The sequence below is a fragment of the Diuraphis noxia genome, unplaced genomic scaffold (assembly GCF_037042655.1).
Source record: "Diuraphis noxia isolate RWA-SAM2 unplaced genomic scaffold, SU_Dnox_SAM2 contig0001, whole genome shotgun sequence".
Lineage (NCBI taxonomy): Eukaryota > Metazoa > Arthropoda > Insecta > Hemiptera > Aphididae > Diuraphis > Diuraphis noxia.
The window spans coordinates 14398181-14470269 of record NW_028301711.1 but is presented as its reverse complement, the minus strand read 5'-3'; the positions used below and the strand labels follow the sequence as shown (position 1 = coordinate 14470269).

Sequence of the window (72089 nt, the reverse complement as noted above, 5' to 3'; positions counted from 1 at the left end):
TGTAAAATATTTAGGGGGCTCAAATATTTGATGACAAGCAGACCCGTGGCGGCGTTACCCCCACACCCCCAACAAACTAATTTTTACGTTAAATCACTCATCAAAAATTGTTCTCGTTATCATAATAAATTAAATAATTATAAACATAAAAAAAAATAATTATTAATTAAATACAATTACCATTTTTACCTTAATTTTATTATTCTATTACATTTTTTGTTAAAAGTATTTAAAATAGCTTCATTACTTAAAGTTTTAGTCTTATCTTTTTCAATATAATATTATATTGAAAGTTCATACATTTTTTTTTAATGTATAGATTTCTAAACCATGTTTTTATTTTCCTCATAGCAGAAAAATGTATTTCGCACGTAGCAGAGCTAATATGTAGTGTTAACTAATTTGTATCATTTTATAAAAATTTGGAAATACTTGAGGTAAAATATTCTTTTTAATATTTTCAATATCGCTTCTTTCAGGTTCAACTAGATAGTTTATTTCAACCATCATTTCCAACCTCAGACTTTGTTGGCAAATATTTAAACCCAATAAATCCTAAAAATAATTATTTTATTTGTAATTTTATATAATAAATTAGTACTTATAGAATATTTATAAAATAATTAAATTTCAGTTAATATTAAAAATACCTTATTATAATGATCAATAAACTAAGTACTTCCATCATAGTTTAGTTTTATAAATTCATAAACTCCAACCGCAAGGGATAATTTTTCTTTGAAAAACTGTTTTTTTAATTTTTCAATAATAGAGTCGAGTACTTTAAAATATATATTTATTCTAAAATAATCTTCAGCTACAGTAGTTTCTACATTCATTACTTCAGATGTTGCACCAGTGACCAGTAGTCGTGCTTACTAAAAACTGAAACAAATGACTAGGTTGTTGTCTTTTCCTTTTCGGCTCTAGTTAAAAGAAAACACAATAAATTAATATTATTATGTTAATGATTAAAAAATTAATAAATTTTAGTAAAAATTACCTTTTGATTGAGATGATATATCAATTGAAATACCGCGTTCTTTGGCAAATGTTTGTATTGATATCCGCATAATAGAGAAACTTTCAGAAGTTCGATAGTCTTCAATTGATTTTATCACACTGTTTATTATTTTAGCTGATTTTCCTAATGTGGCATTTTTATCTTTTAGCATATCGTTTAGTACATTAATGCAAGACAATACATGGGTCGTGATGAATAAGACTACAACAAATTTCCTTTTGTAATTGTTGCGAGTATTCCTAAAGAATAAAAATAATGATTTAAGTTATAAATAATTAATAAGAAATATTATTATATAAATAAAAAGCTATGTTCATTGACATCTCTATCAGCTTCATTTTTAATTTCATTGTTAAATACACTAAGAATACTTTTAAAACATTGTTTCAATGCTTTACAATAATTATACCTGCTGTTCCATCTTGTGCTACTAATACGCCATATAGTTTTTATTTTCAAGCCCAAGCTATTTTGTAAATCAGTTAATTGGCGAACTTTTTATGGGTGAGAAAAATGAACATATATACACTCAATAGTATTGAAAAAGCTTGAGGTAACCTAAAAATAAGAAATTTTAATCTTAATTTATTCATTAACTAAACACAAATATTTTATTAAAATAATATTACTTTAACAATTTTACACGTCATATCCACAATGACTAAATTGATCCTATGAGCCATACAGTGTGTAAAAGTGGCATGTGGAAATTTGGTCTTTATTTTTGATTGGATTCCATTAAAATTTCCAGACATCACATTCGCACCATCATTCGACTGTGAAACTATTTGAGCTTTTTTACTTAATTTACATGTCTGGAGGTAATATAAAATACAGTCACTTAAAGCTTGAGAATCCTGTTTCTCGGAACTGTCAATAAATTCAAGAAACCATTCTTGAATATCCAAATCTTTTACATATCGAATGCATAGAGACATCTGCCGTCAGAGACATGTTACCGTAAATAATAAATTGGTAAATAGTATGTATGTAATGTACTAGGTACCTACACTTATATAATTTAATATATTTATATGTGCGATGTAATATTTTTAATTAATAAAATAATTTTAATGTACCAATTTATTATTAAGCTACATTTATTTCATAGGATTACAGATCTCGTTTAGCAGTAAAAATCCTATAACTATAATTGAGATACTACTAAAATTTAATCTCCATGGAAACATTAGAACACGTTTTCAAGGGATTGAAAATACAATCATTAGTTCTTCATTTTGGTCAAGCAACATTTCTTGAACCCAGATGTACAAAAATGGCATTTGAAAATGTACAAAATTCTACTTACGCCGTATCATCAATAATCACTGAAGTAACCGATAGATATTAAATATTGAAATTGTTGATAGGTAATAAATTACATTTGTATATTCAAATAAATGATAATTTTATTTTTTAATTTAGAACTAGAACTTGTAAAAACGGTAAAAGAAGAACTTTGGGGATATTTAATGGGATAGGTGAATGATATTCAGAGCCAAACCACTAATAAAAGTAGTGCAATGGTTTTGTTTAAACAATATTGAGTTATGGTATACCTATCTAGAATGAAAGCAAAATACCAGAATATTGGGCAAAACCCAAGACACTGTCGCATCCATTAAATGTTAAGTGACATTTAAATATGTGGCAATTCCAGTTATATAAATTCCTTCAGAACATAGATGTGTTAATACAAGTTTTCTCGTAGCAGCTGAGATCCATTAAAGATTCAAAATAACAATTTTTTTTTTTTATAAATTTTTAAAGTTCTAATGTTGACAACATTTATTGAAATCTCTAAAATTTTCAAATTATTTTGTTAAATGAAATTTACTAAATCAAGAATTCTAAAAAGTACTGAATATTTTAACCAAGAAATAGGTACATAAATATAGTTATTTTTACAGATATTTTAAGTTCAAAATTGTAATAAATTACATAATAAACAAAGAATAACGATTTTATTTCGAAACAATTGTTTTATCGAATAATATTCTTGAAAATTAATTCAACGTTGTCTCAATTTTTATCTGTAATAAGACACCAGAAGATTTATATATATTCTATAAATAAAACATAATTTATATAAAAATTCCAATTTTTTTTATTGATTAATACAAAAGTTGTACAACTCCTTAAAGGACTATACAACTAAAAAATCCTAATTTTTTTTATTGTGTGGAAATGTAGTGCTTAAAAAAAGAAAAATTTTGGTGGTATAAAAATTTTTGTCGGACAATTGCTCCGGTGATTATTTATAAGTCGCGTAAAACGCGTGACGTCATAAAATCACACCGTCCGCCGGGCCGTATCTAAAATACACGCGTTGTAGTTATTTCACTCGATTAAAATAACTATAGAGAAAAATTGATTTAAGGTATAACGGTAAAAGTTAATTAAGTACATATAAAAAGGTTATTTTTTGTCTTTCTTGTAAAGTACCCTGAAACCAATTTTAACACTGAAAAAATAATATGATCATCTAAGGAAATTTATAACCTTTTTATAAATGTACTTTGGTAACTTATACCTTAAATCAATTTTTCTCTATAGTTATTTTAATCGAGTGAAATAACTACAACGCGTGTATTTTAGATACGGCCCGGCGGACGGTGTGATTTTATGACGTCACGCGTTTTACGTGACTTATAAATAAACACCGAAGCAATTGTCCGACAAAAATTTTTATACCACTAAAATTTTGCTTTTTTAAGCACTAAATTTTCACACAATAAAAAAAAATTAGGATTTTTTTAGTTGTATAGTCCTTTAATTAACACTTTTGTAAGTTGTCCAGCTTTCGGCCGGTTTGAATAGGCTTCCATTGTGCCTAGTAACTTCTTAACTGAAATGTTTTTTTTTGGATGGCTTGCCCGCTAATTGTAATTTCTGTTTTTGTTCATTTTGCTGGGATACCAATTTCTTTAACTGCGGCAATACTGGTGCTACGTCACTCAACATAGCCATTGGTGTTTCGTTCGGGTTTAATGACCAGATGAGAACGTTCTCATGCAACAATGCCAACTGCTCACTATCAAATAAACGACCAACATAAATTATTTACTTCTTTCGACTAGGTTAAATGAGTTGTGGGGGATATTGACTAGCAGAGGGAAGATAACAATTAAAATGAGGAAGAGCAGATACACTTACGAGTTTCCACTGAATACTGTAATTTTAAAATATTCCTGCAGGAAACGAGCGCAATCGATGATTGTGCATGAAGGCAAACAAATTTCAACTAGGTCGTTTAAGGTCACCAAACAATCTGAATATATGAAAGGTTTGGCATTTATGCAGTGAATAATTTTCCCATCAATTGTTCCATTTTGAATCTGTGTAAAAAATAGGTTAGGCAAGGTTTTGTATTCATATATTTATTAAATACGAAACAGCGTAAGTATGTAAGTATTATACAAATTAAAAAATATTCGGTATTTTATATGCCAAAAAATTCTAGATGTACTCTGTTCACCTTATGTTTACCCACTCGCTTGACGAAAACTGTTTGTGACTACATAATATGTCACCACCTCATTGGAATGTTGGTGGGCCGTGTGCACAGCGGCAGCTGTCTACTATGACAAGCAACGCCAATCGCCGATCACCACCGAACAATCATAAGAAAACATTTTAGTGGTTTGGTACACATGCGTGGAAGTGGGTCAACTTAGGTGAACCGAGTAAAATTGTAGTTATTTTGTGTGTTTCTTAGTATCTACTTTTTTGAATTAATTAAGAAATATACAGCCCGGTTATTTATTGCAATTGATTAAATAATAAGCATTGAAACAATTGTAAGATGTTAGAAAATATTTCTCAAATATAAATTTAAAAAAAAAAATTAATTAAAAGCATGTATTCATTTCCAAGTAAAAATTTATGCACATTAAGTTTATAAAAAAACTGCATAAATTTAAATCATTGGCCAAGAGAACTTGGTGTTTATTAATATGGACACTGGATAGTTACAATTAAATACAAAACATTTATTTAAGATTTAGTCAATCGGTACAATTATAAAATTAGTAATTTTAAGTTGTTAAACTTAAAATTACCTTTAATATTATTTCATATATTTTTAATGAACTAAAAAAAGGAATCTATTTAGTATTTATCATTGGTTGAATTTGATGAGCATGCCATTTTTTAAAAATAAATATAATACCTATAATTTTTATAAATATAAAAACAGAATTTAAAAGTATCCAATGTTAAGAAAAGCTTCAAGAGGTTATATTTTATAAAACTTTGCAAAATAATATTATTATATTCTAGTCCCCCATAATTTAAGTACCTTGTATGCATTATTATTTGATGAGTCTTGTTCATCTGTCCGTTCAGGTATTTTTACCAATTCATATCCAATATGAGTATGGTAAATGTCTTGTTCAGATGGATGAGGAGGAGTATACGGTTGAGATGATAAGGCGATGGTTTCAGGGGCCAGATTAATTTCGTCGGGTGTAACAGATCTGAAAGTGCTCCGTACTGAACGACTATGCACAGATTGGTCAGTATATGAATGCACAGTTGTCATAAATTGGTTAATAGGCACAACGTTGAAGTGTGAGACAGTATCATTATCAGAACTGCTGTCTTGAGACATTGTTGATTCCTGAAAACTCAATGAAAACTCAAAATGTAAAAAACTGTGATTCAATAAAAAAAAAATTAAAATATTTATATCGACGGTGTTTTGTAAAAAGGGCGTAACCCATCAAAAATCGAAAATCGACTTTTTGGTATCAACATTTTCAGAAAAATTAGTAGCAGTATTTGTAAAAAGAGCTAGCACTAACATAGACTCAGTATTTACCAATAGCAAGAATAATACACACCGACGCCTATATTATAACATATAATTATAATTTTAAAACGTAGAAAGGGCGTATACCACGCATTTAACATTGACCATTTTGTAATAAATGAAAATTCGGCATATTTTTCATTATAAACGTGATAATATTATCAAAATCATTAAATGTTGTGGTTATCTTATTAACCAGTCAGTTCATTAAACAGAATTAATATGTTGACAATGTTAACCACAGATATATATAATAATTAGATAGCCGACTTCTTCTTATCAATGACGCTGGTAGCCATTTACAACTTGGGCAATGTTTACTAATCGTTAGAAAGATAATAATATGATAATAAACATTAAGCTTAATAATTTACATCCAAATTTACAAAATGCTAAAGAAAACATTTTATATTATATTTTAGGATATGTTGTAAGGAAAGTCAGTAGAACATTAGATTGTCAATCATGTAAAGATAGCCTATTAAAAAAAAACACAGATCACAATTATAATTCATTTTCTCACTCTAAATTTGTAAATTTAAAAAACAATGGAGGTTTAATTTCAGGGTCATTGAGTAGTTTTAAAATAATAATGGAGGTAGAAAAGTTGCTATTAATTTTAACTAACAATTTAAAAACCCTTAATATTTCTAAGTTAGATGAAAAAATTATACATTACTGTAATAATAAATTTTCTCTAGATCAAACTATATTTAAAGAATTAGATTGCACTAATATAAGTATTTTGGAAAGACCACATAAAATGATATTAATTACTTTACTTACAAAAAAGTACCTTAGTGTTAGGCTTAAATCATTGGGAAAAACAATTTCAAATACTTTTGCAGTTAGTAAACGTCATAAACTGACAAAATTGATTTTATTTTCTAACCAGTAATTAACTTTTGTAATTATTAAAATATACTTATATTTAATTATGTTTAATTGTGTATATTTCTCACTGTCAATACATTTAATGTACACTATGGTTCTTCTTCCTTGCCTCTATCCATCACTTCTTTTTGAGTTGAACTTGACTGGTTATGAGTTTATGACCATCCATTAATAATGAATAGGTAAGTATACTACAGTAATATATAGATCTAGCTATATGGCTGATATATATCTTGTAATAATATTAAGTTTGTATACTATATACTAATAAAAATATACAAAAATATACTAATATATAATAAATAAGTTCATGAAAAAATAATTATATTGTTATGAATAATGGAAGGTAGGTGCTGGTATTGGTATATTAAGAAATATTATGTTTATGTACAACGATACATGATATCGAAACAATTAATAAATGATAAGAATTTGTAAACATTGCCCAAGTGACAATTAATGGCGTTGGGCATCATAGTTCAATAATGTTGTTGTGTATTAAGTCGGCTATCTAGTTATTATATATATCTGTGGTGTTAACATAGTTTGGGTTAGCTTTGTTACAATTTATTTTCGTGGTAAAATAATAATGATAATGGTATCTACTATCTACTCAGTACTCACACGTTTTCATTCTTATTTTTTCAATTTACAATAGGTATTTTATGACTCAATCTACTGACTACTGAGTAATGATTAATGAACGACTGTTTTTTGTAATTATTAGGTCATTAGTTTTAATTAGTTTTAAATTATATTAACAACAGAAAAATGAGTAATTCAAGAAGTAAGAAAATACTACAGCAATTTCTTGCACCTGATAGTTCTATTACATCAGAAGCAAGTTCAAATATTATAGTGAATGCTCCTGACAACAGTGAACTTTTAAATGAACTTGACACTTATAGTTTTGATTTGGATATTGAAAGTATTGATCAATTTATTATATTAGACGGAAATGTAAATAATAATATTAATATTAATTGTAGTAATAATAATTTTGTTAATAATTTTAACAATTGTGATACTGTTGAGCCAGTTGCTTTTGAGTCAAATTTAGAAAATTATTATAGCAATAACACTACTACTATACTATCCAATGATGAATATTGTGTTGTAACTCCTGACATTGAAAAAAGTCTAGAAGTAGATGTTATGCCAGTTTCTATTACTAATGATAATAACATTAATACTAATTTAGGCAATGATGACAATGTTAATAATATTGTAACTAATCCTATAACAAATGAAAATGTTTTATCTAGAAGTGGAAGTTTTTGGAGGAAAAAAAGAGAAAGAAAGATGAACGTGTTGTTAATAAATTAAATCGAAGTAAGGGACTATGTTATAAAAAAACAAAGCAAAATAACACTATTGAATTAGTTCCACAAAAAGAAATGAAACGAAATCCTTGTTTGGATAGATAAAAAATGTTTAAATAAGTGTTCCACCATAACTGAGGAGGAGAGGATGGTTATTTTTGTTAGATATTGAAATGAAATGGATCATAATAGAAAAAGAGATTATCTACTAAGTTGTATGAGTATGCAAGATGTTAAAAGAAGTTATGTTTCCCATATCAATAATCGCTCATGTACTTATAGTTACTATGTTGTTATTGATAATGTGCAACTAAAAGTTTGTAGAAAATTTATTCTAAAAACATTGAATATATCTGAAAAGCTGCTAAGGTATACTCAAGATAATAAGTCTGACTTATTTTCTTCTAAGTCAGATAATAGAGGTAGACAACCTTCAAAAAATAAAACCCCACTTATCCAAATGGAATATGTTGATAAATTTATCGAAAAGTTACCAGCTGTCCCATCACATTACTGCTGAAGTTCAAGTAATAAAAAATACATAACTAATGATTTTCAAAGCTTGGAATATGTATACAGGGTTTATGTAGAAGATTGTAAGTTAAATAATGTTTTAGCTGTTACTAGTGGTGTTTTCAAAAAAAGGCGGAACACTGAATACAATATTGGAATTAACATTCCAAAAAAGGATAGGTATACCTTTTGTGAGGCATTTAAAAATATGCAAAATAAAAGTGAAGAAGATATTAAAAATTATCTATTGCATGTAGAAGAAAAAGAGTATACAAATAAAATGTTTATGAAAGACCAGGATAGAAGTGGCCAAAATGGATTTCTTTGCTGTTCTTTTGATTTGCAAAAAGTCTTAAATACACCATGGGGTAATAGCATGTTGTTATTTTACTCAAGGAAACTGGCTTACTATAATTTGAGTATTTATGAAAGTAAGACCAAAGTTGGTCACTGTTACTTATGGTCTGAAGTTGATGGTAAGCGAGGAGCTAATGAAATTTGTTCTATTTTACATGATTATTTAAAAAGTATTGATGATAAAGGTGTGTTCCAAGAAATTGCCCTATATTGTGATAGTTGTCCTGGCCAAAATAAAAATCATTTTATGCTATCAATGTTGCATAATTTTGTTTATAGTTCAAAAAATATCAAGTGTCTAACCATAAATTATTTATTACCAGGTCATACATACATGCCAGTTGATTCTGTGCATGCATGTATAGACAAAAATATTAAAAAGAAAACTATCTGGGCTCCATCTGTATGGTCCACGATAATAAGAAATTCCAGAATAAATATAAGTCCTTATAACACTATCATTTTTAAACATACTCATTTTTTGGACTGAAGTGATGTATATGTATCTAATGCCATATTTAAGAAACAAAAATTGAAGGATTCAAATAATGATACTGTTAGGTTTAAGTCAATAAGAAGAGTTGAGTTTTTTAAACAGAACATTGATGTTTTTAAAATAGCTTATACATTTAAAATTAATGAAGACAATCATTTAGAGCTTCTATCTGTGAACATAAATTATCAAAATAGATTGAGATCCACAACTCCAGTGTTAAATATTTCAAAACCTAAACAACTATATACATCAAAATTTCCCATTTCAGCACAAAAGTATAAAGACTTGAAAAATATATGTGAAAAAAAACAATTCAGAAGTTTACCATGAGGAATATTTAAGTCTTCCTTTTAAAACTACAATTGTTGATCAGTTACCCGAAACAGATAAAGATGATTGATCAAATAACTAATAAATCATGATCTCAATTATTATCTTCTATAAACCTATTACCTATTATTAAAAAAAATCAAATTATTACATTTATATTCTTAGTATATAAGTATGTTCAATTAATTTTCTTTTACATCACATATTAAATTACATTTTAATATTTTATGAAAGAGCTCATATTTTAAATGATTACAATTCATTTTAAAACTGAATCATTTTTATTTATAATATGTTGTCAAAATTGAAACTATACTTTATTCAATCTAAAATATTTTTATTTTTAATTATCTTTTGTTTACTTATTTATGTTCAGCTTTATTAATATTGAAAATTTATTTACTATTATTATTATTATGTTTGATTTTTTTTTTATATAAATCTATGTATTAAATAACACAACATTGTTTAGGTATAAGTTTTTATTTAAAAGAAAAATATTAAGTTTTAATTTTCAATAAATGAAATGCAATTAAAATGGGAGTTTCTAAAACATTTATATTATTACACTACTATCCAGTAAAAGATTTTTTGTTAACCTATTTATGTTTTACTTTATTTATGTTTAGTTTTTATTTAGTAAAATAATTATATTGTTTGATTTTTTTTATACTAATTTAAATATTGTTAATGTCAAATAGTCATTTAAATATAATATTGTTATGTTTTAGTTTTCAAAGAATGAAAAAAAATTAAAAGGAGAGTTTCTACAACATATTTTGGTTTATACATTGTCTGTCTAGTATAAGAGAATTTTTATTTAACTATCAACATATCGGGGTTTATTGAAGTCAAGTTTTATAATAATAGTAAATACAATTTTAATTTACACTCAATATCATTAATTATAATTCAAATTAATTTAAATTATCTAATTGCTCTTAATAACACGTTAAAACAAATATTTAACCAACAAATTAAGTTTAATAAAAAAACAAAATTTTCAAAAAATTATATCAATAAATGGGGCTTTTGGAAATTTAAAACACAAGAAGGGCTTAAGCCACGACAAAATATTGAAATCAAAAAGACGCTTGAGAACTAAAAACACAAGAAGGGTGTAACCCACGTATACTGTTTTTTTAGTAACAATTACAACGATACTCCTTGTTTTTATTTAATTTATCAATATAAAAACTATTCTATTGACATGTCTATTTTCCAAAATTATAATTTCAATAATATTGTAATAAAAACTGTTTTCTGCACTGTTTTTATTCTCCCATATAAAAGGGGGGACAATGATAAAAATAGAAAAATATGTAGAAAGAAAATAATAAGACTATTTAGTTTTAATAATAATGATTGGAAAATAGATTGATTTTATTTTGCACACAACACTATCATACATCAACGTTTCTTTCGTGGTTTGCATAATCGAAATAAAAAATTTTTTGGTTTTTATTTTTTTATTCAATAAAGCGCGTCATGTGAAGGAACATGCATTTAGATTAACATAAAAAATTACTTATGGAACCTAATAATTGGCCAAGAGAGACTGTCAAGTATAGCTTTACTCAATATTGGAAGACAACAAACAAACAATATAAACATAGAAAATATAATTGAAAATTTTGCCAACAAAAATGAATTTTTTGAAATGAGTACAGCATTATTTTTTGTTTAGATTCTAATTGGCTGTTAATGTATGATGTGTTCAATTTATTTGATATTTGATAATTATTTTAATTTAAAATGAATAAAAAAGGCTACAAATATTTACATTTATTTATTTGTAAATACCTATATATGTATTTTAGTTATGTTAAGTTTAGTTATTTGTATGATTAAAAACTAAAAATTCCTCCAAAAAAAATGTTTTCAGACTTAGAAAAATTAATTTTCAAACAGTTAATTTTTCAATTTTCAAGAGGGGAGGCTATTAGTTTTATTTACACGCAGGTCCAAATTGGTATTGTTGCGGCTCTGACCACATTATAGGACTGAATAGCACCAGCTGTACTCTGATTTCTAATTGCATTAAAATAAACAAGTGTTATGGTGGAGATTATCCCTGAATTTTATATTAAGAATTCTACAACAACATTATTCATTTATTGAGAATCAAATGTAATAAATTGAAGAAAAAATTTGGTTTGGTGGCTTAAACAATAAATATATGCTGATATACCACCATTGCAAAGTATAATTAAAAAACACAAATACAAAAAAAAAAAAAAATGTAAGAATCAAATTCTTTAAGCCACTTTTCCATAACTATATTATTTTGTTAAAAAAAAAAAATATAATAATTAATTGGTTTAACTATTAATTTATAGATCCATTACTGATTGATAACTAGTAGTTAATACTAACACCATTTTTAAGTATAATAGAAATAATACGTTTGAAGTTATGTGAAAAACACAAGTAATATTTTTTTAAAGAACAACAATTATAATAGCCATGTAATAAACTTAGTAAATAATACATACCATCGGGTTCGTCATCATTTGAGTACTCTCAGGTATTATTGGTGTTGGCGATGGTGAAGTGAGAGGAGTAGTGTTTTCATCAAGTACTACTCCGGAGGGTAATTTGAACCAGGAATCGGATTGATTGGCATGTTTAGACTTCTGATTAGTTATGATATAAAAATTAGCCAATTTAGGTGGCCAATAATCTTCAAAAACTGTTTCTGGTGGATAAACACTCTTTAAATAAGCAAGTGGGATCACTGCACAAGAGTTATTTGCATATAACTCATCTTTGATACCATGAATCTTAAAACAGAATTTGAGATACGCCAAGTTCCAATTTTCTAAATGTACGGTTTGATCTACTAGACTTTCTGTTTCCCCTTCCAAATAGAAAATAGGAACATATTTTTGGCCATCTATACAACAATATGGTATAGCTAATGCAGAAAAATTAATACGAATAAAACCACATTTATCATTGTGAATTAAAGTATTATTGCTCAGTATTTTTTCATAACACACTTTCAAGAATTTATAGAATTCCTCAATATCTTCTAAACGGACGATATAATCTTTTTCTGCATAGAAACATTCTTTACCATACACACATTTAGAATGGTTTAGGTTAATATCATTTAAAATGGACGCTTCAGAATGAGTAATAAATTCAGATTTTAAATTTAACCATGTATAAATATCTGGATGTAATTTATGTAAAAAATTACTAAATAGTTGAGTTTCAGCCATTCGAGTAGATGCATACTTTAAATTGACACCATTTATTTTGCGGACTAAATACGGTAGCTTATATCCAGCAATTGTTTTGCAAGAAAATCTACCTACATTGAACACAAAAGATCATAATATAAAAAACGTGTATTTATAGGAAATTTAAAACCATGAAATCATTTGTGATTTGTTACCTTTTTCACTATATGTATCTTTAGATAATGTTTCTTGTATATTATTAGTTGTATTTGATGCAATATCTGATGTCACATTGCTGGTTATGTCGTTATGGTGTATTCCTGCAATTTAATTATAAAATTATATTTTAGTATAGTTAAATTATATGTATTATAATTAATTAAAATCAAAAACATTTTTTTTCAAACCTTTTCTGAAATATATTTCCAATATAAATTAACAATATGCTGAAATATTATGTAGAAATTATCAAAAGATTTTTGTTACAAAATTACCAATATCTTAAAACTAAATTTCTTTAATATACTCGTTTAAGTATTTTTAATTTATCTTAGAGAATTATAAATAATATAGATGTATACATATTATCCCAACAAAAACACTTCGTCGAACTCCGTGTAAAAAATTGCTAAGTAAAAAAAACTAGTCATCTATAAGACTTCAGCATTATAAAAACGTGATATCATTAATAAATGCTAAGTTAACTTAAATTTAAAAAAACTAGTAATTTATAAGACTTAAACATTATAAATAGGTATGTGATATCATGAATAAATGCTAAGTAAATTAAATTTTAAATTAATTGATTCTATCTCAATCATTTATTTACTTTGATAGAATTTATTTTCTTTATAAATTAATAATCAAGACTTTTTTATAAAACAAATTTAGTGACATTTGTCATTGAAATTTGTTAAATAGTCCAGTTATGAACAGACATGTTTATTTGTCGAAATAAATAAATTCTAGCAGAGTAAACAAATGATTGAGATAGAATCAATTAATTTAAAATTTAATTTACTTAGCATTTATTCATGATATCACATCTTTATAATGCTGAAGTCTTATAGATGACTATATAGTTTTTTTTACTTACTATTTTATTATTATGTTTGTTTATTTAATATATTCTATTTTTTATTAAAAATCATATTTTTTTTTCCATTATTATAATATGTACGTACATTTTTACTCCCTCGAGGCCATCGTTCAAAATGTATTGCAGTGTCATTACATCGTAGCCATTTATTTATTATTTTTATTGAACATTCATCCATACACATATTGTATTTGTCGTTTTTTTTCTAAATAATTTTTACTTTTTCGTAATTTCTGTTTATATGTTTTAGAAACCATTTTAGAAATAAAGAATCAAAAATTATAATATAAATAAATAATATAGTAGTATAGTACGGCCTACTACAACTACAACAAACGAGACAACAAAATATAAAACGTGGTTTTTCTACCGGCGCGGCGGCGGGAACCGCAAGTCGCAACCGCTGCCCAGTGCACCCACCGCGACGTAAACGTATACGGAATAGAGTGGGTAATACGGTCTTGTAGTTATAGTAAACGTTATAAATTTATAATTAAAAACGGTCGAGCACAATATCTTTTTGCTTCGAAAATACTTGACTTTTTTGCTAATATATTCGGCATTATTCAACAATTTTTTTCAAAAACGACAAGGGTATAAACTACAAATCATGCCCGATCAATTGATACTACAAACAGACAAATCCGTTCATTCATTAGGTCTGTAACCTTGGCTAAAGAAAACGGGCAAATTTACACTCATTCAATGGGCAAACTCTGGCTCGTGTAATGTACTACGGTAGTGACGGCTTCGCTTTTTTTTTTACTTAGCTGGATTATAATCAGAATAGTGACCATTCATCATATTTCTAATCCTCAGAATAAAAAATATTATTTTTATAATTATATAATTGATTAATTCTTAATATTATTTCAAAGAATATAATATGTAAACATAAATGAGAGACAATGAAGAATTTATTATATGCGGTCCCCCATAAGATATTACACTATATCCTCATATAAATTACATTAATTCACTAATGTAAATGGAGAAATCATTTTTTATGCAAATGAAATGATCCTTATTATAATAGGTAATACTTGGGATAATGTTTCCCAAAAAGTTAATTAATAATAACATTATATAAATATAATAACATATCTACCTCATCCTGTTCTGTCATCATCAATTTTAATCGGACAAAAAGGCTACATTATACGAGTAGTATACCTACGTTCTTTAAATGGTAAATGCTACGAGTTAATTACGTACGTGTTACTGGGTATAATAACAACATTTGTGTTCTCGAGCTCTCTTACAAAATGATTGCAATATGCTAATGAAAGAATTCTGTACCATGTGGAAAAAATTTAAAATACTACAACTTACAAGCATAGTAAGTAGAGTATAGATTTACATGCATTAAAAATCAACCTAATATACGTTTCTAATATGCATGAAAAATAAAAAAACATGTGTATAAGCAAAAAAAAATATACATTTTGAAAATTTAATTAAAATAATATATTTAAAATTATGAAACTCTACTTAAACTATTTTCTTATCTTGGAATGCCTATTTTATTTCACCAATTATTGATCTAAGATCTTTGGAAAAATCATTTATGCCTACTAGTATTTTATCAACTAATTTATTTTAATATTAATCGAAACTATAAAAATATAATATTTTTTTCTTGTATTACAATAGTACCTACCTATAAATAAAAATTTCAAAATAAATAAAAACAAAAACATCGAAATATGTCCTAAAAATAAAATATGCAATTAAAATTTTAAAATAAGCTCTTAAAATAAAAAGAAATTGATAAATATCAAAAATATGTAAAAATATTCCATAAAAAGTTTAATTTTAAATCACTTAAGTAAATCAGTTCATAATTTAGAAATTTAGTTAAACATAATTAAATCTACCCTGGAAAGAAAATTTTGTGGAAGCAAAATAAGGTAATCGATGAAAATAAATAAATGTTTTATATTAAATTTACTTAACAAATAACACATGCTTACATAAAAATTTTATTTTTCTCATCTATAATATAATTTTACGTTTTTATAAACACTCCAAAAGTGTTGACAGTTAGTGTTCATTATTTATGCATTATTATATTATGCTATATGTATGCATACATGAGGTGACCGTCATACCTTTATTTGTTTTTAGGTTACATCATTCAAATAGTTTAATATGCGCCATCTTCGCTCATACGCAGCTCGTTAAATAATAATAATAATAAATTGATAATCTACTCAAAATCTACATGGCCCAATTCTTAAAAGCTGATAAAACTTAAATAATAACAATTAATTACGTTGTGTTAAAAATAATTACCTTTGTTTTCTTCAACAGTGTTAAAAGAAGCCATTTTTAAGTGCTTTCGCAATTAGCTTCAGTGCTTCCGCAGAAGAGAATTAATAAAATACTTTATTAAAAAATTTTGAAAACTATGTTAGAAAAATAAATAGTGGAATAATGACTACGGCATTAACTGTTAAATAGTATGTTGATTATTCAAAAAATGGTGTACAGGGCGTAAAATGCTGACAATGGCGGTGGTCAGTTTGAGAATAACGTGAACTACGGAGCAATGTGAATGTGTTGGATACGACAATCTAAGACTGGTGGTGTGGAAGAATAAATTCGAATCACAAAGACATGGTTTCTAACGGCGTCTGACAGTTGGTTGGTAGTGGTGGGATTTAGTCAATAGGCAGTAGGTGGTGGAGTAGGTCAACAAAACGATACAATTACTCGTGTATAATGCGTGATTTTACATGTGTGTGCGTGTTAGTGAGTTTGTGTGTGTGTGTTAATCTGGTATCCTCACTGAACTAAATACATGGAAGGAGCGTCAGAACTAAACTCTGGTCCGACTAGGATGTCGCCATATTGATTCATCATGGAAGAAACGACATAATTTTTTTTCCATGATATAACATGAATAGGTGATAACGATTATAAAATATTTGATTTGGGCCACGATTTAAGATATACAGGTTACTCAACGAAACTAATTTTTTGGTGCGCTTAAAATTAACGATATTGCCATAGCAAGAATAACAGTTAGCGCTTTTGCATTTTAGTGATTTATCCTGGTACTACAAAGAACATCATTATCAAATTATCAACAAATGTCAAATATCAATATTCAAAAATCAAAATTCAAATACCTATTCAATTAAGTTATTAACGATTTAAGATATATCTTAATTCTTAAATTGTGTATTCGTGTTCAATGTTCAATGGTCAATTAGGTATTAATTATTATTAATAAATTTATTAAATACTAAATAGTATATCAAAAAACCATCCTTTTGGTAGAGCAATGGAGCCAATTTGACTCAGCACTGAATTAAATAATGATTCATCTTGTACTACAACTTCATTTACACTTTCGATGTATTCTGTAACCTAATAATCAACAAATTTCCAAGTTTGTGTAATTTGTTTGTAACTATAGACAGCCCTACAAAGCTGTAGTTATAGAAAACTGAAAAACAAACCATCGAAATACAAGTTCGTTTAGCATCAGGATACTCATATTCTTCAGGAATACTTTTTTTTTTTTTGTTAATTTGCTATAATTATGGTCATGAGTAACTACACTGTTTAACGTTGTATCTACTACCTAGTAAAAGTTAAAAAGAGATATACAACTGTTAGCTTACATTTAAGAGAACTTATAAGTATTCACTAAAATAACTAACTTTCTCATGATCAGTAATTATATTAATTGGTACAGCTCCAGTTTTCAGCCTTGGTCTTTTTAAACAAATCTAGTCACAAATATATAAAAAAAATATACTTAACCCTTAATAAAACAATTTATTTAAGCTCTTTAAAAACTTACAGAGTATTTATTGTTGCCACTGCCAGACACCCAAGTATTAATTATGTCGCTATTTTTAAAATGTTTAGCACACACTCTAGAGACACTGGTCAGTTGTGTACCTAAGGATTTTTCCCATACAGCAATATCTTTAATAGGGACGCCAAATTTTGTTTTGGAACTTTCGTGACACCCATTTACACAGCATTTATTTGACACCATAATAATGTTTTTAAATAGATACTCAAATAAAAAACTAGATTTAGAAAACAAGAGAATTATGAAATATCTTTTATTATCTAAATAATAAACATAAATGTTGGTATAGGATATAGGAATCAGGAAGTGTATAATAAAAAATATAAACATTAATATCTGATAATTATAAATTCTATATTTATATAATAAATATTATACATACAAATTACAAATTCTAAAGCCCGCCTAAAATATTTGTTTGAAAATGTTTACTATCAGGTTGTTGGTTGATTTTATCCACGCTTGGAGCGTTAGTAGCTTTTCTCGCATAGTTGATCAGCTGTTTAAATCCAACATTTAAGCGCACCATTTACGGTGTGTATGTGCATAGGGTCGTTGAGTAACCTGTATATCTTAAATCGTGATTTGGGCACTACGGAGTTAACAATTGTTAATCGAAGAACTACGCATGGTAACCGTTTTTATCGTAGCGCTTGAAATTGTGATAAATATGCAATTCAAGATAGTATGTCGAATCTGATGCCTCTTGAAAATGACTGGGTAAGTAATTTAACATCCACGGGTCTGATCACGAGTCCGTGGTGTGCGCTGTATCGACGATGACGGTAAAAATAGATGTGTATGTCACAAAGGAACGGAAACATATTATACAAAGGGAATATTGGAAATTCAGGCTAGTTATTTATGGAGGGGTTCTCGAGGTCGGTCGGGTATGGTGCAATGTCGAGGCTTACAGAAATCAGGCCATTCGTACATACTATCTACTTAAAGTTACTTAAAACTACAGTAGGTGACGGCCCAATCCAGTGAGCAACACAACTTGACGACCTGAGCGGCCACACACACAACACATACTGGGTTGCTGGCTGACTTACGCTGAGTTCTCTGGCACTAGTCCCGATCTCGGGCGATTGTTAGATTCCGTGGTAGTCAGCAACCGACGTTTGCAACAAGGTGATAGTGGTGAAAATTGAAACCAATATGTGGTACTTACTGTACTTGTCTTCAGAGGTAGATAGCAAGGTTTGAATCGAAGTGGTATAAGAATGAACACATACGCAATGTATGTATATAATATGTACGTATATTTTAACTCAATGGCAGCGTACATCAACCGTCCTAACCTAACCGATGAATGAATCATCAACTTAGGTTTGTCGTAATGGCGAAAATAGATAATTTATAATGAAAAGGTATTAGAAAGAGATTGTTATAATAACATACAACAATGTACACGCACTTGAATACGAATTATTTTTTGGTTATCTTGACACACATACACACACAAAACAAAGCGTTATAAAAACAGTTGATATAAATTATGGCGAATGTATTGTGTAGGAAGAAAAAGTGAAGAGTGGGAAGAAAAAAGAAGCTTTTGTATGCACCGGAAGCTATCGCCGATTAAGATGTGGTGACAGAAATGCTGACATCAGTGGCATGAACATGATTCATTATCAAAAAAAAAAAAAAACTATAAACATTAAATGAAGTTAGATAAGGTAAGTCATTTTTGGAAGTAGAATCTTATTGGCAATATTCTACATGGTCGTCATGGTCCATAATTTACCAGTGGAAATAATACCCAATACGCCTTCCATGTATTTAGTTTAGTGGGTTACTTGGTAGCCTTGGAGAGAGATACACGCTAAGATCATATTGCCCCCTCTTCTATGGTAAAATGTTGACCCTTGTTAGAGGCTCTCATATTTCCATTTTTAGATTCTGAAGGAAGTGATGAATGTATTGATTTTACAATGATGTGTTTTTTTTTTGCATCTGTGTACAGCATAACTAGTCGAAATAATGCTTCAACTTCAAACTTTGGGGGTGGTTTCTGATGTAAAAGTGAATATGTGATGTATTAAATAAAACACCACTTTTTGTTACATAGTTATTTATTTTGATGATCTGTGTAATGAAAAATGTTTTTACTGAGAGCGTGGTTTTTATCAAAAAGTGTGTAGGATGTGTGATAACTGAACTATCAGTTATCACCACGATTAAAGATAATATGGTTGCACAACGAAGCATAATAAAGTGACTCTTCGAGTTTCCTTGTTATCAAAACAAGTAGAACCGAGAACTGGCGCTCCAAACGTTAAAATATTGAATCACAAGTTTGAATAATTTTAATTGATAATATTATACTACCTTTCATCATATTATCTTCATATTACTAATTTAGTAATTTATGTATGTTATAAAAAGTATTAAAAACACAGAATGATAGATACTGTAAGTCTGTAACACATTTATATTTTATTTATATTATGTTTTGACACGAATTAAAAACAATATATTTTTAACGATTAATTAATAAAGTACTTAGGTACGTCACTTTCTGTATGTAATGTAAATTATAATTTTAGCTAACTACCTACGAGTTTTGATAATTTTTTTTAATTTTTATTTTGTTTTTTATTCATCTGATTTTTAATATATGTATACCGTCTCATTCTCATTATGACAAACGTACTACATATATCAGTTAGCATATCAGTTTGATGCACGTTACATTCAAATGTCAAAGTAAAACACCAAAAGTAGATATTTCTTTACTAGAAGTACAATTAACACTAAAATTACGAATCACGAAATCACAATTGAAAAAATCGTTGAAAAGTTCGTATTTTTAATCACGTTTACTTTTTCATATTTTCGCGGGAAAATATTGTACATTGTGCATATTATCACTGTTATCACAGAACATTATTGAATTCAGATGCCTAGTACTTAATTCATATTCTATGAGCGCTAGTGAAAGTTTCTAGGGTATCGTTGATAATAAAAGAATTTATGAGCTCCATTAAATTGTTTCTTATCATAGTTCGTTGGGCAACCATATTATCTTTAATCGTGGTTATCACACATATTACCTATACCAATACATTACATCTCTCTGTACATTTTTTTTTTTTTTAGTAATAAACCAACTTTTAAGTTTTTAAGATTACAAAGTCCAATACGCACGGATAGCATGATGTCACATTCGTTATCAACGCTTATCAGTTTTTGTAACTGGATCCAAACAATTATAATTTTTTATGTTAAATGTACATTTAATATGTATGTACTACTGTCACTCGTTAAATGTTAGTCTGTTATTTAACACAACAGTTTATTAAGTTTATTTACAGTTTATATTTTGTAATAAGCTTCGATATTTTAGTATTTAGTGTATTATATCTTAAAGTTATGGCTGGAAATCATATTTTATCAATATCTTCGATTTCAGAGTATTTTAAAGACAATATTAAACAATTAAAAAGGGGTGAAATTGCGTATAAAGATGGTCATGTTTTAAAAATTCAAGCAGATCTTGATTTAAATATTATTGTTGGAGAAATCAAGCCTAGTATGCGGAATGATAAGTACAAAGTAAAATTAATGTTGAATGACAGTTGCATTGTTGACGCTGAGTGTTCATGTCCTCGTGGAAAAGTAGTTTGCCATCATATAGCTGCGTTAGCACTATACACACACTATAATCTCAGTTCCACAGATCAAAGCTGTTCTTGGAATGTTAGAAAAAATATACCATGTAATGAAGTAAGAACTATTAGTGAAATGTATGGTCGTTTTGAAAGTCCTATTACTGATGTCTCAGATGAAGATTTTTCTAATTTTAAAAAAACTTTAGATAATTTAACTGTACCTGTAGGTTTTTCGTGGTTATTAAGTCCTGAACCAGAACTAGAACCAAACAAATGTCAAGCTATTAAATTAAATTCTATTAAGAGTATAATAAATACTGATGTTTGTAAACAGTTTGTAAAAGCAAAACAATTTGATGCAGTTAGAACATATATATTTGACAAATGTTTTATAACTGATGATACTATTTTAAAAATTGCTGAAGAATCTATAGGTCAGAGCAAAAGTGAAATGTGGCATTACCATCGAAAGAACAGATTAACTGCTAGTCATTTTGGTCACATTTTAACTTCTTGCAAAAAACAAAAATTTTCAAAATCTTTCTTCAAGTCACTACAAAATGAAACTAATTTAAGTGGCGTTCATGCTGTTCAATGGGGATTGACAAATGAAATATCAGGCATCAAAGTTTTAGAGCAAGAACAAAATGTTAATGTTGTATCTACTGGGTTATGGTTATTAAATAATGGAGTTTTAGGAGCATCTCCCGATGGCTTAGTAAATTCTGAGTATATTGTAGAGATAAAATGTCCATGGAAGTACAGGAATAAAAGTTTAGATATTGAGCTTACCAAAGATCTCAACTACATAGTATACATAAAAAACAAAATTATTTACATTAACAAAAAACACTTTTATTGGGATCAAATCCAAGGGCAACTATATATAACTAAACGAAAGTTATGTTACCTAGTAATTTGGACACCAGGTCAATCAATAATTACGGAAGTAGAAAAGGATCCCGAATGGTTTCCAAATATTAAAATCTTAGAAACATTTTTTATTGAGACTTATATTCCATTTCTAACTGAAGAACAATTTAGCACATAATTTTTTAACATATTAATTAATTGTACTCAAAGTTATATACTTATGAGAGAATTTAGTATTTAAAATTGTCAATTACATTAAAATATATTATATAAAACTTATTAAACAAATAAAAAATTAAATTACAAAATGTCAATTAATAATATTATTTTACTATGAAATAAAATATTTTGAACAGGCGGTTTTAGACTAAAACTAACTTGGATTTACCATTTTGTTTTCAACTTCATGAATAAGCGGATGTTGAAGATTTGTTAGTGCAGCAACAACTTGAAAAATTTGCTCTGCTTGTTTTAACATAGTTGCAGGAATAAAATTTAAAATTGCAAAACATTTTATTCTTTGTATGGCCCTTTCAATATGAATTCTTGCCTTAGCTATGACTTCAGTTTGTATCACTTGTTCAGGTGTAAACTGAGGAGTGTCTAGAAAAGGTGGTAGATTTAAACATACTCCAGGTGGTAAAATGTCTCTGATTAAAAAACCTTTGTCAGCTAAAATTAAGTCTCCCTCTACTAACTGCTCTAAGAGTCCACTTTTTAATGTTATCACTTTGTCCGACGTAGAACCAGGAAATAAGCTACTTACAAAAGTAACCACACCATTAGGTGCAATTCCTATAAGAACTTTCCATGTATTTCTATGCTTATAACTGCTATATGTATCTCTTTGAATATTCATGGATTGTCGAGACACTGATGTGAAAATTTCTGTGCAGTCTATTACAATTCGACAATTCATAAAAGGCTTAAAGGAATCAGGTAAACAAGTTTGATTTTTTTGTCTTGAAGGTATTTTATTCATACACTTTAAGAAAAGTACATTATGTAAAATGTTAATCCAAGTGATGCTAATATTAGTAATTGTACTTCTACTGCACTTAAATCTAGTAGCCAAATCAAAATGAGGGAAGTTATGTCTTAATTTCATTAATGTTAAAAGAAGTTGGTCTGGTTTACTTATACTCTCAACATTCCAACCAAAGTGGTAATGCAGTTTTGAATTTTTTAATAAATTATAAAGAGCCATAAAAACGTCATTTGTAGGCAAACCTGTATAAGACTGTAATAATTCATTATTTTGGCTTAAGTTTTCATAGTTAAATGAAAGACTCAATTGTTTTAATTTTAATTTCAAGGCATTGTTCTCCTCCTTGAGAAAATAGTTCTCAGACTCATGCATAATTGAAGCTATGTTTGAAGAATTAACTGAGTCTGTGCTAAAATTGCAAAATATATCAAATTTAATATAATACTATAGCCTTAGCAGTAACATATACTATTATATATTTACCAAATAATTGTTTTTGAAGTAGTTGACAAATCTAATGGACTTTCATTAGTAATTAACTCACCAACAACCAGTTGATCATCACATTTAACTGGTATGACATCCATTTGAATTATTTGTTTAGATAACTTTTTCCTCGTTTTTTTTTCCGGAGTCAAATGATGTAAACTAAATTGTTGAGGACGATGAGGCAAAATTTTAGGTTCATTTTCTTTTTTGTTATCTTCAAAATGGCAACTACAAACCCTAGCGCCTGATTTTGGTTCATCAGTTCTTCTAAATTAAACATATTTAGTTAGAACCCATACATAAATAAAAAATATTTCAGTTTAATATATTATTATCGGTATGTAAGCGTAGCAAAGTTAAAAGTTTTTTAAAAATAAACCTGAGCAATTTAATCCAGCGTTTTCTAATTTTAGGATCTTTAGGTATTCTAAAAAATTTACACAGATTTCGTTCATTGTAATGCTTACAGCCATAAGCCCAGCACATAACCATTTCACTGTATAAAATATAAATTAAAAGCATAACAAAATAAAATAGCTTATAATTCTATTAGCAGCATGCAACTATTTAGTTATTTTTTAATTTTAATATAATTTTAAATGATTGTAAGAATAAAAATAAATAAATAGATGGTATACTTACCTATATTGTAGTTTAAGTAAGTATTCGCTTTTAAAAAACTTTAAGTACAAATCAAACAAAAAGTACCTATATTATTTTACATGGTTAAAGTGATTTGTTTGGATCCAAAACACAAATAATGATATTAGTGATAACACGCGTGACGTCATTGCTATCCGAGCGTATAAGAAAACAAAAATATATTATATAACTATTTAACAAAATTTGTATGAACACAATTTAACTAACAACTTTAAATAAAAACAATGTATCAACACCACAGACTATTTTATATTTTATAATTTACTTTTTGAATTTTTCTCCCAAATCTGTTCACTTCATATTTTACATTTTCTTCTTCACTTACTGTTTTTAATTTACTATTCTCATCCACTGTTTTCTCTGTCTCTATTTTATCATCATTTTCATTTTCTTCATTTAGATTAATTTTTTTATTTGACCAATATTTATTTTTCAAATTATGTGCAGCTCTGGAGATCTTTATATCTACTTCATTTCTTCTCTTAATTCTATTATTTTGGTCTCTTAAAATGATTGACCTTGGTGCCTTGTGACGTTGTATAATTTCAGCAGGTTTCCAGATGTTATTTTCCTTAAAAACTATGTTTTTATTTATATCTAATTCTCTATCTTTTGAATTTTTATCATAGTAGTATTTTTTTGTTTCATTCTTTTCCTTCAATATTTTATTAAAATTATTTATTACTTTGGGTTTTAATAATTCATCTTTTATTGGAAGTTTTGTCTTACATAATCTACTTAATAGTAATTGAGCAGGTACTACGTTTGTTCCTGAAATTGGTGTATTTCTGTATTCCATTAGCATTAATTGTAATTCATTTTTTGATTCATCACTTTTTCTTAATATTTGTTTGGCTATTCCTACACATTTTTCTGTAAGCCCATTGCTTTATGGGTAATATGGACTTGACGTTGTTATTATAAAATCCCACTCTTTACTTAATTGTTTTATTTTTGTAGAATAAAATGGCATATTGTCTGCTCTCATTTCCCTAGATATTCCATGTATTGAAAAAATATTTTGTAACACTCTTATTAGGTATATTTTCTGAATTTTTTGACTTTAGTCTTACTAATTCAATCCATTTTGAATAATAGTCCCCTAGTACCATATATGAGTGGTTTTTGTATTCTAAAATATCGCATCCAATTTTTTGAAATGGAAGGTCAGGTTGTTTTTCTATTATCATTGGTTGTTTACAATTTTTGTTATTGAATTTTTCAAAAACTCTACACTTAGCTATTACATTTTCTATTTCATCATTCATGTTTGGTCAGTAAAATAACATTCTTGCTCGACCTTTTGTTTTAACAATTCCAAGGTGTGAATCGTGTAATTTACTCAAAATTATTGATCTCATTGTCTTTGGAACTATAATACAGTTTTCTAAAAATACTAATTCTTCCTCTACACAAATTTTGTTTCTTTAGTTAAAATAAAATTTTATAGTCTCCGGTACCTTTGTTTTGGAATTTGGCCATCCATTTTTATACATATTTTTTAACTCTAGTAATACTTTATCTTTATTAGTATCCTCTTGCATTTTTCTTTTATTGTTTCACTCATGTTTACTGTATGTACTACTTGATTTACATCTGGTATTGTTTCACAATGTTCAGACTTTGAACATTTCCTACTTATTGCATCTGCTATGTACATTTCTTTTCCTGTGACATGCACTACTTCAATGCCATTATGCTTAATTTTAGTTTGATTCGTTGCAATCTCTTTGATGAAATTTGATTAATATCTTTTTTCATTAGTGAAATAAGTGGCAAATGGTCTGTTTGTACAGTGATTTTTTTTCCATAAATGAACTGATAAAATTTATTGCAGGCAAACAAAATTGCTAAGAATTCTTTATCAATTTGCCCATAATTACATTCCACTGGTGATAGACTTTTTGAGGCATAGCATATTGGTTTCCCATTTTGTAATAACACACACCCTATACCATTCATACTACTATCTGTTTGGATTGTACTCTTGAGGTTTGAATTGAAATTTTGTAACACTGGTGTGAACGAGTGATCGTTAAAATATTTTTTAATTTTCTTATATATTCTGTATGAGTATCATTCCATATGAACTCTGCATTTTTCTTTATCAAATGTCTTAAAGGAGATGTGATTTCAGCTATATTTGGCATAAAATTACGTAGATAATTTACTAATCCAAAAAATCATTGTAAATCTTTTTATTTCTTTGGTTGATCATAATTTTCTATTGCCGAAATTCTACTGTTATCGGGTTTTATTTTACCTTCACTAAATCTGTGTCCCAAATATTTTATTTTATTGAGCATATTATATTGGAGTTTATTTTTGTTGAACTTTATATTATTTGCCCTAGCTCTTTCAAGTACTTCAATTAATATTTTATTATGTTCTTCTTCTGTTTCCGCATGTATTAATATGTCATCTACATATATAAAAACACCTTTTATATCTATAAACAATTCTGTATTATACTTCTGAAATACTTCTGCGGCTACTGATATACCAAATGGTAGTCTATTAAACGAGTAGCACCCATAAATTGTAGAAAATGTACAATATTCTGAGCTTTTCTTATCCAACAGTACATGAAAAAATCCATCCTTTAAATCTAAGCAACTGAATATTTTCGATTTTCCTAATTCAGCTGATAAATCATTTAATGTTGGTAACGAGAAGTATTTTTTTTTTATAGCCATATTTAAATCCTTTGGATCCAGACATATTCTTATTGATCCGTTTGGTTTTTCAACAATTACAATTTTATTTACCCAGCTTGTGGGTTCGTTAATTTTAGATATAATTCCAAGTTCAGTTAAACGACTTAGTTCTTCTCTTAACTTTTCTTTCACTTTAATTGGAACTCTGTGTGGTGGTTTTGATACGGGCGTATGATTTTCTTTTAATTTAATTGAATATGGGTTCTTAAAACAACCTACCCCTCTAAACACATCTCTATATTTATGCATTACTTCAATTTTCTTTATATTTGTTTTTTTTTAGTGCATTTACTGCGTTCTGTTTATTAATTTTAATTTGAGAAAGGTTTCTAAGCCTAAGATGGATACTGCATCATTTGTTGCAACAATAAAGTGTTCATGAGACATGGTGTTTTTGTTATTTAATACCTTCATTTTCAATTTGGTTATGCCTATTACCTCAATATTTGTACCCCCATATGCTTCTACATTTATGCTCTTATTTTGTAGTGTTATGTCATCTACTGATCTTAAAATTTTGTTATACGTTTTTAATGAGATTATATTTACATCAGAGTCTGATGGGCACTATCGAATAGTCACTATCGAACTATTCGATAGTAGTTCACTATTCGAACTATTCGATAGTCTTTCCAAAACTATTCGAATAGTTAAAACATTCGAATAGTCACGATATATTCGATAGTTTTAAAACTATTCGAATAGTTTTTATTCATTCGAATAGTTCGAATAGTTCGAATAGTTTTTATTCATTCGAATAGTTCGAATAGTTCGAATAGTTTCATTCGAATAGTTCGAATAGTTCGAATAGTTTTTATTCATTCGAATAGTTCGAATAGTTTTTATTCATTCGAATAGTTCGAATAGTTTTTATTTATTCGAATAGTTCGAAATTTCGAATAGTTTTCATTGTTTTCATTCATTCGAATATATATTTTTTTCATTGTTTTTTTTTCTAAGTGAATTATCAAATCATAAATTCGTAATAGTTTAATTATTATTTTTTTTAAATTTTAATTGAGTATTTACTATTTAAACAAATATGACATAATATAATTAATAATTATGTTATATTACATTTGAAATATAATAATTAATATTCAATAGTCTATTATCTATTTAAATATTAAAAATAAAATGTTTACCTAGCTAGTTGTAAAAAATATTTTAGTTTCATAAAAGTAAAATAATCTAATTATTTTGAATGGTTAAACTTTTTTTAATGCTAAATTAAAAAGTATTTGAACAAAAATGTCATTACATAATAATAAATATATAACTTTAAAATGTGTACAGCAAGTTCTTAAAATGTATTATTTATTATATTTTATAATATTACAATTTACAACTCACTACAAAACAAAATCATAATTATTTTAAAAAACTTAACATTTAAAATCCTTTAATAAAAAAAATATAAGATGAAACAATGGAAATCAAAATCATTTATCTTTCTAAATTTGCATTTAAAAATATTAGTTTATCCACATTATCTGGTAATAATCTATTTCGTCTGGCACTGACTATTTGACCGGCTTTAGAAAATACTCTCTCCGATGGTACAGATGTAGCAGGTATACAAGAGTATTTTAAAGCTACTTCACATAATGCACCTAACATTTGTTTATTATTTTTCCAAAATAATATTGGATCATCTTGAATGTTTAAAAATTCAATATTCATGTACTGTTTGAATAATGTTGCTGCTGTACTGGAATATGTTGTCTGAGACCGAAGTGTGGCGACTGTTGTTTCTAAATATGTTAATAAATTTTCTTGTAAAGAAATAGATTGGCTGCTGTGTTCTAGTTGTTCTGCAGTTGTCAAAGTGGTGTGATTTACACTTTGTTCAAGTATAGTTCTCTCAGGTGCTAAATAAAATTAATTAGATAAAATTAATTTGAATGTAAATTCTAAATAAAACAAATTAAAGTATGGTTTATTAAAATCAGTTTGCAGTTTTACACATTTGAACTAAAATTAAATTTCATTTTAGTTGCCTAACTAAGCTTATAGTTTAAAGTTTATACTTATAATAGTTTATGGTTCATATTTTATACATCATAATATTCATAATGTATTTAAATAACATACTAATATAGCATATAATATTGTTATTCATCTTTTAAGATGTTTATAAATTTATAAATGTATTATTTCATTCATTTTGTTTAGATATTTAAGTTATATTTAATATTTATCATGTTTTAATAAAATTTAATAATCTATAAAAAAAAATGAATTGCTATAATTTTCTATGAATGTAAAAATTATAAATTAATTCTATAAACAGTACCTATACATAAGTCATACATACGAAATGGGTTGATGATAACTTAAAGAATACATTTGTAATTATATATTTTTATATTTAAAAAAAAAATTAAAAACTATAAATACTGATGGGTTTTATAGGACATAGAATATAATGTGTGTTATAATAGTCTGCATTTTAAGAATTTTATAAGCTAAAAGGTTAAACTTTTATTTTGTTTATGTTTTGTAATACATTATAGTTTATAATTCATAGTTTGTAATTTTATATGTTATAGTGGTCATTATTAACCAAAATTTTAGTAGAAATAATTAAATTATTAAAAATATATTTGTACTAGATATTTTTAATGTGAAACATAAACTTTATAACTTCTGGCTGGCAATGTAAATAATAAGTATCTATTACAAAAAAAAAAAAAGTATAAAGCAGAAAAACAAATTTTATAAAACTGATTTACCATTAGTTTTAATGTAGTCAGCTATCTCTTTTTGAACTTCTTGTTCAGCGTTATTGGCATTATCATTTGATGTAAATGCAGCTTTCTTAAATCGAGGATCTAATATAGTAGCCTTAGAGTATAAATGTGATGGATACATTTCTTCAATATCATTAAATCTTTTTGCTGTTTCTTCAAGCATTTTTTTCTTTAAAAACTTGCCTGTATAAGTCACTGGATTCTTATTATTAACTGATAATAATAAACCTATTGAATATAATTAAGGGGGTTCTAGTCGGTCATTTTCTAAGGAGTAAGATTTAGGCAAATTATGTGTCACGTATAACCTGGCCATATCAATGTGTGCGAATGTAAATGATCATTAGTGTGTGTGCGCGCTGCCGCGCTGGTGTACAGTGTTCAATAATGCATTACGACCCGTATCCGCATTCTAAGAATCAAACAATAGACTACATTACTTGTAAGTTATAGTCTACCGGGTACCCACTACCCGCACGCATCATACACTACTATTATTATAATATAATATTTTTTTTTGTATTATTTATAAATGCATAGATAAAAAAGAGCTATAAAGAGCTCACGGTAAATTGCGACCCATTTTTAATTTTTTATGTAAATTGCGGCCCGGGCATATTTTGTACATACGTAAACTGCGGCCTGGCTATATTTTATATATACCTAAATTGCGGCCTGGATATAATTTTTACTACCTACCAAATATTTTTATTCATAAGTAATAATTACGTCAAAGGTTTTTATTGAAAAATCAATATTTTCCTTCTCATTTTCAGACTTAGGACTGTCATATAATTATATCAATTGCTCAAGCAATGCTGTTTTTTTGTTTTTAATTAAAAATATTATATTATTAGCAATTAGTAATAATGTGTATGGTTAAAAACCAACCTTACGTATGTTATAAAAGTACATAGGCCGCAATTTACGTAGTACCTATATTGTATTTATAACTATGACCTTTTTTGGGGCAATTTACCGACTCCGAGATAAAGATAACGCACAATAAATCCAATCAACATCAGTGATCTGTTTATTTTTTAATACTGCATGATTTAGTAGAAATCATAAGTACAATGTACATACATAATTACATAAGTACGTAGAAATTTAAGTTGCTATAGCGTGATAATAATTATTCAGTGTAGCATTTTAAATTTTTAAATTTTTAAACAATTCATATTTTTTTAATACATATTTTTAAAAACGATTTATCTTGTAAAAGCATATTTTATTTTATAATAGATAGGTAGTAATAAATATTATATTAAAGCAAAAAATAATAATAAATGTATATAGGTATACCGTTACCTACCTTACATATTTATATATTACCTATTATGTAAATATTATTTAGAAAGAATAACTTATGGTACCTAGTAAATAAATGTAAAAATGTAAAAAAAAAACTAATGTTGGACATAATTACAGTTCAATTTATACAAAGAATAAACTGAAAAAAGTATTCAATAAAAAAAGCAATAGGTACCTAGTTTATTAGCTTAACTCATTCAGTCCATCTCTCAATGGTAAATTTCTATCATAGCGTGGATCAACCATTTCAGGTAATAAACAATTATTATAAAAGTTAACTAAATGGGGTAACATTTTTACTTCCCAAAAATTGTCATCTCTTTTTATTTTTTCATAAAGGATACCTCGAGAAGTCCAAATACAAAAATAGCAAAACTTTTTTTTCGAGATGTGGAGTTGCCCCTGTACCTGGTAATAATAAGAATTCGTTCGTTTAAGTTGCATTTTTCCATTTTTTATTTCGCAACTCTTTATTTTTTTTTTTGCAATTCCATCTTCAGGCGATATATCCTTAGCGCTTATTGGACATTTGATTTCTACTAAAGAATCCTCATCTATTAGGCCATCTGGAGAAGCAGCTAGAAATGGTAATTCATAATCAATAATTAATCCAGACGACCTTATGGGTTTATTTATAATGTTAGACAACGCCGACTTCGCATTTTCTTCATTTTGTATCCCATATTTCGTTGCGTCGTTACCACAAAAAGAACCGTATAAAATATTTGATACAGTCTTGGCTCGCGACGTTTTGGGTCTAAGTTTACATATATTTCCAAAGACAAAGGCGGTCAATCTTTTTTTTCTATGTAAATGCCACTCCATACATGTATTTTGTCCTTTCGTATCTAAAATTAAAATATATATTATGATAAGTATAATTATTTTATAAAAAAAAAATACATGTTTTACGTACCTTTTTCAATTTGTTCTATTTGCGCTTGCGTTACGTTCAATTCCGATAAAAACAATATTTTTTTAGCATCATATTCGTGTTTAGGCATATCTGGAGATGTTTCTATGTCTGCTGTTGCTCCGTAATGCTGATCTGGTCCCGATATTGTTTTTTTGTAAACGGGAGGATTGAATAATCGACGTTTACTTCTCTGAATACTTTTTGAAGTAGATTTTGAAATAAATTTTTTAGTATACAGACCCGGACTGTGTTTTGCAATTTTTTTATGTAACAAATGCAAACGTCTAGGCCCTGCATTGTAGGATGTTACTGCAGCGTTGCACCGTAAATTATACGATCCACGAAGAGAAAAATTTACTCGCTTACCACCAATAAATTTTGCTAAAATTGAGTTGTACGACTCTGCTGCATTATTACTTACTCTGTACAATAAACTTTCAGCATGATATAATACAAGACTTTTCGTTGCAACTAATTCTTCCCAAATACCCAACGATTTCATTTGTGGCACTAAATTTATTTCACCGTCTTTTTGTCCTTTGCAAAAGTAAAACTGACAATTTGTATGATCGCCAAAAACATGACTTGGTCCATTTATTAAATCTTTTTTTAAATTTAATAATTTATGTTCAAATGATATATCTTCATGATGTTTTCTATATTTTACAGCTTCTGTTATTGCATACCTAAGTCTAAGAATTCTATCTTTTATTGCTTGTCTTATATTTCCCGGAATATTTACGCCTCTAGTAGTTCTTCTTTTAGTAGATATGTCTTTTAATTTATTTACATAATTGCGCAGAATATGGTTGGAACATTCAATTTTTTTAATCACAAAATTATACCCGTATGGTTTAGCTAGATGTAGTCTTTTCATCACGCTGCTATCTCCATCACCTAAAATTAAAATATGTGGTTAAAATGCGCTATCAATTTTTTTAATGCTCAAAATTAATATTAAAATATAATCCAATTTAAATTAATACCTATAAGCTTAGAGTATATCAGATTATGCATATCAATACTTCTTTTAAAACCTTCTACAATAATATCTGCTTCCATAGCGGTTGAAGGCAAGTTCCAATTTTTGAAACAAAGGTGTTCTTTAGCATCTATATTATTTTTAGACGTTCTCTGACAAATACAACAATACTTATTTCTTACGCCAATGAATAGTTTCATATCGGCTAGATTGCAGCTTTGATTTAAATCTAGGGATAATGCCAATTCTTCCGTGTCATTTATATTCGTGGTTCTAAAAGTGTATTAAAATTATGAATAATACTGTCTAAATTAATATAGTTATTACCTAGCGTTCAAGAGAAATTGAGTTGTACCTAATTCAAATGCTCATAAAAATTTAATTTGACTTTCCGGTAAAAATTTTTTATTTGATAAAAGTAGACAAACTTATGATGAATTTTGTATTGAATTTTAAAACCTTAGATTTAAAACGATAAATTTTTATGAATTTCTAACTCAAAATAAAATTTAAATTGCAAATTTTCGTGATTTTTACGTATTTTGTCAAAATTCGAACTTTGAATGCTTATTAAAAAAATTGTGACGATGTATTTTTAATAATTTTTAACTGTCGGTGTAGCTATATTATATTATATCGTTTATGTCGTTGTATATATTAGGAGCCTTGAATTAAAATTTGAAGCTTTTTCACCAAACGAATAAAATATTACTGTAATTTATAAAAAAAAAAAAAAACTAAAAAGATCGAAAAGTTCAAATGTCTATAAACAACTTAAAAAGATTTGAAATATTTTGAAAATTTTATCTAGTATAGAAAATTTTAGTATAAACATTTAGTGAAAATTTCATGTTTCTACGGTAATCAGTTTTGGAGTTACACCAATATCTAAAATCAATTTTTTCAAAAAATTTTTTTTTTGTTTTTCCCGGTGCTTTTGATGCTTTTATAAACGATTGGGAATTTCATGTACACAGACACAAAAAAAATTTTAAACAAAAATTTAAAAAAAAAACCACACACACAACGACACAACATTGTAAAATCAATACATTCATCGCTCCGCTCAGAATCTAAAAGTGGACTTCGCGTATAAAGCTATACATTGGAATGGACAACTCTCTAACTCTCTATCTCCAACACAAGCCTTTTTTCGAAAAAAAAAAAAATAAAAACAAAACAATTAGACTGAGGCGAGCCGCTTCGTACTTTTAAAATATTACTATACTTTTTGAACCAAATTTTGGATATTTTTCTCAATTAATACTATAGTTTTATTTTATGTTTTTTTACTTACAACTGGACATTACGCTGTGATGTTACTAATTGTCGTTCACTGCTACTACATGGTATCATTGTTAGGGCATTATTGTCTTCGGAAATGTCATTATGCCCTACTACAAGATCGGTTTTCTGTGAAAATTTACAAATAAAAAATATAATCTTGGACAAAGAACTATACTATGTGAATATGTGGATCACTGATTTGTTTATATTCATCCCTAAAGAAGTTTAGTCTTATATATCTATTATAAAGTCATTTTTATAACATGAAATACTCGTTTTCATATTATTTTTTTATGCAAAACAACTTCTAATCTTCGTGATTTTCTAAGGTATTTAACCAGCAAAATTGAATTTTATATTCTGATATGTATGGTGTTCATATAATTTTACATAAAAATGTGTAACATTTTTATAATAATATTTTGTGAAATTAAAATTTAATATGACCAGTGACCTAACCAAAAGCAATTATGACAGGTTTTTCAATTTAATTGTACAAACATTAACTTCACTTACCTTTTTTTTTACAAGTGCAGCAATATTTCCTTTATTTTTTCTGCTTTTACTCGGAAAACATTTTGATTTTTTACCCATTCGCCAATTTTTCGTATTATCCATCGTTAAAAATATTTGAAAATAGGTAGGTAAAAAAAAAATCACAATATGTTCAAATTACAATCAAAAATAAGAACTGTGGTATAAGAGTAAGGTTTATGACTGACTAAATGTGATTATGTGAATTTGCAGTTTTGTGGTGTATTATAGAAAAACATTATTATTATTATTGTTATTATTATTATTATTGAACGTATATTATAATATGATAAACATCGAAAATTGTTTCTCGGTAAATGGTCGGCATCCGGTCGACGCGCGACGATCCGGGTAAACGTCGCGTAATTAATTGGTTATCGGTATTTGGCGTTCTCGCACTCGCAGGCACATGTCAGGTTAAATTATATTAGAAAAAAGTATTCAGTTACTCTTCGTGTAAAAACATACTTCGGCTGTGACAAAATTGTGAGACTTAGGTTGGTGTTATTTTAATTCTGTAAAAATCCTAAAATATTTTAACACCTCCTCTATAGAACGGACGAAGAGTTTTTTTATAAATATTAATTTATTCAATACATATGATTGAGCGAAAATGTTGTAAAAACTGAAAGTTGTATGATATTATAATACTGTCAAAAATTAAAACTTAAAAAAATTACCCCGACGGTTCTACAGAGGAGATGTTAAGAAATGTTATTATTTTTACAGCATTAAAATCGAACCATCCGAAGTCTCACAATTTTGTCATAGCGGAACATCTAAAAACGATATTTTTTGATCGACTGGAACCACCTTAAATAAGAAAATATTATTCAAAATTAAAATTATAGTTGTTGTTCTACTTAGTGTACAGATATTTAGTATTACCTACCTCTTAATAATGGAATAACTTTTGCTAAGGTTGGTCGTTGTTCTGAGGATATTTGTATAGTTAAGCTTTCAAATGGTTTTAAAAGTATAACAAAATCGTTTATACTTTCCCATTGGTCATTTGATGGCATTTTTGGACATCTTGATAAGCTCATTGAAACCAGCATCAAAGGTTCTTTGACTATTAACAAACGTTCCATCATTGTTAGTGTACTATTCCAACGAATTGGCATGTCTTGTTTTAACTTAAGAATTGGAGAATTAAGTTGTTTTTGTTTCTCATTAAGAGCCCTGGTTGATACCTCACTGTGCTTAAAATGCCCAACAATAGAACGACACATTTTAACCAGCTTCATCATTTCTACTTCTTCGGTGTGGTCGGTTTCAATGTCACTTTCATCGAAATCACTTTTTAATGCATTTTTTACAGCATTATTTAACTTATGAGCAGCACATGGGATATGATTAAGTCCAAGGAGTCTTATTGCTGCCTTAATATTTGCACCAGAGTCTGTTACAATTGCAACAATTTTATCTTCTATAGTCCATTATTTTATTACATCTGTAAGTACTTCAGATAAATACTGTGCTGTATGATTAGATTCTAGTTTTCTGGTGGTTAATACGTATGTTTTTAAATTTAAATCAATGTCAAAAAAATTCACAGTCACAGTTATAAATGATATTGTATTCAATGAAGTCCAAACGTCTGATGTAAGTGATACATATTTTGCTTGAGACAAAATAGTTTCAATCTTATGTCTAGTTGATTCATACAAATTTGGTATAAGCGTTGTTCCAATGAGTTTGCGACTAGGCAACTTATAACGTGAATCAAGTAGGTTAATAAGTTTTTGAAATCCACTGTTTTCTACAATTGATAATGGTTGCATGTCTTCTGCAATCATTTGAACAACAGCTTTGTAAAATTGGTCCACTTTACTTTCAGGTGGTAAGCTAAACCTATCAACAAATAATTGCATCATTGATTTATAAAGAATCAAAATTTAAAATATAAATAGGTATATTTGTATGTGTACGATTGTACAAATAGTACTTAAGTATATGAAATATTAATAACATTACCTATTCATAAGTGTCAATTGTTTTTGTCTTTTTGGAGGTGGTCCTGGAATCTGTACAGTATGTTGTTCATGAGAATGAGTCACTGATGTAGAACCTAAAGAATATTATTAAATCTAATTAATGTTCATATTAAAAGACTAAGAAGTTTTACAAATTAATACATAATTTAAAAATAATTAAATTTTGAAATTCTTATTTTTATTGAGGTTACTTCTTTTCATAAAAAGTGAATTTTAGATATGTCTTCATACTATACCTATTGACAATTTTGGATTTTAATTTTTATGTCAGTTATATTTTTTAGAAATATTATGTTGAATTTTGTCTTTTTTTTAGTAGAAGGTAAAATGAATAATGATGTACATAAAAAAAAAAAATCATTAACTTAGGAATGATAATTTAAATTATATTTGTATTAAACAATGCTCTAAAATACTGTAAAAAGAAGATGGTCATTAGTCATTACTCATTATTAATTATTACCTATTTAGTATTTATTAATTTAGATTTTAATATTTATTGAAGTGTTATATTTTTTCTCGGTAAACAATTATTTTTTATATAATTCTTCAATTTTTTATTTTTTTTTTTTTTTAAAAAAAGATTCAATCTGTAAACATAATTACAATAAGCATATGAGCAAAAAGATATTATATTGGCATTTGGCTGTGAATACTTGAGGGAAGTAGTTAATATTTAGAAGTTACCCAGCAATAACAGTATAACACTCGATGAGGCTATTTTTAACATATAAAATACAAACCTACTTTTTTTTAAGTTAACCGATTAGCTAATTAAGTCGCGACATCAGCGCCTTTTATTTTTTTTGGTGGATTACCAGGAATGTTTGCTTGGTTCAGTGCAAGAATTATAAAAAAAGTTTAAAAAAGAAATGCCCCTATTTACTAATTATTAATTATTATCCCCATCAGATTTTTAATTTTTAAATATTTGTGTTGATGTGTCAAGTGTATATAATATATAGTATATAAGTGCAAATTTTTAAAAGTAAAATACTTCTAAAGATTTTAAAAAATACTTAAACATTTAAAATTTAAAATTTAAAATATAAAAATGTAAATTACCTGTAGACGTTGATGGTTCGTTGGAGACATTTATGTCATCAAGCTCTTCAATTTGTGTCGCTAATTTGTTAGCTTCTAATACCGTACTATATGTTTCCGACGTAAATGGTCCCAAACATTTGATGTATTGTTTGAATATTTTATTTTAAGCTTACATAATTTGCATTGAATTTGACCTGGAGAATTAGGATCTTTATCCATATAATTCCAAACACCAGAGCGATTTTTTTTATACATTGTCAATAATAAAACACAAAAATACTAATTTTCAAAACAAAATTCGATTAAGAAACACAATAAATAAAAAAGTAAGAAACTAAGAACGTACTGTGTATGTACTCTTTATGATATGAAAGACATATTCTAAATGATCGTAGTTAATGAGTTAGGTAGTAGTTGTAATTTTTAGGGTACAAATTTCAATAGGTATGTATATTGTCGCTAAAAATGTTGGTATATTGAATGTGGTTTGGGTTTGTGAGAAAAAGGTCTATGATTTTTACTTATTTTTAGTTTTTGCGTCTCTTTTTATACACAAAAACATCATACCTAATAATAATATTACTACGATAATAATATTATGTTCTTGATCTTCAATAATAAGAATGCGATGCCGCCGTCGCCGGTCTAAAGTCTTGAAAATACAATAGAGCAACAGGCAATTACCTAGAATAGGACGGCGACCCGTTGGTCGATAAAGATAAATTGTAAATATCAGTATAACACCCCATTCCCCATGGTCATTTAACTAGAATTTAGTATTCACGAGTAGTATTTTGTATTTACTATTTACTACTTACTAGTTAGTAGTTACTACTTAGTAACTGTACAAGAATTTGAAGGATTCGTCGCTAAAATGTAAAAACCCGGATGGTTACCCATATTGGAGTTAGTATATATTATATATGCGCGGATTTATACGCATTTGCATATTTATTCTGGCTGATTGTATGATATGCTAAAGTGCTAATATGCTAAGTGAGCATAAAATATTGTTTCATAGTAAGACGATTTTAAAAATGAAACTTTTTTAGTGCATATTTTTGCAAATATTTAATATTTATCCATTTTTTCTATTTTAAAGGCTTATTTTAAGATTTTAATTGCATATTATGATGTTTTTTTTTTTTTAATAAATCATATTTTTTATTTGTTGCATATTTCAACGTTTTACTGTTTTAGTGCATAGGTATATTTATGCATATTTAAAATATTTAAGGGCATATTTGGTTGGTTTTTAATGCATATAAATCTATGCTCTAGTAATAACTTACGAATTGAAATATTCGAATAATCCATCTCCATAAAAATTAAAAATCAAACTATTTGAAACTTATTCGAACTATTCGAATATTCCTCCGAAATATTCGATAGTGCTATTCGAATAGTCTTCCGAAATATTCGATAGTGCTATTCGAATAGTCTTTCGAACTATTCGATAGTGCTATTCGAATAGTCATTCGAACTATTCGATAGTTTATCAGCCTATTCGATAGTTTTTATTTAAAAACTACTATTCGGTCATGTAAAAAACATTCGAATAGATATTCGATAGTTTTTTCAAACTATCGAATACTATTCGATAGTGTAAACTATTCGGTAGTGCCCATCACTACGGCGGATCAGACCCAGGTCTAGTTTAAATTTTATTAGTAATTTATCTTCAATTAGAACGTTCTCTACCCAAGTTATATGATTAATTTTTCTATTTGTTTTGGTTATTGAATCACAAAAATATTCATTTTCACTTTCACTAGATGCCTTGTCTTTACCTGTATTAATTTTAAGTTCCCTCACATTGTTTTTATTTAAATTTGTTTTACATACCTGAGCAAAATGGTTATCCTTACCACACCTCAGACATTTTCTTCCTCTTGCTGGACAGCTATCCGCGTCTGTATGACTTTTTCCGCACTTCATACAGTTTATCCTTGAATCCATTGACATCTGTTTGTATTGATTATCATAATTTTTCTTGTCTTGATGATCTTCTTTTTCCCATCTTATGTTCTTCTCATATGTTCTTCTTTGTTGATATTAACCTTTTTTATGTTGTATTGAGCGTATTGCATCAACACTAATTTCTGTTTCTGATTGTATTTGTTTAGTTTGTATTTTTCTGATTTCTGCTAGTCTCAAATGTTCTATAGCATCTTTCAAACTTAACTCACCCATTTTGATAAGTCTCTCTTGTGTCTCCATATCATTAGTTCCAAGTACCATTTTATCACGTATAAGTTTTTCTTTATTTGTAAACTCACAGTTTTGAGCCAAATTTCTTATTTCTGTTAAGAAATTATCAAATGATTCACCCTCTATTTGTTTTCTATTATAAAAGAGAAATCGTGCATGTAAAATATTTTTCTTTGGATTGCAGTAAGTTTCAAATAATTTTATTTCATCATCATATGTTCTTGGTTTAATTGTCTTTTCAAATGTATTATAAGCCTCCAATGCGTCTTCACCAATCAGATTCAGTAAAATTGCTATTTTTCTGTCATCATCACTTTTATTCAAACCACTTGCTAATAAATAAATTTCAAATGATTGTTTAAATCGTTTCCAATTTTCACTCAGATTACCTTCAAGTTTGAGATGATTTGGTACATTGCAATTGTTGGCCATGGTTAATAATTAAGTCTATTATTCACAAAATCGACTGCGCCATGTGATGTATTAAATAAAACACCATTTTTTGTTACATAGTTATTTATTTTGATGATCTTTGTAATGAAAAATGTTTTTACTGAGAGCGTGGTTTTTATCAAAAAGTGTGTAGGATGTGTGATAACTGATAGTTCAGTTATCACACATATTAACTATACCAATACATTACACTTGAATACAGGTCAAAAGTTATGATTTTCCAACAGTTTTCAAAAAAATTTAGTAAAACAAAAAAAAAGTGACAGAAAAACGGAAATTTTTACGCAAAATCAGTTTTCGACCAAATCGATTTTTTTATATGGCTGTAATTCAAAAACTCATCACTGTAAATACTTGAAAATTTTATCAGTTATTTAGATTGTGTTTTCTTTACATGAATTAATTTTCAAAACATTTTGACTTTTTTTGAGGTACTTATAGACAACTGAAATTTTCAATTTTTCTGAAATTTTTTTTTGAAGTGTCGATAAAAGTTTTTTGCCCAATCAAAACACTTGAAAATTGAATACAAAGTTCCTCATAAGTTATTCTTATAGTGATTAAAAAATTATAAGAATACATAGGCACAATTTTTTTTATTAGTATTTGAAGTTCAAATATTGACAAAAATTCGTCAAAACCATGAATATTTGCAAACTATCCTTTAGTTCAAAATTCATAAAATTGTTTGTGTTTATATCTAAGGTTAAAAAATTCAACACTAAGTTTTCCATAACGATGGCCCCTAGGAAAAACGTCATATCTTGATTTTTGCAATATTCAAATTTAAGTTCTTATTCTGTTTTTTAAAATATCCATTTAAACATTTTATTACATATCATGTAGTTTATGATCATAAAAAACATGAAAAAATTAATTTTCATCGAGTTTTTTGAGATACTATCTTAAAAAAAGTAGCATCTATACTTACGACCTTCTTTGATGACGATAAGCAATAAAAAAAATTTGTACTATCTAAACTTACGATTTTTTTCATTGGTAATAAGCTTTTATTGGTTTTATATTTTAACAAAGTTAAAAATATAAGGTAACTACCTATAAAAGTTATAATAAAATAAACACAAGTAACTTTTAATAAGTTATATTTAATAAAATTAAATAATAATATTACAAATTGTTATAAAACGAAAAACCGAACTTCTTTTTAATATTGTTAAAATATGAAAATAATAAAAATAATAATTATAATACATTTTTAACACGTCATGCCGTGTATTTTGATTGGACTATTGGAGAGATTTGTAGAAATTATGATAGGCCGTTGGAATAAGTCCCATGGAGCATAATGATAATAAATCGGAAATTTTTAATTTTTCGATTGATAACTTTCCATTATAAGCTTTAATTGGTTCACATCGAGGCTGATGTCTACCTCTTTGTTTTTTATGTCCTTTATTAATATCAATTTTGATTAAGTCTGCCGCAATTAAGTCATATCTAATGAATAGTTGAAATGGATTTTTATAATCCACCGTTATTTCTGTAATGCTGTTCCACTTAATTTTGGTACCATCATCCGCAGTTCTTCAGTTGAACTGTTTTTCATTGACTAGGGGCTTGAAATCTAAAAACTCTTCATTCGATACTTCAATCACTGTATAAGGATTTCCGTTAACTTTTGCACAACTGATCAGTGTTACCCATTGTGCCGGGATATAAATGACTTTACCTTTCTGCGCATTTTCAATACACGCGTGCACGCTATCAGCCTCGTTTTGGGTATGCCCTTTTTCCAAAAATGTATGAGTAATTTTAACTTTAAATTTGACAGCCGCATACTCCCACATTACGAATATAACCTATTCCGATTCTGACCACCGCAATTGTCAGAGTAAAAATAAAAACCTTTGACACCATTTTCTTTATTGTGCTTCATGAATTTAAGCAAACATGTGGCGATTTCACTAGAACCCCTTTTTTCCTCACGCTCGTTCCGCGTATAACAATAATAGGCAATTTTTTTAACAATATCATTGTTAGGTAGGTACTTATAATATCACTGTAATAAATTGTACTATCTCGACTTTCGCGACCCGCGATAACATTTATTCGTCTGTCGATCGTAACGACAATAATGTTTTTTCCGATCAGTTGTCAATTGTCATTCGTAGTCTCTCGAACGTTGTACTACCGTCTACTGAAGATCATTATTGTGTATAATATAATAAAACACTTACCAACTTAAAATAAAAGTATACAGTCCACTTTAAATACCGAACAATCATAAACGGTGAAGTTATAGGTCGCCAATTTTCGTTTATAATAAAATGAGCTAACTTCGCTTTTAGGTGTAATTTGTACTTTTTGCAATAAATTCAAAAACTGCTACACAAACCTCTGGATCATTATACGCTCTCGTTTTGACAATATTTTTTTTATCTCTGGCAATAGACTTGTTTTTTAAATGCTCTTCATTAGAAGTCTTCAGCAACACTTTTTCTTCTGGAGTCGCCAACTTAAATTTTTTACATAGATCGCATAAGTTCTTTTTCGGTTTAAAAAAAAAACTAAGATTGAAATGTTCATTAAATATATCTGTATATTGTTTCAAAGTTGCCTTCTGAGCTTTTTCATTGATAGTATTTAGTATTTTGGCCCATTCTAAATAAAACCGATGCATTTTCGCAATCGATAGATCAGATTCTAAGTATTTTTTTTTCGAATCTTCTCTAGAGTAATCTACTACATGGAACATCGAGATGTGTTGTTTAATACAATCTGTTACTTTCCTTGCATTTTGTGAGGTCGATTTTTATGTAAACCTCTTCGGTCAGATGGTATCACGGTAGAAACGGCTAATTTTTTACTCATATTACCCACTAATTTTTCCGATATATCAAAAACATAATTTTACATACCTGAATTTCTTTATTTTTAATAGGGAAATAATACTTTTTTGACAACTGTCTACGTGAACTCGAATTCGTTGATACTTTTTTATCAAATGTTTTTACGTATCTCGTAATAAAATCCCACTGCCTATTTTTATCTCCTTAACTCCAAAAGTAACCAAATAATTCTTTACGCATTTCCTCACTAATTTTTTCAGAGCACTTCATTCTACATTTACACGATGTACTCATTTGTTTTGCATTTATGGTTTTTCCTATTCTGTTGGTATGTTCTTAACCCAAGTTACATAAACGATTTGCCTTTGTATCTATCCATTCAGACGTATTCTTTGTATGTTTACGAGAAAGTTTATCTTTTAGAGTAATATTTCTATGCTTTTCAATAGTGGTACTGGTACCTGAGTTATCTAGTTCCTTGTAATATAATAAACTAATTAATTAAATAGATATTTTTTATACCCAAATAATATTAAAATTTTATTACAATTGTACTGTTTATTATTAATTATCAATAATCAAGAGAATAATGAAGCTCTTATGTTTAAACAAAAATTAATAAATAAAATAAATATAATAATAAAAGTAAATTAATAAATTATAGTAAGCACCTAATACAAAACTACAGAAGTAGACAAGTAGTTATTATACTCTATTCGCCGTAAGTTGACCCACTAGCTCGACGAAAACCGGTCGTAGCTGCGCAGGCCACCGCGTCTTCGGAGCGCTAGTGTTGATTGTTGTAATTTATAATATAAAATATAATATAATAAAATATAAATAGAATAGATGTCGGAATGTCGGATCACGAAAGACAAATCATAAAATCTTGTTATCAGTGGATATCAGTAACCGGAGACAGTTAACGTAGTTTTTAAATGGTTGCTAAATCGGACAACCAGGTTGTCAAAAAGTGCATTCAGTTATCAAACAATTGCAGTAAACATTATCGCCAAAACAATTTGTTTGTTAAATTAGTTACTAGGTTGCCAAAAACTGCATCGCCAAAACATGCCTATTGTTATAATAAAAATATTAGTAAAATAACTTAACTACTGGAAATTCCCTATGTAGACCTTATCATACTATTATTTGAGTCAATAAAATGTGTTGTGTCGGTGTTGTTAAATAATAAATATAGAAATTATATTCTGTAGATAGCACTGGTACAATATATTTATTTTAAACAGGTGAATGTTTTACCATTAGACACTTCATACATGCTATTATACAATTGTATAACACCTAATGACGTTTTAAACCACCCAACTTTAAAGAACCATAATTGGCCAACTACTTTTTACAATTATAAAAAAGCATGTTACTACTAAAATTTTGAAAAATATCAATATGTCTATATTTTTTAAATTAATGTGTATTTTTGTTACATATTAATGCATATAAAAATTATAATTATAATTATACTATAACAATACATAATTATAAAATTTTAAATTTAAGGCACATCATCACACCGATTTCCAAATCCCAATAAGAATAGAGAGTGTTTTGATAAATGGGTAGAAATTGTTGGTTTCAATCTGAAGTCTCTCGATCCATTAACTGTTTATGAGAAAAAACGCGTTTGTTCAATTCATTTTTTAAAGAATGATATAAGTCCAGTGACCAATAAACTTAAATATTTTGTTGTCCCTAGTTTAAATCTATCTGGTAAGTTTATTTAGTATTTTTTTTTTTATTATTATTAATTAATCGTCATAAATTACATAATACATACAATAAAATGTTATTTACTAGATTTATCTATCTCTTTAAACAGTAGTTTGTGTTGAGATAAAGAGTAATAGAAATTCATAATGATATTTGAATAATGTATGGATTAGTGCTTATTGTTTTTTGTGTTTATAATTTACAGTTCCTAGTACTTGCAGTGTAAAAACAACAGAACCGTCCACTTCTTATAGTGATCCTATTCAGTACGAATCTGGTATGTTAATTTATCTTTTCTGCATAAGTATGAAATACTAATAAATGTTTTTATAATTTGCAGTTCCTAGTGCTTGCCCTGTTAAGTATGATTTGATAGAAGATACTGATTTAGTAGGTATATCAATATTGCCTGATGAGACTGATTCGTCAATTCAACGTATGTATTTTGATTTAATTTTTTTTTAATTTTAAAACATCAATTAATTCATTATTAGATAGATATGTATAACTTGATGCGCATTAATTTCTATACAAATATATTTTTACTACTTTGCTTTGCTTACATACTAATATTAATATTATTAAAATTTAATGTATAAATCTAGTGCATGGTAGTTGTAAAAAACTGAAAACATCTGCTAGAAAGTGCAAATCAAAAACAGGTGAATACTTCATGCTTACTAACTTATCCTTTTTTTTTTAAAAAAAAATCATGGCAACCAAGTTGTTAAAATGCTTTCAGGCCTATTACATTATATTATGTAAATAATAGTAAAATTGTTATAGATATACAGTGCGTTCAAAAAGTTTAGTTTTAGTTATATTAGTATAGTTTTACAGTATATTTTATAGTAGTACAGTTTTATTATAGAATTATAACTGTATTCAAAATTTTAGCCACAAGCCACTTTAATAATTCTTGTGTTTAATAATTTTTGAACACCCTTTATATCACCGCTACATTTTTTTTTTTTTTTAATGTAAATATTTTATAATATTTACTAGTTTGTTTTTTTACCGTAGGTCTTTTGGCAAAGATTGGAGTACACAGCAAAACCAAATTGACCCCAAAATGCAAGTCATTATATGCAGACAGCTTAATATTACAGAGAAGACTACGAAGTGAATCTTTAAAAGCTAAAACATTCAAGCAACGTTTAAAAGCAGCAGAAACCATGTCTGAAAGATATATTTTTGATAACTTGTCTGAAAAACTTTCACCAGCAGCTACTTTGTTTACAAACCTGCAAATTAGAGAGACAAGAAAGAAGAATAAAAGGCGGAGATTTACATTAGACGAAAAGCTCTTGAGTTTGTCATTATATAAAAAAAGTCCAAAATCTTATCGTTTACTATCTTCATTATTTACATTACCATCTCGTCGATTACTTTCTACAATGCTATCAAAAGTTCCAATTGAAACTGGATTATCACCACCCTTGATGGAAGTTTTGAAAGAAAATGTGAAGAAATTAAAGACTAAAGAAAGATATTGTACTTTGATGTTTGATGAGGTGAATTTAAGTACAGAAATTCACTACAACAAAGCATTAGGACGGATAGATGGATTTGAAAATAATGGTAATTTCACAACACAGCAATTCGCAGATCATGCACTTCTATTCATGGTAAAAGGCATCACAAAAAGTTTTAAGCAACCAATAGCATATACATTTGTAAAAGGAGCCACAAATAAGCACCAATTAATTGCATTGATTAAAGAAGTAGTTTCTAGTGTTCAAAATACAGGCCTTGAAATCATTGCCACAATTTGTGATCAAGGCGCTACAAACGAAGGAGCAATAAGATTGTTACATGAAGAAACTAAAGCTTACTACTTGAGAAAAAATGATCAATACAAAGACGATTTTTATGAAATTGAATATGGTCTTTCTGAACTAAAAAAAAAGGATTAAAATAATTCATTTGTTTGATCCCAACATCTTCTCAAGGGTATCAGAAATAATCTTCTTCAAAAAAATTTGTTGTTTGTAACGGATAATGTCAAAAAGGAAGCTCAGTGGAATCATTTTGTAGACTTGTACAATATAGATAGCTCCATTCAAGACATTAAAATGTTACCAAGATTAACTGAACAACATATTATACCTGGGAAAATAAAAAAATGAAAGTTAAAATGGCCGCTCAAGTTTTCAGTCAACGAGTTTCGGCATTGATGAGATTTTTAGCCTGTAAGTATTTAATATAGATAAAAATTAATTTCAATAAAACAATTGATACATTTTTAATTCTTTGTTCTAGCCAAAAACATTATTGATCCAACTGCTATTGAAACTGCTGAGATGTGCCTTTTTTTTGATCGGCTTTTTGATTCGGTCAATGGAAATTTCCACAAAATACAAGATGGAAAAATTTACCGTACTGCTTTGAAACGAGATAGTCCTCATCGTGAATTTTGGGATAAAGCTTCGAAAATTTTAAATTCAATGGTTTTCATTGACCCCATCACTAAGAAAAAGTCATCTGCACCACAGCCCAGAACAGTTCAAAATTGGATAGAAACTATTCAAGGTAGTTTTATTTTAATTAATACAGCTATTACAAACATACATAATATGGATAATTTTAAAAATTAATTGTTACTAATTTTAGGTTTTAAAAATATTTATAAAGTTATGGCTGAAAAAGGGGTTCATTCACTATTGCTTCGAAATTTCAATCAAGACCCAGTTGAAAATTTTTTTGGTGCTATACGCAGTCTTGGTTACCGAAACATAAATCCATCGACACAAGGATTTTCTTCAGCATATAAGACACTGATGCTGAACAATTTAACATCTTCCCATTCCCCAGGTAGTAATTGTGAAGAAGACTTTACAGAAGGAGCTCTTGCTTCTTACCGTGTTTTATTTTCAAATGTAATCGAAATAGATAATGACACTCATGACCTTAATCAAGAACATAGAGTTAATGATGGGATAGTTAAACCTAACATTGTACATAAATTACCTGAAATATCCTATTTAAAAAGTCAAACACAAAATTACATTACTGGTTTCATTATTAAAAAGCTAAATACAATATTATTTAAAAATTGTCAAACTTGCTTAAACCAAATTTGTACTAAAAAAAATAATAAAACTCATGAACTAACAATGGTTAGAGAGTACAATAGCCAACTAAATCTTATATATCCTAATATAACATTTTGCCGTCTTATTCAAGGTATAATTGATACAACATTTTCTCTACTTCCTTCGATTTTCCATAGGTTAGATTTTAAGTCTCTTTTAATATCTAGACTAAGAGAACAGTATAATTTAGAAATAATATCTTGTCCTATACACATAAAATGTTTCCAAACTAAAATTTTAAATTTCACTATTAAATTAGTCACAAACTATTGGTGTGTTGAAGTTAATAGGCTTTTACATGGTAAGATAAAGTTATCTAAAAACGAAAAAGATCATATTAAAATAGCAGCAGCCGATAGGTTTAATAAATTTTCAAAATTTAAAAAATAAAATTCTTAAAATACGTATCTTATAATACGCATAACTCACAAAAAAATAAAATATAATAAAAAGCCTATAAGTCGTATATGATATAGTAACCGTACCTTAAAATTCTATAAGAGGTCAATTCACTCTAATTTTTAAACTAACAGAGCTGAACGTGTTCTGCTGACCAAAATTTTATATGCTGCACACTTGTAAGACGCAGACATATCTATGTAGCGTCTTCTAAATAACTTAAAAAAACACACATTATTGTAAAAACAATACACGCATCGCTTTTAAACCTTAGAATATGCATTAATTTATGCCCATCACCTAGTTAATACGCCTTAGAAACTGTAACATTTTAACTACATTATAATATATCAAAAAAAAATTAAGACTGTTTAAATTATTTAAATTATTTTGTTAATAATTATTAAATTGCTGAAAATAGAAAAAAATGTTTTTGTTTTATTAAAATTATTATTAAGATTACTTAGGTAATGTACTTAATTAGACTTAATCAATGTCTCAATAAATTTAACATTTTATAAATATTTTATGTGCATATTCATGTTTTCCTATTTATGATACATATAGGTAATAGGTAACTTTTTTAAATGTGATAACTTATATATCACAAATTTAATAAAAAATTAAACAAATGTTTAATGTTTGTTCTGTTATCTTACATATAACTTGTTTTCTAATATTGTATCCTGTATTTTAGATTTTAATATACAAATGTGATTTAATGTGATTAAGATTTATCTATAAATTTGTACTTTATTATTGTTTATGTTATGTTGTTGTATATTGTCAATAAAGTTTATATATGAAAAAAATATATATTTATATTAATTTCTATTGTTTCTTAATGATTAATATTTTAATAAGTTGTTAAGGAAAAATGATAATGCAATAGATATATAAATGTATTCAAAATAAAGCGGGAATATATTCTGGACCGGCCGCCGCCGCCCGTAGTTCTTTCACCAGGCACCAGTAGCGCTGCTTACAATGTTCGAAAAATTAACACAGCAGGGTGGCTAGTATTGAGATGTGTTAAATATCGTCCATTAACGTTACGATATCACATTACATAACACAGTGATAAAATAAATAACACCTTACCGTAGTCGGGATATATAAATGTGTTATTTCAGTGGTGCGCGTTATATAAATGTGTTATTTCAGTGGTGCGCGATATAAAATGTATACATTTTTCGGTTAATTACTTGATTGAGGTTATACCACGGGTATAGAAGATAAGTTACCATTTATACCGTATTTATAAATGTATGATAGTGAAGCCGCGAGCGACGTTTCATTATTTTCTATTTATAAGTTATAAGTTATAACTGATAACAGTAAATATCTAATCATACATTCATAAGTTAATTTAAGAGTTTCATTTTATTTCAAGCAATAAGCATAGTCTATAGACAAGTACGAAATACTAGTAACAATATGGTAATATCTAATTAATATTTAAATTATTGTACATTAAATTTGTTTGATGGGTATTTAGTGTTTATATAATATTTTTTCCTATTACAATTTATTTTAAATCTTACATATTATATTAGCATAATATAAAACTAGGTATGAGCATACCCAGTATCCGCCTAGAGCATTCTTTTAGGGGCTCTCACATAAAATATATAAGGGACTTGAAAAACTAATAAAAATATGAACTGTTTGTAATAATATAATCAATACATTTTAAACACATTTTAATTCTATTATATATATTATAAAATGTACTTATAGAGTATACAATAGGAATGTTATACCTACTTAGTATAATACTATAATCCATATAAGTATGAATAGTATGATAATAATGTTTATCTTTGAAACTCATATACTACCTAAGGTGGACATTAACTTCTTAAAAACATTTCAACTTACCTATTTTTAATTAATTGTCAAATTATATTAATAACATAAATAATTAAAAGTAACAACTAACAACTTAGGGCTTAACTATTTCCATTTAATTTGAAAAAATGATACGTAAACTGAAAATCCTGTTTCTACTTTCTATGTAAGTATTATTTGGTATCTATAACTGAAATTTTAAATAATTAATTAAATTACTACAGGTACTGTGTTATAAGAGGGATTAAGATAAATTGTTGACAAAATATTTAGTTATTGTTTAATAGTTATATTAAAAATTAATTACCTAGTTCAGTGCTCTTAGTATAATTATAAGTTAAAATTAAGTACTCTAGAAACTTTTTTTATAAAATAGTAACCAATTAGAGTCCAATTGTAAATGAAAATTTATAAAATCAATGTAGGTACTACCACATTATTACTATTTTTACCTGTTCTATGTTCACCAACAAAGAAGTACATAAAAGTATCAAAAATGTTTATTACAATTTACAATGTAACAGAAGTACCTACCTATATAATTATTATTAAAATAATTATTTAATTTCCATTTCAAACATTATATTATTTATATTTATTTTCAAAAAAGTGACTATAGTAGCTAAAAAAGAGACCAAATGGGTGCACTAAGTCTAACTTATTTTTAACTGAGTTAATATGCTTTTCACCATTAACTATTAGAGTTAAATACATTGGTTCAAAAAACCTTTATTTTATAGCCTATAATGTTCTTAATATTGACTTAACTATACTATTTACTTATTTCAAACTAACTTTTCATACCTACTATATTGTAGGATAAAAGGAGACAGAAGAAAGTTACCGACGAACAGAAAGTGTTACTAGTCTCACTATTAGAAAACAATCCACGATTAGTTTCAGGCAAATTTAGTGCTGATTTTAGTTTTGATGACTCTATTAAAAAATGGAAAAGTATCATTTCTGAACTTGAGTCATGTTCAACTGGCCCAAAAGGGAAAAGTGTTGATGACTGGAAACGAGTTAGTACCTAATATTATTTGTATTTTATTTTATTTTATATTGTTTTTATTTAATTGTTATATGAATTTAATTTTGTTAAGACATGGTCAGACTTGAAGAGAAATGTTAAAGAAAAGGCTGCAAAAATAAGATCTTCTTATAGAGCAACCGGGGGAGGAGAAGCGTCAAATGAAAAATTATCCAAATTGGAGGAAAGAATAGTAGGTATTATCGGAGAAATAATGATTGAAGGACACAAAAGAGTACATGAATTTGGTTCACCTTGTGTTAAAAAAAAAGTAACTAATGATATATTATTGGCATATGCCTATAAATATATATATATATATATATATTTAAGTATTCTCAATTGAATAAAATTTAATGTTTAGGTAATAAACATATGCAGCCAACCAACCGGAGAAATGGATCCAATAATTCAGATAGATAGTGAAGTATCAGAAGTAATGTCATTATTATTTTCAATATTTTTTTATTAAAATATATTATTACCAAAAACGTTTATTATACCTAGGTTTTTATTGTAAACCATGAAGATGGATTTGGGAATAATTCTCTATATCAACAAACAGTAATTATACAATAATAACTTAATTGTTTATTTTTTTTAAATAATTGTCATGATTTATAGGATATAAGTAGCCCAACTATAGAAGATATTGGTGAAGCTTTGATTAATAATGAACCAGTACCAGAGAATGTTGTAGTTTTTGATTTCCCAGAGGTATACAAATATTTTAATTTGTTAATCAAATTATAATCAATTATTATATTATTATAATCTTTATAGATAAACCAACAAGAAAACATGTTGAAAACAAATTCTAAAAAAGGTAAAAGTGAGTATAATTCAGACGACAGTCCCCAAATATAAATATAAATTATCAATTTAAATAATATAATATACTTAATAACATTTACTAATGATGTTTTTTTTTTTTAATTTTCAGATAGTATTTGAGTGTTGATTATTAAATGTAAATTTGTTTGTAAATTAATGTTTTTCAGAGCAAACTGAAATATTGATTATCCCATGTACATGGAACAAATGATAAAAATTGAAACGAGAAAAGCAATTGCACTTGAAACATTAGTTATAACAGCATCAAGTATACTGGAATCCCTTAGAAAAGATAAATAGTTTTATATAGTTAATTTTGTTTTTTTGTTCACATAGTTTATAGTTTATTAAATGAAGACTTATTAATATTAATTTAAGTTTTTAAAACTGTAGAAAGTATTACATTTTTTATTTTGTTGTTATAGTTATAACATTTTGTATTTTATTAAAATTATTATAAAGTATTTTTCAGTTAAAATATAATCAAAGTGATTTGTTATAAAAAAAATAACACAATTTAACCATATACCTTATACTGACGTATAAGGTTTACAAATTTAACGCAATTGATTTACAATTTGATTTCTAATTTGCTGTCCTAGCCTATGAAAAGAATTACGCGCTCTACCGATTTCTTCATTTACATTCATTGAAATTGGTCTTTCATATTCAACATCAGGTTCTTCAGGTTCTTCTTCTAAATCATCCAAATTTGCTTGTTTACACATGTTATGAAGAACACAACATGCGATTGTTATTAATGAGACAAATTGTGGACGATAATGTAACATGCGATGCTTAATTAAACAACGGAAACGTCCCTTCAGCTGCCCATTAACTCTTTCTATAATTACCCTAGTCTTTTTATGGATTCTATTATAATTTTCTTCTTTGGAATATGGTTGAATTTCATTTTCTTGGAAAGGTACCATAAGAAATGGCTCTAATGGATAACCTTTATCTCCCAACAGCCAAGACTTAAAAGTTCCTTCCTCATATTTGTCTTTTAAATAATTCCTTATTTCACTATTTTTCCAAATAAATGAATCATGTGTCGATCCTGGGAATTTAGAATTTACATTTATTATTCGACATGAGGCATCACAAATCAATTGAACATTAATAGAATGTTCATTTTTCCGGTTGACATACATATACTCTCTATGAATAGGATCATCAGGTGTACTGATGCAATATAAATGTGGGTGCAATCAATGCACCCTACAACACCGTGTATATGATATTTTTCATAAAATTGAGCTCTTATTAAAGGAATTTCATCATCAGATGGAAACTGAATCCATTGGTGTGCCAGATTTGTAACAATTGCTTCAGTAACTATTGCTATGGACTAGCGTCCCGCATTGTCTAGTTCACGGTCAACTAGGTACCAGCCGAACCAAGATAGGGTAGGATGCGACCAACTTTGTAATTATAAGAGAGAAAGCATTTCGTGGAAATCATTAACGTTAGGGCAACACGTAATCATGTGGTTAGACGACTATGAAAGATCGTTGATAGGTGTGCACAGGATGTGGGGTTATGCATCATTACAAAAGTTACAAGAAACAATGTCATAAAGTAATATTATAATGTATATTTTTTCATAATAATAATGTTAATAATAATATAAATTATCGAAGTCTGTAGCCGCATGGGATACGCATTTAGCTCGTACGTGGGCGAGTGGCATTTCCGTCAATCTAGATAACTTTACCACATCCGTGAGAACAGCGACAAGAGCAAGTAGACTATGGGGAGTAGAGGGTAGCACTATATAAGGGACCCCGAAACGGCCTGTATTCAGACGCGACTTGACCAGACTAGCCAGAGCACCTTCACGCCAGTCTGTTGTTTAATTTAATTCATTGGACTTAGAAAATTTCTTATAAACAATATTTTGAACTTAGAAAATATTCGAATCAAACCGAATTTATTCTATCATTCAGAATACTTAACTTACATTCAGCTTTCATGTTATAAATAAATATATGTTTTATCACAATAAATAAACAATTAATCTAATTAAGAAGAATTCTACGTTGTGTAATTAACTCAAGAGTCACCTTCCAAACATCATCCTTGACTACTGATACCTGTAGGCGACGTGATCACTACACTATGTGTACACAGTTACTAACACTTTTTTGGCATACTGCTAATGTTAAATCTTGTCCTACTGACATCTGATAGCTACCTTGCGCATAAAATCTCAAAGCTACAAGAACTCTAACTTCAGGACTCAATGCTGACTTTCTATTTTTTATTGGTAAAAAAGGCATTAAATAATTTACTAAATTTCTTACCAATGTTTTATTTAATCTGAATAATATCACAAATTGATTTTCCGGAAGATCAAATGGATCAATCCTTTGTTTATTGGTTTTTGTATTCTAAAAATGTATACATACCTTAGATTAATTAAAAATTTGTAATACTTTTATTAAACCTATATTATGCTCTATGGGTGAATCTGATATCTACTATATGAAAACACACCAATAATAAATCATTCTTTAAAGTATATAAAATAATTTCTTCAAAAAACTAAGAACGATTAGGTACTGAATTATGTAGATTATGATAACTACCTAATAAAAAGAGCTTAAGACTTCAGTAAAATACATATTTTTCGAGGGCTAAGACCATCAACTCTCTTCCCCCTCCACCAATTGTGCCTATGCTTAGAGCCATAGTTAGTTTGCTATTTATTACTTATTAGATTATCTTATTAATAATATCTAATTTAGATAGGTATCATTGGATAGAACTAATCAATAGAATTGTGTACAATGAAAAACAATTCTGACAGGAGATATTCTAGTTTTTTTTAACCAGTTGTACATTAACTATATTAACCAATATACTACCAAATTACATAGTTTAATAGTAATATCAAATATGTAGTATTGTAGTAGGTACTTAGGTAAATAATTAAGTTTATAGATTAATATGATTTATAAACAAATCTGTCTTATAAAGTTGTTGAGTAAATGTATATAAATACTTTTATAGTACTTATTTAGAAAATTTTTTAAATTAAGTATCTATTTGACAGTCTTGTAAACAATACTTTTTAAATTGTATTTAAATACAGATACAAAGACATCCATTCAGAAAATATTTATGATACATTTATTTAAGAACAAATATAAATACTTGGCATGTATGTAAAGACTTTTTTCATTTACTATTTAAATTAATGCTAAGTAAGTATATTTCTTAAATACCTACGGTTTTTTAATAGATGTAGTTATAGGTATCTGTATTTAAATACCTACAATTTCAAAAGTATTTTTTACAAGACTGAAACAAATATGAAAATATAAGAGATTTTATATTACCTAATTGGAAAAATAATTATGGTTAAGTACCTACTTATTATATATATAATATATTTATTATAAATTATTACTATATTCAATTGTAATAGTTAATAAATAATAATTAGGTATCTAAAAAACATAACTATACCTAGGTCTCTGATTTATTTGTTGAATATGGATACCAAGTAGGATTACATCCATTGTAATAAAATAAAATAATATTAATATAATATATTATGTTAATTTAATTTGTCATGTTATAAACGATAGAACAATGAATGCGACGGATGCGTCTTAAATTAATTATTATTAATCACACTCTCATAAAATCATAACACACTCATAATTATTGATACCACGTAGATTTTATATGTGGTAAAATTATGATTAACATATCACATTCATTTGGTGCTATAATTCAGTAACACGGGTCAGTACTTCAAAATTAACAATATCGTGTTATTTAGCAGTATTACACTGTGATAATAACCCTGTGTTATATTAACACATCTCAATACTAGGCCCCCAGTTGCCTATCTATTAGTATATTTATCTATGTTCACGACGTATCGACACTATCTCCGCGAACCCGCACTATTATATTGATATAATTTGTAATATTTGTATCAATTATTTTGTATAACATTCTGTATGCACGGCGGCAGCTGACTACTACGACGAACACCGCCGATTGCCGAACACCACTGACCCAGTGGCGTGCTGAACAGCTATTTTTTGAGGCAATTGCCTCAGGGAAAATAGGGGTGGGTGGGTGGGTGGGTAAGTAGGTGTGCAACTGTGAACTGGGCACTAGTTTGATCGTACGTTTTAAATATCATATAAATTTATATAGTTTGTTAAAGTATCAATTGAGTACGAAAAACGTGTGTGGAGTACGTGTATAGTAACTCATTAGACTTAATAATTCATAATGATAATGCAATAAATAATAATAGTGTACCTATTAAACTGGTATTATTAGTTTTAATAGTTTTATTAAGCCCTAGAAGTATGTTATTAATCAGTACGTTTAAAATCAGTGCATTATAAATGTGTCAAAAGTTGTAAAAGTAGGTATAATAATAATATTATACATAAATCAATGATGATAAATTAAATAGATTAAAATAATGAATACTGTCGTGCTATCATTGCTATCATAATTTCTGGGTTTCTTCATAATATTAATTGTGTTTTGTCGTTATGTGAATTGGGAGTTAAATATAAATTCAGAATAAGATAAGGGTTTATTAGGTTTATTATTATTATTATTTAATATTACTGGGGACCAATTGTCCGCGTATAAAATTATGACGGGGACCAATTGTCCGCATACGGCATTTTTATGCGGGGACCAATTGTCTGGGGACTGATTGACCGTTTACCGTGTGTAGTGTATGATCTTTTATATTATAAAGTGTTGCGATAATAATCTATTTTTAAAAATAGAAATAGGCTTAAAATGCATAATCATGAAATTATTTTTCCCCTACCAAATACCTACCGACTACCAAGAGTCTATCAATATTATTTAATCATCATAACCCGTCGTCGTCGATGTTGTTGTCGTATACAACTTATTTGTTTTATTTTCTTGTCGTCAAAATATGTTTTTGTGTCTTGTGTCTTGTGACATTATGTTGAACACTTGAATATTAAATTTAAAACAATGTCCACTAATATTAATTGTTTATGTGGTAAAAAAAGATTAAATTTGAAATGACACCAATTGTAGAAGACATTTAACTTCTTGTAGGTAGTATTGCCAAATTAAAAAAATCTAACGTTGTAAACGATGTGTCTAGTTTTTTTACTAAAAAACGCAAGATTTATGAAGAACAGGATTCTCCAAAAAAAAGTAACTGTAAATTATTAATTATGACATCTAAATTGTCTCAATTACTTATTTAGGTATATTAGATTATTATGTTTTTTTTTTTTAATAAAAAAGTTATTTAAACATTTTAAACTATTTGTTATCGTTTACTTTTAACAAATTAAGTAGTACCTACCATACAATTGACAATATTTAACCAATAAAATCATAAAAAAAATTTTATCGGATATTTTTGGCTTTTTAAATGTACATTTTGAGTTTTTGATTGCATAAAGACATTAGACTTGCCACTCGAATATTCACTATTTAGTGCTTTTTAGAACTAGAAGTCCTCTAACTAGTCAAACTTAATTATAATTATACTTATACAATATAAATTCTAGGTACCTACCTACTTATCTTATTTGTTTTAAATTTTTACTTGGACAACGGAAAAATATCTTCAACAATACAATATTATATTATTACAGTACTGTATTTATTTATAGTTTGCTAGTTTGTTTAAATCCTCTTAACATATCTACATAGTTAATTCTAAATATTTTAATTTTTAATAAATAATATTTGTAAATTTGTAATTTAAGTTAAAAACGAAGATTTTCCACCTTCTAGTATTGAAGAAAATGGTACAGAACATACACAGCATAATTATTTGATATGTCAAAATTATAATTCTGGTAAGTAAATATTTTTCTTAATTAGGAAAAATTTATTAGTTTTGGGAAAAGCTCAGAGTTTCAGAATGCATTTATATACTGAATTAAATTACCTATTATAAACATAAAAATATCCAAAACATTAACATATTTCAGTCTTTGTTATTACTTTATTATTTTATTAATTAAAATAAAAATTTCCTTTTAACTGTTTGACCTACAATTTTTCTTCTTTTACAACTAATTTTAATCCACCTTTGAATGTTGAGTATTGAGTAATGTAAATTATGATTTTGGAGGTTAAATTTATCACTAAGAATTGAAATATATTTTTATTTAAAGCATTACACTAAAATTGAATATTCTTTGACAAAAATAGACAAAAAAACTGTTGCAATTCGACCCATATTAATTAATATTTTCTTATTCTTGAATTCTTGATATTTAAAAAAATTAATAGGCATACATTGTGTGCATACATTTTCCTTAAATATGTATTTTATTAATTTAGTTGATATTGAACCAGAGCAATTTGTTAGAGATTTGTGTGATAGCCATGAAAGCAGTACAATTTCAAAGACAACTGAATCGACAAACTTGACTGGTACGTGGAATATGAAAATGTTATACTTAAATCTAAATAGTTAAATTAAATTAATTAATATTTTTTTCTAAAGAAAATTACTAGATGTATTATTCTTGAATTCTTGATATTTAAAAAAATTAATAGGCATACATTGTGTGCATACATTTTCCTTAAATATGTATTTTATTAATTTAGATGATATTGAACCAGAGCAATTTGTTAGAGATTTGTGTGATAGCCATGAAAGCAGTACAATTTCAAAGACAACTGAATCGACAAACTTGACAGGTACGTGGAATATGAAAATGTTATACTTAAATCTAAATAGTTAAATTAAATTAATTAATATTTTCTTATAGAAAATTACTAGATGTATTATTCTTGAATTCTTGATATTTTAAAAAATGTAACACTCATTTTTATCATTTATTTCATTTTGTTTTTTGATATTAATATATCATGTTTTATTGTTTTGTTTTTTAATCAAATTAAAAAACTTCTTTGTTTTATCATAGGCAATAATTATGAAAGTAAATTTCCAAACGATCCATCAAAGATACCAGATAATGTTTCCCATACTTTACTTCATTATTTTATGGAAATGGGACCATGTCAACCTTGCCCATTTGATCTGCTCAATAATATATATCCAAAATCTTTGGATTCAAGTGGTTTTTCTAGATCATTTCATCAATCATATTTTCACAAATCACTATCAGATGGAAAATTAGTTAAAAGAATCTGGTTATCATACTCACCAATCTTGGATAAAATTTACTGTACTACATGTAAATTGTTTGGTTTATCGAAAAAAAAAAAAAATAAATTTGTGGCAAATGGCTCGAAAGATTGGAAAAATTTGAAGCGAACAATTGAAGTTCATGAATCAATTCTTGAACATTTACAGGCTGAAATAAGTCGTGGCCTTTATATTGCAAATTTACGCTTAGATTTAACTTTACTTCAGTCTGTTAATAATCAAGTAGCTACAAATCGTGAGATTGTTCTAGCTGTAATTCAAATATTAATATATTGTGCTCGTCAAAATATTCCACTTCGTGGTCATGATGAAAAAATTACTTCACAAAACCAAGGAAATTTCTTAGAACTAGTTAAACTAATAAGTAAATATCATCCATCTTTAAATAATCATTTAGATAAAATTAATAATATTACTAAAGAAAACCGTTTAACGTTTTTATCCAATAGAAGTAAAAATAATTTATTAAAAATAATTGGTGACATGATACGTACCAATATTCTAGATCAAGTAAAAAAATCTCAATTATTTGCTGTCATAATTGATACTAATACTGATATTTCAAACCAGGAGCAATTTTCTTTAGTATTAAGATACGTTAATGATGATGGTAATATAGAAGAACGATTGGCTGCTTTAGAAACGGCAACTGATGGTACTGGTATGGGACTATTTCATGCTTTTAAAAATATTACTGAAAAATATGGTATAAATTGGCGGGAAGATTTGTGCGCTCAATCTTATGATGGTGCTGCATCAATGCAGGGAGAATATTCCGGGTTAAGAACGTTAATTCAGAAGGAAAACCCGAGAGCTTTATATATATGGTGTTTTGCACACCAACTAAATTTAGTGATAGTCGATACGTGTGATTGTTGTGAAGACACAAGGCATTTTTTTGGTGAAGTGCAGTCATTAGTAGCATACATGCGAGCAAGAAAAAGAACAGCTGTATTTGTGAATTGTCAAAAAGAATTGAATCCAACTGAACGAGTAAGACGGTTAAAGCACTTTTCTGATACAAGGTGGACATCGCATGGTCGTGTTATTGATGTAATACATTTAAAATATAAGGAATTATTAAAAACATTAAGTATATTAAAGGAGTCAAATGATAGAGTAACTGCTTCGACAGCAAAAAGTCTTATAATAACAATAACAACATTTGAATTTGTATTATCAATGATATTACTAAAAAATATATTCAATATTACAACTCCACTTTCCAATTATTTGCAAAGTAAATCGCTTGATTTTATACAAGCCTTAAAATTGGTAGATTCATGTAAAGTAAAGTTAACAGGCATGCGTTCTGAAGAAGAATGTGATTCAATTATAAATGAAGCAAAATTATTTGCAAGAACTCATAAACTTGATGATGATTTACCAAGCGATTTTAAATCAGTGAGGATAAGGAAAAAAAAAATGCCCGGTGAAAATACACAAGACCAAATTCCTGAATCGCCTATTGAAAGGTACAGAAAAAATACATTTTATAAAGTTCTCGATCAAATTATAATGTCAATAAATTCACGATTCTCTGATGCAAGAGACATTTTAAAGGACTTATTATGTCTTTTATCACCTGAATGATTATTAAAATTTCTAAAGAAAAAAAGCCACTTCCAGTAGATTGTTTTAATTATATTTCTAATTGGGTAAAAGGTATTGATACAGCAAGTTTAAGGTTAGAATATATTCAATTTAGTAGTAGTTTAAGTGAGTTACTAACTGGATTAAACTTGACTACTAAGTTACATGAGGATAATAATAAGTCCAATTACAATGAGCTACTTAATGCAAACATTAGCAGTGATGACGATGATGAAGAAATTAATGACATTTCTTTTGGCGAAGGAACAGAAAATGTAATTAATATTGAGACCATTCTTCATGTACTTTCTAATTACACTTTAGTGGCTGCTTTTCCAAACTTATATCAAGCTTTTAAAGCACTTGGTACAATACCAGCATCGTCTGCATCAGCTGAACGTTCTTTTTCAAAGGTAATACTTTCCCCAGATGACAAATTTTAGAATAAAATAAAAGAAACTTGAACTCTTTATTCACTTTTTTAGATATACGAGTATAATCTATAATATTATTATACAATATGTAATAACCAATTATGTACATAAATATAATATTAAATTATCTGTATAAATTTATTCATTCAGGTCAAATTGATAAAAACAAGACTGCGGTCCACAATGCAACAGGAAAGGTTAGAAAGCCTGATGTTGATAAGCTGCGAAAGAGATATTTCCATTGATATAAATGAAGTCCTAAATATTTTTGGAAAATCATCTGATTTATTAAAGAAAGCTTTATTATTTAAATAAAATCATTTTTATAATCTTAGATAATGGTTGATATTTTTTAAAATTAAGTATGTGTCCTATTTTGTATTATACCTTAAAACTTAATAATATTTATAATTTTGTATGAAAAAAAAAATAAAAATAAAAATAGCGAAAATGGACTAGGGTGGGTGGTCAAATTGTATAGTTTGCCTCAGGTCTGAAAAATGTTCTGCACGCCACTGCACTGACCAATCACAAACCACCTGTCTCTGACATGGGGGGGTCTGAACGTTCCGGCGGCTCAGTATGTGTGCGCGCAAGTGGGTCAACTTACGGCGAATAGAGTATAGCAATTATAATTAGTATAATATACTAACTATAATATAGTTTCTTCTGTAGTTATATTGTATTAGGTAAATACTCACTATTATTTTATAAATTTACTCAATTTTTTTTTTATTTAATATTTTACATTTATTTTAAACTTACAATATTATTATTGGAAACAATTTCAACATCATTAACAGCGGCGGATTCTGAATTTTAACCAGCCCGGGAGAATTTCGTTTCACCGGCCCAAAACTCCATAAATACAAAAAGTTTATTGAAAATGTTGTAAAATTATAATAGGTAATACATAATAATAATTTTAGTTTGGTTAAATAAATTATTTAATATTCCTAATTTATTACTTACATAAACCATAAAAGTATTATTAATATATATGTATTACATAATATATATAATATATCAATTAATTATATCATATTCATTATTCAAGTGATGTATTGTATAGGTATATTATTCAACATATGACATTATGAACAATTGTGATAAACAGTGGAAGCACGCCTGCATATCATACAAATTAAAAAATTGAATAAGGTAGAACTTGGCCAAAACTTAATAATTAATATGATAGTTTTTTATTTAAGAAATCACTACTATTTTTTATAATGTCAATAATTTCTTCTGAGTCTATACTATGTAATATACTTTTTTCCACATTCATAAGCATAAATGCTTCTAACTTTTCTTCGCTCAATGAATTTCTTAATCGTGTTTTGATTATCTTTAGCTTAGAGAACGACCTTTCACATGCTACCTGATAAGTCAAAATAAGTAATTAAAATATACCGTATAATGAAGTACTAAAATAAGAATTATAAAATTTGAAATGTATGTCATTACTTGTGTACATGGAAGTGTAAGCAGATACTTATAAGCAAGAAACAAAAAATGGTATGCATTACTATACAAATTATACTTCAAAAGTACATTATAGCAACAGTGAGGACAATTCATGCAAGACTTGCAGTGTACTTCTTCAACATTTGTGCCATGTTTATCACTTATTTCTTCTTCAATATCATCTTCGCTACTTTTTTCATAGTATTCAGGTACAGTTCTTTTTAACTGATCCCAGGATGATGAAAAATTTAATAATTCATCTAACAATTTAGCATGAGTCAATTTGTCATCAAATTTTTTCAAGACTTTGGACAATTCAAGTAATGTATCAGGTGGTAATTCTTTATCATGTAAATCAGTGTTTCTCAACCTTTTTTAAGTTACCGCCCCCTTGAGTGTCAAAAATTTTTTTAACGGCCCCTACAATGTGAGAATTCTATAATAAGTGTTAGGTTAAGGGTATTTGGAAAATTTAAAAGAAAAAATTGAAATTATCTAATAACTCATGTTTTTATTTATTTTTTATATTTGATATATTTTTTATTTATAGTTCTAGTATTATGGTAATTAATTAAAAAAAATAAATATTGATAAATAAATAAATAAAAATTAAATTAATTATTTAAAAAAATATAAATATAAATACATTTTTATGCGCGGGTCAAAGCAAACGGTGTACTAAAAGGTTGGTTAATATAGGTACCTATAATAAAGTATAATGTCAACGCACAATCGCTAAAATAATTAATATAATAAATTTGTAGATAAGTTATTGTGTATTGCATAGATTGAGTAGTGACTGATAGTTATTATATGGATTATCAAGTATGAATTATTTTTAGGTCACACCGACACCATCTACAACGTTTTTGCGTGAACCGTTTGCCGCCCCTCTACCACCCAAAATTAGTTCACCGCCCCCCTACCACCCAAAACTAGTTCATTGCCCCTCGGTGACACTTTACCGCCCACTGGGGGGCGATATTGCCCCCGTTGAGAACCACTGATGTAAATCTTTAAAGTTATTTGGTGACAAACATGCTAAATCACAGTACAGTTTTTTATTGGAGGAGAACCTTTCTTCCATGCAAGAAATTGTTTTGTCAAAAATTATATTGTGAACTTCAACTGTGAATTTTTCTTCAGCATCAAGTATAGGTTGATCTGATGTCATCTCATCAGCCATTTTTTTTTTGTGCCTACATCTGATTTTTGGGAACTCTTTGTCAATTAAAATATCCATTTTATGGTTATCTTCAATTATATTTATGAATTGATCTGCTTCAGATTTTACATCTTTCATACCTCTCTGAATTTGTTTTAAATTATGTAAAGCTTTATTTACCAATTCTTGAGATTTTATCAAGTCAATTCCTGAGGTTTGTAGATATCTAGATAAAGGTCCCACAATTTTAAAAATTTTAATGTAAATCAATGCTGTTAATATTAATTCATAACTCATAAATGCTTCTTTTAGATTTCTAGCTTTTGCTTTAATTTCAGGATTAAAGTCAGGGGATGATTGAATTGTATCTAATGATATTATAAGTTGCACATAAAGGTTATCTTCACCAAAAATAGTTTGTAAAGATTTTTCTTTTGACCACCACCGCGTCAATCCGATAGAAACCAATTTTTTTTTAATATTTTCTCCAACAGTATTTTTCCAAACATCCATTCTTTTATAAGATTCTTTGAAAAACACAGCGACTTCATTAAGTAAAGAAAATAGTTTTACTGCAGGCAATGCAGACTTAGTAGAGTCTATTAAGACTAAATTAAGAACGTGACTATAGCACCAAACATGTACTTGTCCTGGTGATGATTTAGTAAGCCACGCAGAAAACCCATTATACTGACCTTGCATATTCGAAGCCCCATCAGTAGAGTTACCAATACAGTTTTTTATATTAAGTCCACAACTTAACAATTTATTTTCTAACATTTCATGGAAACTTTTTCCTTTGGTTTCTGTCATAGTTACAACTGATAAAAGTTTTTCATGTACACCACTGGAGTTCACATACCGTACAATGAGTGAACATTGGTCCTGTACTGATACATCTTGAGTAGTATCCATCTGTACTGAAAACATAAGTGCCTCTAAAATCTGTGAAGATATGTTTTTCTTAATTAGGGTACTTATGGAATCGATCACCATATTGACTGTGGTTTTTGAAATGAAAGTAACCTTCGAAACTTTTCCTTTAGAGTTTCCACTATTTGCTTTACGCTGAGCCTTATTAGTTAACGAATCAACATGTTCATTTAGGACAATGTCATACTTTTTTAAAAGAAGCAATATATCCAAAAAATTGCCATGATCTAAAATAGGATTATTTAAAGACAAAGCGGATTCGTTCCTATGAGCTCGGTAACTAAGTCCTCTCTTACCAATTAATTTTACTATATCTATGACACGCTGAAGTATTTGTATGTTTTTTTTAATTTCTTCTTTTTTTTTCTTTTTAAAATCAGAAAATAGTAATATATTAATAGTTTTGTTACTTGTATGTAAAAGATATGATTCAGAACAAGACATATGTGTTTTACTAGCTTCATGTTCTTCTATACGTTGGTATACATGTGTCCAAACAGATAAGCCTTTAGTGAATAGATTAGGTTCTGAAGAAAAAGCTAAGCATACACTACAAAACAAGCTTTTTGATTGATTATCAAAACTTAGCCACTGGCGTTTAATACTATTGCTTCTAAAATAAGCTTTAGATGATTTAAACAGTTTTTCAACATGAGGTTGTTTTGGATGATACTTAAAAAAATCATTGATACTAGACAGCATAGGTTTTTGAAAATAATTTAAAGTAAAATTATTATCTAACAAATTATTGTTGTCAACATCTTCAACCATAATAATATCATCTTCAACCATAACAATATCTTTGTCATCATCAACATCAGCATTAACCAAAGCACAAACTTTCATAACATTCTCCTACACATAATTTAATACACAAAAATATATTTAGTTTGCAAGCACGTTTAGCAATTATTATGTTACAATATAGACATAAAAGAAATATTTTTTAAAAGCATTATGATTTATTTATTTATAGATATTTATTTAAAAATTAAATTTTAATTTTACCTTTTCTAGTATATTTAATGTATTATTAACATCTTTGCAATTGACAACTTCATCAGAATTTGAATTATTACTTAATATTTGATTACTCTAAACCATTTATAAAAATGTAAAGAATTACCTATGTTCTAATAAATTTTTAAACTAATAAGTTTGTTAATTAAATTGTAATCTTACCACATCAACAGTATTTAAGAAAGTATCATCACTACTGCAATCATTGACAACATTAGAAATTGTAGTATTACTAGTAGTAGTACAATTATTACTCTAAAACAATTAAAATAATTCAGTAAATAATCAGTATTCTTATTTATAAATTATTAGGTAGGTACCTATTTTAATACAGATGCAATGATTTATCATTTTGTATTGAACAAAAAAATAAAACATAACATTATAAATTGTTAGGTACAACAATGTTGTTGTTGTCTGTTTTGTTGTTCTTTAATTATAGCCTATAGATACTCACTTTTTGAATTGGTGGGATTGAAAATAATTCCGAGATTGGTCTACATTTGTTCGCTTGTGAAAATAAAAGTTTTTTATTTTTTTCCCTAGTTTTTTGGGCTCCGCCTTTACGTTTATTTTCCGACATTGATTACTCTAACAAAAAACACTTTAAAAAAAACGTTAACACATTACACCAGTCACCAAATTATAAAACAACACTTCTTCGTGCGTCTAGATTTTTAATCGATGCCAAAATCTATTTAAACAAAAATATTAATGTCAACTTTGATCAATGTTATCATAACGGCCGCATGCTAAATCGCGCGCACACTACAATACAAGCATAGACATATAAATTTATATTTATGTGTACAGTATGAATACAACCGTGGTCGTACGCTTGATATCTGCATTTTGATTGATTGTTTGTATTTCGGTTAGGTATTTCCAGTTACTGAGATAATACCGGGTTTATCATACAAATTAGCTAGTATAGTTTTTATTTATATATAATAATATATGTACTAACGCATTACACATAATATTATAACTTATAGTTAACATAGTATGATGCACAAAATGTCATGTAGATAATAAAAATATTTTTATTGAAAAATAATATTTTTTTAAATAAAAGAGAACATAATATTTTAGTATAAATAAATTATAAAATCTGTTTTAGGATGATAGGCTCGTTAGCTATGACCGGCTCCGGCCCACCGGGAAACTTCCCGGCCTCCCGGTGGCACAATCCGCCACTGATCATTAATTACAATTTCAGTACTATTTTCAATTCCAGTTCCTACTTCTTCTCTTTCTTTGCTACATTCTTTACTTGAATCCTTAAATACACTTAAAAATTAAATTATAATAATAGGTAAACAAGTTATTATATTAGAATAATAAAATATAATTTATCTATTTGTATTATGGTAATAAACAGTATCAACTGATACAAATTTAATAAACAATAGTGTATTGTATTTTTTAAATTTTACATTATGATTTTAAATTTAACATTTAACAGTTAAAATATGTAAACTTACAATATGATTGACAATAAACATCAAAATTATCATCTACATCATATTCTATACATTGATTTTCATAAATATTGTATTCTGGATCTTTATTGCTGCCATAGATAATACTATTATTTGATTCACTACCACAACTACTCATTTGACCATACTCGTAGTAGTCCAAAATACTAGAGCCAATTGAATGATCATCATCACTCATACGGTTTAAATCAATTGCCTGTTGAAGAACATGACAAAATTATTGAAAGTATACACTATTTGTAAATAAAAAAATTATACTGTTATTTATGTTTTACTATAATTTATTACTGTATTAAGTATTAAGACTTTATTATTATAATGATATTGTATTGTACTTACATTTTGTTTTCCATTGGTAGTTCCATGCATTATAATTTATTTTATAACAAAAGGCAATAATATTATAAATAATGAAACAAATTACTAGGACTAATATAATAAAAAAATATTACAAATATTAATTATTATTATTGATATTGTAAAACTGATTGTACGTTATCAGTATAAAAATAATAATATTAATTAATAGATACGACCTGCCTTATTCGTCGGTTTTATGATTTTGTCAATTCGTCGTGTCCAGGGCCGGATTATGGTCATAATTTAAGGGCGGCTATTACTTTTATTGAGGCCTTTTCACCTAAAACAATTTCCTTTTTTTCTTCTGATTTATTAATTTGTAATAAATATAAATTAAAATAAATATAGCATTGTTTTTAAATAACATTTCCTTCTTATATTATATTATACATTTTTCGGCATATGCAATAAAAAAAAATATACACATATATTTTTAATCTTATATAATATTATGTTTGAAAAACTTTTTCCTGGATTTTTCCTGAGCAAATTTTCTTATAATATTTTCAAATGAAATATTCATAGTCAATTCACACTCTATTGAAAGAATAGATAGAGATGTCAGTCTTGATTCACCCATCATAAAACGATATTTATTTTTAATTATTGTTAGTGCAGAAAAAGATCGTTCACTTTCACAGTTAGTAACGGGTATACTTAAAAAAATTCGGAACGCTACATAAATATGTGGAAAAACGCCCGAGAGATTATCTTCAACAATCATCTGTAACATGTTAACCGGGTTTTTTATTAATTTATTATCTTCCTTGACTTTAACCATACCAATGAATTGTTTCAATTCGTCGTATAGACTTTCTTCTAGATCACGAGAATAAACTTTGACTAAATTATTTACGGATTTTTTCAATAAATTATCATCAATCACGTCCAAGTGAGTCAAAAATCCAAAAAGGTTTGTTATATTGTCATAAGCTGAGCTACGTTTTTTTAATTCGGTTTGCAATTTATCAATGATAACAAAAAAAGTGTTGACTCTAAATGTATCTCTACCTTTTAAACTCTCATGACCTGTAGTACCATCCGAATATTTTTGAATAATTTTACGTTTGTTTTTCCTCCATTCGACCATTCTTTATTAACTGAGAGACTCAATATTTTTGCTTCATCTTCAATTGCGTCAAAATCATTTCTGAGTTCATCAACAAATGTTATCAACGATTGTAGCATACTATTACCAGAAACCATATCAATTTCAATTCTTTGTAAATAAACACTTGTAGCATTGAATCTGCCTAGAACACGTTTCCAAAAAATAGTCATAAAAGCTATTTCTAATTTTATTAACTTTTTCTTAATTGAATTGGCATCATGACGAGTGTCAGCATTTTCATTCATATCTTTAGAAATGTCAGATAACGTATTAAATATCTCATCATAATTACCAGCTAATGCTTCAATAGCATCATTACGACAAGACCACCGTGTACTGGAGAGACTTTTTAAAGTCTTACTACTTTTTTTACTGTTTCTTAATAATACATCCCATCTATGCGTAGAGGCAGCAAAAAACGCATATAATTTTTGAAGAATTGAAAAAAAATTGATTGCTTCTAAACATTCTTTTGCACTGTAATCTCCAACTAAATTTAAAGAATGTGCCACACATGGGACATAAAATGCTAAATCATTTAGATCTTTAATTTGAGCCTGTAGTCCACGATATTTCCCAGACATGTTGGCAGCATTATCATACGTTTGCGCACGACAGTTGGCAATATCGATACCACTTCGTTTGAGAAATTCTAAGACAGTCGTAGCTAGAGCTTCACCAGTATGACTATGAAAAGTGACAAAGCCAAGAAATCTTTCATGTACCGTACCATTCAAACAATAACGTATGATTATCGACAGCTGATCAATATGGGCAAGATCTGGAGTTGAATCAACGACAATACCAAAATACTTAGATTTAATAATTTCATCGACAATGTGATCAAACACTTTTAAAGACATGATACCAATAATAAGTTCCTCACAGATGGTTTTTGATATGTAAGACACACTGCCCCTGCCTTTGTTACCATAATTTTTTATGTGTGCTTTCAACACAGGATCAAATTTAGCAATCAACTCAAGTATTCCTAAATAATTACCATTATCCGTAACTCCAATCACTTCATGACTACCTCGAAATGTAAGACCTCGTGTCGAAAGAAAACGAATAGCTTCAACAACGCGTTTTAAAATATCGATCCAATCATTTTCTTCTACTTCTAATTGTTTCGTTAACTGTTTATTAATATTTGTTTTATTATTCAAACGATGAAGCCATTTCATCGTGCATACCTGGTGTACAGAACTGTTTTCATGACCACTAATTCTCTCATCGCCCTTTTTCCAATTTGAAAATCCATTTTTTACAAAAGGATTCATTGAACTATTACTATTGAATAATATACAGACAAAACAAAATACGTTCCCTGTTGATTCAGAGTACATCAACCATAATCGTTCGTGTTTCTCTCCATTCACCAAAGTTCGTGTAAAAAAATTACAAGAAAAATACCTTTTTTGGTTTTTATAATCTCGTAAGGAAGCTGAAAATCCGTTTTTTTTATTTTGGAAATATGCCGGTCCTAATTGTATACATTTTTCTCGGATGGTTTCACTCATGGACGGCCACAATGCAGGATCTTTATTCCCAGTTCGATAACGACGATAACGAGTTGCAAGAAGCGACGACGACCACTGTACCTATTGGGTCTTGTGTGTCAGTAATGAAGTATCAAAGTCCATAGTCTATTTTCCATATGACATAAATTTAAAATTTATAAGTTATAATAATGTTTTGAAAAAAAATGAGTTGACACACTGTGGCCCCTTTCAACTTGCGGCCCGGGGCTATAGCCCCCCCTAGCCCCCCCCCCCCCTTGATCCAGCCCTGGTCGTGTCCATAGACATATAATATACAGGGTGTATCAGATAGAACCGACTAAAACAAAAAAAAAATTATGCTAATTAAACGTACAACAAAAATTTGGGAAAATTACATAATTAATAACTAATTTAAGAAATATACTCATTTCAGAAATAATATTTGAAAGAAGTTATAACGCTCCAAAGTAATTTATGCAAAAAAATATTGATATTTTAAAAAATTCTAAAAAATAAACTAATTGTTTTAGATAAATATTTTTATCATCAAAATATTTCTTTTAATTTAAAAATTGGCTATTTTGAATTTTTCCAACAAAAATTTAATCAAATTTAAATTTTTTATATTGCGCAAGGGTCTCTTTATAATAAACAAAAAAAAATATTAATTAGAACAAAAGTTATTCTAAAGGTCAGTTCTATCTTAGACCCTGTATATATATATAATATATATATATATTATATATGTCTATGGTCGTATCTAAACATACAACGTTTTCGTTGGAAATTTATATTTCGCGAAATTATAAAAATAATTAATATTTAATATCTTTGGAACACTAGTCAGACATAAATATGATCGTTTTAATGGGAAATACAGAAAAATATTATTTATCAGATGATGGTGAAATCTCAATATTGACAAAAATCGAGATACGAGTATACGACCTTCTTCCTAGGGGCCATCGAATTAAGTTTTGCTTCAAATAGCTATAGAGAAAATTTGAATCGTCATTATAGGAAAATGTTTTGCGCGTAAATAGAAAATAGCTCATATAGGTTGCCGCTCATAGCCTCCATTAGGGGATCTTGTAATTGATGAGTGAAACATATTATAAATGAAAAAGTATACTGATTTAAAAAAAAAATCCTACCTAAATATCTAAATATATGTTACCATTTATGGAAAAATAACTATCTTCGGAATATTCTACCACTTATAATATTAATATCATAAGGCTTAAATAACTAGTTGTTTCTGTGGAAAAGTGATTGGTTTTTTCAACGTATCTATTATTTAAAATAACATAACAATATTTTGTTTATAACCGTTTTTTATTCTTGTATATTCTTATGTTCATATACAAATTAGAAG

General features: G+C 27.5%; 10 protein-coding genes and 1 pseudogene across 11 annotated transcripts; 2 read left to right on the top strand and 9 right to left on the bottom strand.

Annotated features, from left to right (window-relative positions):
- Positions 1-661: 661 nt before the first annotated feature.
- Positions 662-2829, bottom strand: LOC149059877 (uncharacterized). Of its 2 annotated transcripts, none has more exons than XR_016189638.1 (4): positions 1654-2829; positions 1434-1582; positions 1004-1263; positions 662-926 (listed from the first exon to the last, which is right to left on the bottom strand). XR_016189638.1 is itself a non-coding variant. In XM_089216903.1 (4 exons), exons 3-4 carry the CDS (start codon positions 1173-1175, stop codon positions 844-846), a joined length of 255 nt encoding a protein of 84 aa, XP_089073029.1. In that variant the 5' UTR covers positions 1176-1263; positions 1434-1582; positions 1654-2828; the 3' UTR covers positions 662-843. The 2 variants fall into 2 exon arrangements, 1 of the variants encoding a protein (XP_089073029.1); XM_089216903.1 differs by having other exon boundaries at positions 1654-2828.
- An 808-nt stretch (positions 2830-3637) lies between these two features.
- LOC107171653 (uncharacterized) lies at positions 3638-16365 on the bottom strand. Its single transcript, XM_089226724.1, has 6 exons — positions 16332-16365; positions 13153-13257; positions 12245-13068; positions 5325-5645; positions 4181-4362; positions 3638-4058 (listed from the first exon to the last, which is right to left on the bottom strand). Exons 1-6 carry the CDS (start codon positions 16363-16365, stop codon positions 3869-3871), a joined length of 1656 nt encoding a protein of 551 aa, XP_089082850.1. The 3' UTR covers positions 3638-3868.
- Positions 16366-22465: 6100 nt separating this feature from the next.
- Positions 22466-24573, bottom strand: LOC149059876 (uncharacterized). The gene is made up of 4 exons (XM_089217220.1): positions 24478-24573; positions 24215-24331; positions 23830-24102; positions 22466-23755 (listed from the first exon to the last, which is right to left on the bottom strand). Exons 2-4 carry the CDS (start codon positions 24325-24327, stop codon positions 22732-22734), a joined length of 1410 nt encoding a protein of 469 aa, XP_089073346.1. The 5' UTR covers positions 24328-24331; positions 24478-24573; the 3' UTR covers positions 22466-22731.
- Positions 24574-28661: 4088 nt separating this feature from the next.
- Positions 28662-36095, bottom strand: LOC149059873 (E3 SUMO-protein ligase ZBED1-like). Its single transcript, XM_089229878.1, has 3 exons — positions 35894-36095; positions 29951-30196; positions 28662-29086 (listed from the first exon to the last, which is right to left on the bottom strand). The coding sequence occupies exons 1-3, from the start codon at positions 36093-36095 to the stop codon at positions 28662-28664; spliced, it is 873 nt and encodes a 290-aa protein (XP_089086004.1).
- On the bottom strand, positions 31466-32286 carry LOC149059875 (uncharacterized). The gene is made up of 2 exons (XM_089219933.1): positions 32199-32286; positions 31466-32130 (listed from the first exon to the last, which is right to left on the bottom strand). The coding sequence occupies exons 1-2, from the start codon at positions 32284-32286 to the stop codon at positions 31466-31468; spliced, it is 753 nt and encodes a 250-aa protein (XP_089076059.1).
- Positions 32301-33395, bottom strand: LOC149059874 (uncharacterized). Its single transcript, XM_089218146.1, has 3 exons — positions 33185-33395; positions 32439-33095; positions 32301-32395 (listed from the first exon to the last, which is right to left on the bottom strand). The coding sequence occupies exons 1-3, from the start codon at positions 33378-33380 to the stop codon at positions 32301-32303; spliced, it is 948 nt and encodes a 315-aa protein (XP_089074272.1). The 5' UTR covers positions 33381-33395.
- An 11292-nt stretch (positions 36096-47387) lies between the features above and the next one.
- On the top strand, positions 47388-52812 carry LOC149059872 (uncharacterized). The gene is made up of 9 exons (XM_089226691.1): positions 47388-47442; positions 47513-47782; positions 47885-48207; positions 51414-51617; positions 51699-51896; positions 51990-52061; positions 52133-52189; positions 52250-52342; positions 52409-52812. Exons 1-9 carry the CDS (start codon positions 47388-47390, stop codon positions 52490-52492), a joined length of 1356 nt encoding a protein of 451 aa, XP_089082817.1. The 3' UTR covers positions 52493-52812.
- A 7739-nt stretch (positions 52813-60551) lies between these two features.
- LOC149059871 (zinc finger MYM-type protein 1-like) lies at positions 60552-61966 on the top strand (annotated as a pseudogene).
- Positions 61967-62830: 864 nt separating this feature from the next.
- Positions 62831-64304, bottom strand: LOC149059870 (uncharacterized). Its single transcript, XM_089217227.1, has 3 exons — positions 64127-64304; positions 63119-63468; positions 62831-63032 (listed from the first exon to the last, which is right to left on the bottom strand). Exons 1-3 carry the CDS (start codon positions 64302-64304, stop codon positions 62838-62840), a joined length of 723 nt encoding a protein of 240 aa, XP_089073353.1. The 3' UTR covers positions 62831-62837.
- A 176-nt stretch (positions 64305-64480) lies between these two features.
- On the bottom strand, positions 64481-66062 carry LOC149059869 (zinc finger MYM-type protein 1-like). Its single transcript, XM_089226672.1, has 3 exons — positions 65627-66062; positions 64577-65443; positions 64481-64509 (listed from the first exon to the last, which is right to left on the bottom strand). The coding sequence occupies exons 1-3, from the start codon at positions 66060-66062 to the stop codon at positions 64481-64483; spliced, it is 1332 nt and encodes a 443-aa protein (XP_089082798.1).
- A 1307-nt stretch (positions 66063-67369) lies between these two features.
- On the bottom strand, positions 67370-70492 carry LOC107171450 (zinc finger MYM-type protein 1-like). Its single transcript, XM_089226665.1, has 3 exons — positions 69164-70492; positions 67740-67934; positions 67370-67516 (listed from the first exon to the last, which is right to left on the bottom strand). Exons 1-3 carry the CDS (start codon positions 70490-70492, stop codon positions 67370-67372), a joined length of 1671 nt encoding a protein of 556 aa, XP_089082791.1.
- Between the last annotated feature and the right edge of the window lie 1597 nt (positions 70493-72089).

Coding starts and splice junctions, on each gene's coding strand:
- LOC149059872 (XM_089226691.1), top strand. CDS start 47,388: ATGGCCGCTCAAGTTTTCAGTCAACGAGTTTCGGCATTGATGAGATTT. Junction 47,443..47,512: donor ATTGATGAGATTTTTAGCCT/GTAAGTATTTAA, acceptor TCTTTGTTCTAG/CCAAAAACATTATTGATCCA. Junction 47,783..47,884: donor TTGGATAGAAACTATTCAAG/GTAGTTTTATTT, acceptor ATATTTATAAAG/TTATGGCTGAAAAAGGGGTT.
- LOC149059876 (XM_089217220.1), bottom strand. CDS start 24,327: ATGGTTATGTGCTGGGCTTATGGCTGTAAGCATTACAATGAACGAAAT. Junction 24,103..24,214: donor CGCTGGATTAAATTGCTCAG/GTTTATTTTTAA, acceptor TGTTTAATTTAG/AAGAACTGATGAACCAAAAT. Junction 23,756..23,829: donor ACTTCAAAAACAATTATTTG/GTAAATATATAA, acceptor TTGCAATTTTAG/CACAGACTCAGTTAATTCTT.
- LOC149059870 (XM_089217227.1), bottom strand. CDS start 64,304: ATGGCTGATGAGATGACATCAGATCAACCTATACTTGATGCTGAAGAA. Junction 63,469..64,126: donor AAATAACTTTAAAGATTTAC/ATCAGTGGTTCT, acceptor ACACTGATTTAC/ATGATAAAGAATTACCACCT. Junction 63,033..63,118: donor TTACACTTCCATGTACACAA/GTAATGACATAC, acceptor TTGACTTATCAG/GTAGCATGTGAAAGGTCGTT.
- LOC107171653 (XM_089226724.1), bottom strand. CDS start 16,365: ATGGCTTCTTTTAACACTGTTGAAGAAAACAAAG. Junction 13,069..13,152: donor AGATACATATAGTGAAAAAG/GTAACAAATCAC, acceptor TGTTCAATGTAG/GTAGATTTTCTTGCAAAACA. Junction 4,363..5,324: donor CAAATAATAATGCATACAAG/GTACTTAAATTA, acceptor TTTTTTACACAG/ATTCAAAATGGAACAATTGA.
- LOC149059873 (XM_089229878.1), bottom strand. CDS start 36,095: ATGATGGAACGTTTGTTAATAGTCAAAGAACCTTTGATGCTGGTTTCA. Junction 30,197..35,893: donor AGTTATTCCATTATTAAGAG/GTAGGTAATACT, acceptor TATATTCAATAG/GTTTATTATTATCAGTTAAT. Junction 29,087..29,950: donor TGACTACATTAAAACTAATG/GTAAATCAGTTT, acceptor AATTTTATTTAG/CACCTGAGAGAACTATACTT.
- LOC107171450 (XM_089226665.1), bottom strand. CDS start 70,492: ATGAATCCTTTTGTAAAAAATGGATTTTCAAATTGGAAAAAGGGCGAT. Junction 67,935..69,163: donor CGAATGGAGGAAAAACAAAC/GTAAAATTATTC, acceptor GTTCTTCAACAG/GCAATTGATTTAAACCGTAT. Junction 67,517..67,739: donor ATGTAGATGATAATTTTGAT/GTTTATTGTCAA, acceptor AGTGTATTTAAG/GATTCAAGTAAAGAATGTAG.
- LOC149059874 (XM_089218146.1), bottom strand. CDS start 33,380: ATGAAACTATTCATTGGCGTAAGAAATAAGTATTGTTGTATTTGTCAG. Junction 33,096..33,184: donor GATATACTCTAAGCTTATAG/GTATTAATTTAA, acceptor TTTTAATTTTAG/GTGATGGAGATAGCAGCGTG. Junction 32,396..32,438: donor AATTGCAAAACACAGTCCGG/GTCTGTATACTA, acceptor TACTTCAAAAAG/TATTCAGAGAAGTAAACGTC.
- LOC149059877 (XM_089216903.1), bottom strand. CDS start 1,175: ATGCTAAAAGATAAAAATGCCACATTAGGAAAATCAGCTAAAATAATA. Junction 927..1,003: donor TATATCATCTCAATCAAAAG/GTAATTTTTACT, acceptor TCTTTTAACTAG/AGCCGAAAAGGAAAAGACAA.
- LOC149059875 (XM_089219933.1), bottom strand. CDS start 32,286: ATGCCTAAACACGAATATGATGCTAAAAAAATATTGTTTTTATCGGAA. Junction 32,131..32,198: donor AATAGAACAAATTGAAAAAG/GTACGTAAAACA, acceptor TTTTAATTTTAG/ATACGAAAGGACAAAATACA.
- LOC149059869 (XM_089226672.1), bottom strand. CDS start 66,062: ATGAAAGTTTGTGCTTTGGTTAATGCTGATGTTGATGATGACAAAGAT. Junction 65,444..65,626: donor ATCATATCTTTTACATACAA/GTAACAAAACTA, acceptor ATCCTATTTTAG/ATCATGGCAATTTTTTGGAT. Junction 64,510..64,576: donor TCTAAAAGAAGCATTTATGA/GTTATGAATTAA, acceptor ACCTTTATCTAG/ATATCTACAAACCTCAGGAA.